Raw genomic sequence first — 71482 nt, 5'->3', positions numbered from 1 at the left:
AACCTCGTCCGAGCTCCTCCCGTCCGCCCTCAGTTTAAATGAGGCCAGACGCCGGCCAAGCTCCTACCGTTCGCCCTCTATTTACACGAGGCCAGACAGACAGCGGGCAAGAATCGCACCCCTCCGCCACTCCCCCATCTCCTCCTTCACCATTTTCTCCACTCTTCCGATGGCTTTCGATGAGCCGTTCTCCGGCATATTACCCGGCTGGGTGGCCCGCCGAGCCCTCCGGATACGGGCGAGGCCGCTCGGTGCTTCACCAACTTCGCTTGGCCCGACGGAGCCAGTTACCACCCCAAGCAGGCGCGTGGTTCAGCAACTCGCCGCTCCAGTTCAGCTCGATGAGGAGTGGCGAGTTGCTCCACGCCGGCACGGCGGCGAGCACGCTGGCACGGCGGCGAGCATGCCGGTACAGGCGCCATTGCTGCCGCGTCGTACCGCGCCACCAGTGTCTGTGGCCGCACCTCCCGTTCCTGCGGCAGTGCCATGCAGGCAGAAATAGAAGCCGGGTGCATGGAGAGCGACGAGTCGGTGGCCAGCTTCTCCGTGTCCGCTGCCATCATCGAGGAGAAGTAGAACACGAGAGGCCGCTGCCACTTGGGACCCATGAAGGCCACCACCGAGGCGATGACCGCAGATTCAGGTGGTTTCTTTGCTGCTTCGTCTCTTCCGAGGACCTTCATCGACCCCGCATGTGTCTGACGGACATGAGGAAGAAAAAGGGATCCGCGGGCGGCCATTTAGAACTAAAATAAGTCTAGATACATCCATTTCTAGGACAAGTATTTCCAGACGAAGGGAGTATTAATTATACAAGAGAGCCGGATTGGCACCTCTTAGTTCATGTAAATGTAATGAAATCTATCATGTTTATATGAAGATCCGGGTTTTTATACGAAATCCTTCATGCTTATATGAAATCAGTCCGTGTTTGCACGAATTTCGTCTAGTTGGTTAGAGTTGTAAAAATGTATGCTGCTGGCGTTTGATGTCGTCCTCCGCGGAAGGAAGCGGGAGGAAATTTTCCGGCTGCCATTGGAGATGCTCTTTATGCTGGAAATAATAGAGTGACATCCAATCCATTTGAGTTAATTGCCTATATGATTGTCCCTCTATAAAAAGTTAATTGCATGTACAGTGTACACATGACTTGCAGGGTGGCTACAGCTTCGTACAGAAAGTTAAAAAGAGACAAGTCCATCCTTAATCTTGTATTCTAAGTACTCATTGGGTTTCACTGTCAGTACAGTAGCGAAAGAAGTATATATTAAATAAGTAGAGTAATATATAATATAAAAATCTAAAGTTAAAAGACAGAATTCGAACTCATGTCATCGCGTTGCGAGCATCCGGCGCTAACCAGCCCAGCACATTTTTGTTGTAGACCATGCTGGAGATATATCTCCATGTCTACTCTTATATATACTCCATTCGTTCCTAAATATTTGTCTTTTTCAGATTTCAAATGGACTACCACATAAGGATGTGTATGTAGACATATTTTAGAGTGTAGATTCACTCATTTTGCTCCGTATGTCTTTTCAGGAAGGGGTCAGATTTGTCCTTGATTTATTTATGAGGTATCCAGATGGCACTGCACCGCCAAGAAAAGAGGGTAACATCAAAATTATGGACTACTTTTTTGAGTATGTTGGTAAGGTCCGGTCATAGTCACTTGTTGAAATCTCTAAAAAGACAAATACTCCCTCCGTCCGGAAATACTTGTCATCAAAATGGATAAAAGGAAATGTATCTAGACGTATTTTAGTTTTAGATACATCTCTTTTTATCCATTTTGATGACAAGTATTTTCGAACGGATGGAGTAGAAAACAGAGTTGGTGATGATGGTGTGCGTGACATCCTGCAATATAGGCCGTCGGATTTATATCTAACGGATAGGAAAGAAACTATGGCAATTTTGCAAAAATATACCCACACGTCTCTCCATGTTCGCAAATAAGGCCTTCCCTCGTTCAGCCTTTTCTCTCACAAGATAAACTACTCATACAAATGCATCTTGATGTTCCGTGCAACGCACGGGCAGCTAGCTAATTTCTTTTAAAATAGTTGCTGCGGTAATTGGGTTGAAGTGATATATTTTATGTCTGCCCGAATGATTTCAGATTCACTAGTAGTAACAAAGAAAAGGTTGCCTTGTTAATTAACAGAAAACAGGGTGAAAACTATCACATGAGGCCGGTAAAAACAAGGCACACTGGGTTCAGCGTCATCGTCACTACAGCTGTGCGCGCGCGAGAAGTCTACATATCGAGGGGGCTACTGAGCGAGGCACCGAGACACAATGTTTGAGAGAGAAACCAATTGACAGATTATGATCAGATCGAGTTGTCACCCTTCTTCTGTCATTGTTGGGGGGAGAGAAAGACGTATCGAGAGTGTGCGCGGTAGGCACAGAGGCACAACTAGCGAGTGTGTGTGTGTGTGTGTGTGTGTGTTTGAAAGAGGAGTAGATAGATTATTATCAAGATCGATGTGCCACCCTACTCCTTCGGTGCCGGGTAGTGTGTGTGTGTGTGTATGTTTGAGAGAGAAGCCAGTCGATAGATTAGTATCAAGATCGAGGTGTCACCCTACTCCTTCGGTGTTGGGAAGTGTGGGTGTGTGGGTGTGTGTGTTGGGGGGGGGCAGTGGCACTCACATATCTCTACTCTTATAAAAAAACAGAGTTGGTGATGATGGTGTTCCTGCAATATAGGCCATCCGATTTATATCTGACAGCTAGGAAGGAAACTATGGAAATTTTGCAAAAAGATACCCACACCCCTCTCCGCATTTGCAAATAAGGCATTCTGTCGTTCATCCTTTTGTCCCATAAGATAAACTGCTCATACAAATGCATCTTGATGTTCTGTGCAATGCATGGGCATCTTGCTAGTAGGGAGAAGGAGTTTGTGTGACACATATCTAGCTATATTAAGGGATAGGTAGATAGCATATGTGTGAGAGACATTATTATACTTTGAGACATTAGTGGTTGTGGGTGGGCAGAATTAAAGGGGTGGGCGTGTTAGACATAGAGAGCGTGTGTGTTTCCGTGTGAGAGACTTGTAGGATGGGGTAGAAAGACAAAATTAACCCTGACGGAGGGAGAGAAATACACGAAGTGCGCTTGCGTGATTCCGATGCCCACATGGAAATGAGATATGTATGCGTGTGAGAGAGATTGCACAATTCATCCACGTATCACTATCTAGCGATCGTGGACGTGCATCGCTTGAACATAAGTCAATATCTACTTCGTATCATGGCCAAAGGTACAATATCGATTCAACGCTATAAAGATTGGACACTCACATATCACATTTTTTCTATTTAAATAAACCTTTTCAGTTGTGCATGCCAAAGTTACAGTGATGTTTCTTCAAACAACCAATGTAGCTATCATGTACATGCACCATTGTTACTCTTGCATTCAAATTCATTAGTCTTGGATGATTTAAGTTTCTATTTTGAAGTAATTTATGTAATATTCATATATGAATTCAATGGGTACGCAATTTATGAAATGGAGGCTATGTAATAATATGAGGTAACACTTTTAAGTAGCTGACTACAATATCCATTTCTTTTTGTGCGCCTCTACACTAACACGTCAATGCATTATGTTTAAAGTAAATAACCAATGGCACTAAATTATCTATTTACATGAGAAATACATAGGTTGAGCGTTTGATCCCTTTTTTGTGAACGCACCACTACACCCGTACGATTGGCCGCGCCCGTGTGAACGTCCAAGTTATCGGCGCATCATCCCGAGTTATTGTATTTTTTTTGGTGTGGACTTCACACCAGTTATTAACTGCTGACGCGTGCCCCATGTACACAGTCTAGCATGACCTTCCCGCTAGCACGGTCCCAAATTAGTTGAAACCGGATACGAACGATCCCGCGGGCGGCAAAATCTCCCGCCTCCTTCTAAAATTTCCGCCACCTTAGTCTTTAGCATGCGAAATCCCCCTTTTGTCCTTGGTGCACGGAGACCAACAGTTACAATGCCGCCCTCATCTACATGATAGGTCGGGGCTGCTTTGGTAACTTCCGGTACCCCCCACTACACGGCACCCCCGTTTCCTCTCCCCCTCCCGCAAAAACGACTAACTCCACAACACCAGAGCATCTTACATCACGCCGTCCGTACTTCATCGCCCTTTCTCCCCTCCCCTCTCGAAACCCTAGACTGCTCATCCACCAGTGTACGATAGCCCATTCACTGCCAGCAGCGTCCACCTCGCCGGATCTGCTTCTGCGGCCGCATCTACCCCTCCCACCTCCCCTAGAAACAAGTAGACTGCTCATCCAGCACTGTACCACAGCCCATTCAGTGCCGGCCTTGTCCACGGCACCAGATCTGCTTCGCCGGTACTCTCGTCAACCGCCGCGCATCTACAGCGGCTCATTCGTACTCCCCACCGGAGACGCTTCGTCCACACCCCCCGGAGCCGCCCCACCGACGCGCCCGTCGACGGCCTCTGATCCTCTTCGCCGACACCTTCCTCAACCCTACTAGAGCCACTTCGCCGACACCTTCCTCAACCCTACCGGAGCTGCTTCGCCGACACTATTGGCAACCCTACCGGAGTAGCTTCGCCTACACCATTCTCAACCCTACCGGGGCCGCTTTGCCAACTCACAAGTCCACGACCTCAGATCCGCTTCCTCGCACCCTCATCCAACCTACCGAAGCAGCTTCTGACGCCACGTCCACGGCCGCAGATCCGCATCGTCGACACCACCGTTAACCCAACCACCGTAGCAACTTCTGACGCCCGTCCACGGCCGCAGATCCGCGTCATCGACACCATCCTTAACCAACCATCGGAGCAGCTTCTGACACCCCGTCCACGGCCGTAGATCCGCGTCGTCGACATCATCCTTAACCCAACCACCGGAGCAGCTTCACCTACGCCCTCGTCCACGGCCATAGATCCGCTTCGCCCACACCGTAGTCCACCCTATCGGAGCCGCTCCACAAACACCCTACTCGACGGTTCTAGATCTCCTTACCGGACCCCGTCAGCCAGCGCAGTGTCATCACCCTTGACGTTTCTAACCTGATTCCCACCGTCTGGAGAGATGCCAAGCACCCGCCATGGCCTAGGTACTTGTCACCTTTAAACCTATCCAGCATCACCTGCCCGATGTACTTCAAATATACTAACCGGTCGTTGTTACCTGTTATGCAGCTGGCAAAAACTACAAGGACACTACTAGGGAAAACCCTATACACAGAACTTTAGAAGTAGCGTGGGTCAGAAAAGCACGCTGATGCTAATTAGCAGTAGCGCGCCAGAGGAAACCGCGCTGCAGATAAAGATCTAGCAGTAGCGCGTCTTGCTGAACACACGTTACTACTAAACTTCCCATGGCTTAGCCCATAGGCTACACATAGTAGTAGCGATCTATGACGAACCGCGCTACCGCTACGTTGTTTGTAGCAGCGCGTTTTAATATAAACTCGTTGCTGCTAAAGGTTATAAAATTAAATGGAAAGAGAATGGAAAGGTAATTGAAAATGAAAGAAATAGAATAAGGTGAAAGGAAACAAAAAAATGTGAAGAAAACTAAATGGAAAAGGGAAAGAAGAGAAAGGAGTAGCAGTAGCGTGTATCAGAGAACGCGCTGTAGCTAAGATAGCAGCAGTGCTTTTCCCGGAACGCGCTACTGCTACTTCTGACTTAACCACGGGCCGGGTTCGTCCTTCCCACGCCACTTTCCACCAAATCCAACTCTCTCCACTCTCGCCGCCGCCGTCGCCCGTCGGCCGCCGCGTGCTCTCCGCACCCTCTACGCCGTCCCGACCCCCGACCTCAACGCCGCCCCCGCCCCCGACCTCAACGCCGCCCCGGACGCCGCCCCGACCCCAGATTCAACGCCGCCCCCGCCCCCGACCTCAACGCCGCCCCAGACGCCACCCTGACCTCGACGTCGCCCTGCCCCTCCCTCGTCGCAGTCACCCGAGGTGAGCACGCCCGCTCCTCCTCTCCCCTACCTCTGCCTAGGGTTTCTTTATATTTTAGTTGCATATTAAGTTTATTTTTATTTATAGTAAGTTTATTTAGTTGCATATTAAGAACTAGGTACTAATTAGGTAGTAGAATATTTTTATTTATATTAAGTTTATTTTTAGTAAGAACTAGTTGAATTAATAGAACTAGTTAGTAAGAACTTGTTTATATTTTTTAGTTAAAGCAATTTTTCCCGCCTCGACGTGGACGATGCCTATCCCGCATCCTCGTCGTCGAGTCGGCGGAGGACGACACCTGCTTGACCAGATCGGCCATGTCCGGGACTGGGCTCCGCCGGGGTGGTACTGGGAGGCGCTACCTACCGGGGGGCGCAGGTTGGTGAGGAGCCAGCCTGTCGTTGACCCGAACCTTCTTTGGTGGCGGTCGCATGGGCCAGTGACGATCGAGAGGCTCGAGGACTCCACGGAGGTGGTGCGTCACCGTGTCAGTGAGGAGGACGCGCACGTCTGTTGCTACTTGTTTGCGTTGGAGCATAGGCCGTTCTCCAATACCTGGCAGGTTCTCCGGGGATCTCACTGGAGCTATGATCCCGTGATGGTTCCTTCTCTGTGGGTGTCCACCGCTCGCGCCGATACCCGTCGTGTGCTAGGGTTTTAGTTGTATTAGTGATGTTATATGTATGACACTATTCGTGATGTATTAGTGATAATATTCGACGATGTACGGACGTGTGAGATGATTTACTTTTGCTTATTGAATGCATGCCAATTTGAGTCCTATAAGATATTTTGAAATGTATATCTTGTGTTGCTCAATATCCAAGTGGCCCGTCATGTTTGCAGGTTACACCTCCGAGTGGCCTATGTTTTGCCGGAGTGTTGATTCATTTCCGTTCCGGCAAATTTCAGGCGCTCGATATGTCCTATTTTAGCAAAGGTCATGCCAGATTTTTCCGCGAATTTTGGCATGACTTGTGCCAGAATATGTAGGAAATATCGAGTGCCCCGGATTTGTGTGTTGAGTATCTTGGTAGTTGTCTTCGATCGATTTTCAATTAATGTTTTAACTATGAACATAGGAAATGTCTGACGACGAAAAGGATTTCGGTATTTGCAAATACTGCGAAGATGAGCGCGGCCTGTGCGACGGAATCTTCCTAGACGATGATAGGCGCTTCAGCATCAAGCTGGACGAGAACTTCAAAGTGGATACAGTAAGTCACAGCGACAAGTCTTTTTTCGTAATTAAGCATGACATCTGCTTCATTTGCTTCCACTTATATTTTTTTACTATTCTACTAGCGTATCCCCCGCCATGCAAGAGTTTTTGTATTGGATAAGATAGGTTTCAGTCATAGTATGGAGGAAAAGAAAGTTTACTTGAAGACCGAGCATGGTTATATTTTCCATGCAAAATTGTACAATTCAGACGACTACACCTATTTTGGATGCAAAACATGGCGAGCACTATGCAAGACTTATGCATTTGAGCCTGATATGGTTATCACCTTTGATATTCGTCCGGAAGATGATATTGAAGGTAATACCGACATCTGGGTCGATGTGCAGACGCCTCCAGTTATACCATTATGTAAGTTTCTCAACCATATTTATGTCTTTGATCGATATTGTTTATTCAAAAATAGTTGACAACTAATTTGTATTGTCAGCTTATTTCGGTGCAAGAAAACATGTCTAGCGCTTGGTAGACAGGACTGTATACTGTCCTGGGGCTGAACTCAACTGCGAGGAGCTCAGTCATTATGTTTCATGGCTTGAGGATCTTGATACTGTCAAGACAAATTTTCTTCCTGCATTTAGAAATGTTAGTACTGAAAATGTGCGACCAATAGTGTTCATAATGAACTACGGTCACATCTATTTAGGAAGGATGGTAAGATTTTTACTATTTGTCATCAGTGCATCTTTTCCATACATTATTTTTGAAACTAAACTTCAATGCTAAGTATGTTAACATACGATGTTCTTCAACAGGGACTCCTGATGAATGTTGTGCCTTATGGGATCGAGACTAAAGGTACCATGAGTATTATCAGCTTACGGCCAAGATATCCTACAGATTACTTTAGTTCATTCAAGATTAGCGACAGATGCTTAATAGTGCAAGACTGGACCAAATATGTGATGGGGGAGCGCAGAGAAGTACTAGGGGGAAGCAAACAGATGTGCTACCCACGATTAGGAGACAGGTTCATCTGCATGCTCCAGCTTGATCAAGGAGGAGAGCTATACATGTTTTATGTTATTTTACCTAAGAGAGAGCAGCAGGAGTGATTAGCTAGCTAGAAATGAGTTTCAGGATGATGATGTGCTACACTATATTACTATGATGATAAAATAGCTAGTGTTGGTGGTAATGACTATGATGATTATTATTAGCTAGTGTTAGTGGTGATTAAATAAATACTGTTTTTTTAGACAGAATAAATACTGTTGGTGGTAATGACTATGAGGATGATTAAATAGCTTGTGCTGGCGGATTAGATTCAAGTGGAGGCAACATGTGGTGCACATCGAAAGTACTACTAGTCCAAACTAGATCAAGTTTGGATTAGTAGTATACTTTTGACATGCACCACATATTGCCTCCACTTGAACCTAATCCACCTTCATTTGACACACTGTTATGGACATAATGATGTAAACCTCATAACTGGTATTGTATCTATATTTGTACGATGGCGCATAAATACACTAGAAATGAAAAAAAAAAGTACTAGTAGCGATGGACAGAAAACACGCTGCAAGTAGTTACCTTAGCAGCAGCGTGGTACCGAACAAACGCTGCAGCTATTCGTCCTAGCAGTAGTGCGGGCATGCACGCGCTGCTGCTAAGCAATAGCTGTAGCGCCTTATTAGTAGCGCGCCCTCCCGCACTACTAGTGAGCACAAAACCCGCGCTGCTGCTAGGGTTTTCCCTAGTAGTGGGACGATGTTTCTTCTGGATCTAACAGCTGGGCCAACCAATATCCTGGACTGAGTCATTGCTATGATCTTGTAAGCGCGTCTCTCTCTCTTGTATTGTTCTATGCCTGCCAGCATGCTTTGCTAGGATTTTCAACCAGTAATCCCTTTGTGCAGACAATGATTTCTACTACTGGCTGCTAAATTAGATATGTAGATGTCATACATGACACTACCTTGTACCTCCGTTCCTAAATATAAGTCTTTCTAGATATTCCAATATAGGCTACATACGGAGCAAAATGAGTGAATCTACACTCGGAAATGCATCTATATACATCTGTATGTGGTCCATACTGGAATCTCTACAAAGACATATATTTAGGAACAGGGGCAGTACATTACACAAAATCGTAGGTGGAATGTAGGAATTCCAGTGCACTACATTAGGCTCCCTTAGAGTGCCTGCTAGTCCAGCATACAGAGTCATGGCTAGTTTATGGTACGCACACAATCGTTAATTGGTGGTTTAAATATGCGCAAGGGATATGCAATGTAGTATCATGTAGAGATGTCTGAAATTAGTCGTGTCAACTTGCAGATAGGGTTACACAATGAAAAAGTACAACATGTATGTGGCAATTTCATGGAACATCGCAAAAAAGGAGAGGCAGTGGTGAGCCTATACAGTGTGCTATGGTACGTCACTCCTCCATTGCAGTTATTTGTATGCCAGTTCAATTAGCCAAGTTTCTTAGGGACAGTTATTACGAGTTATCCTAAGAAAATAAGCACTTGTGAATATAAGCTCCATGTAATAAGCCAACCAGTTCTTTTCATTGCGTTTTCAGCTTATCTTTGGTATGATCAGTGGAAAGTCTAGATTGCACTATATTTTTTTCATTTTGCTGCCCATATGGAAATTAATTTGACTTGCAAACATCACAAATTGAACCCAGTGCAGTAATTAATATGATGGGAAAACATACCATCACTATTTGCTCAAAATGCAAATACAAAGATACCATCTACTTGGCACAATCTACTTTGGTCAATGTTTTCCATAGAGATCCCATTGCCTAATTTAAACGAAGAACGCATGACCCACATTTAAATGAAGAACAATTATTTAGTGAAATTCGATGGTCCAAGTGGCTGGTTATTATCATATAGCAGCACCATCTGAAAGCATCATATAGCAGCAGCAGCAGCTCATAGCAACTCATCATACAGCAGCAGCAGTCTGCAATTCATCATATACCAGTAGCAGCTCATAGCAATTCATCATATAACAGCAGTAGGAGCAGCTCATAGCAATTCATCATATAGCAACAGCAGGAGCAGCTCATAGCAATTCATCATATAGCAGCAGCAGGACCAGCTTATAGCAACTCATCATATAGCAGCAGCGGCAGCTCATAGCAACTCATCATACAGCAGCAGCAACTCATAGCAATTCATCATATAGCAGCAGCGGGAGTAGCTCATAGCAATGCATCATATAGCAGCAGCAGAAGCAGTTCATAGCAATTCATCGTATAGTGGATTAGAATGAAATGGCAAAATATCGTAGGAGATCCTCACCTTGTTGGATGAGCTCATCCTTCAACAGCACCTCAAGGCCATGGCCTGGGAGGAGGGGAGGGGGAATAAGGTGCCTTCTGCTGCAGTGTGGCATCAGCGTAGTTGTGTAGCGCCCGCCGGAGTAGTGCGTTGGACGAACCACAGTGGAGCAGCTGCTGGAGACCATGAGAATGAGGGGCGGCGCCAGAGGGAGGAGCAGCGAGGGAGATTTACCCCTACCCGCCGGCCATGTAGCCTAGTTGGACATAGCATCGTCAAAGAACCAGGACAGATGGGACCACTGGCGATGGCTCGCTGGAGGAACCCTAGTGCTGCAGGCAGGGGATCAAGGTAGAGGGAAAGGGGAGAGGAGATGCAAGCGGGCAGGCAATGAATGCTTGCGTGCTTGTTTTTACTTGAGGGTTAGGTGTGACACGGGCGTCAGCAGTTGCATTTTGAGTGTAATATAGGCAGACAACAGAGTCATTTCACTATTCCCCTTTCCTTCAATTTTTAGTGAGGTTCTACCTGAAACACCCCCCCCCCCTCCAAAGAGAAATTAGTTAAGCCCAAGCCCATAACTCAAAAATGACTTCTTTACATCTTTTATGGCTTATTTTGACAATATGCCCTGAAAAGGCGGAATCGAACTGGCCCTTAACCTGCAATTCAATTGTGCGTGCAATGATGAATCACTCTTGCCTGCTATCTGTACATTTAGGCATCATCATACATGGCATAACCTAATACATGTGCATTCCATTGTAGAATCTGGAATATGCAATGTTTATGTTAGTTCATACGTTGCACATGATGTTTAAATGCCCCTTAAATCTGGTCAGTCAAGTGATGGTCTTTAAGCCTCCTTCTTTGCTTATTTTCTTGATATGTAAGATTTGCTCACACATCTGTTCAATTGCTTGTTTGCATCAGCCAGCCATACTAGGATTGTTTGCTTTGATTACTTGTTGTTCTTGACCTAACACTCTAACAGAGCTTGTCAACGATTTAAACACTATGGGTTGTTGTAGTGGGGCCTTGTCTAACTCATAGGTGACATAAAGGTTTGGCTATACACTATAGTAGGCTCTCCAAGAGTACCTGGAGATCCAGTTCAAAGATATGCCTAGTTTTTACATAGTGCAGACATAGTAAGTGCTCATTTCATTGTGTGCAAGTGCAAGAGATGCGGCATGTTTCATTATGTGGTGTTGTTTTGTTATAATCTCATCCTTTTGTGTTCACAGACTGGAAAGTATGCATATTTATCTTCTAAGGAGACGAGTAACTAGTTTGTGTCACCTTGCAGAGGGGGTGCAATGAAGATAAGATTGAGGATTTCCAAGTACAAGATGTTAGGAAGGAGCCTTGCAAGAGAAGTAGGAGCTGCACTGAGCCTCTTCAACCTGCTAAAGTAAGTCACTGTATGCAACTCAACAGTTCAATTCCTTGTTTGTTTCAGGCATAGTTAATTTGCTCTTTTCAATTGCTTTATTTGTCCTCAGTTAATGAGATGCCCAAATAATCATGCCTAATGTTCGGTACTTGTATAACTATTAGTTGACATAATTAAAGGCCTTACCATTTAATTACTCTGTCGAAGTGTGCCTGAAGCTTTGAAGTCTATTAACCAACTATTATTGCATGAGGCTCACAATCTAGTTTATACTATGCTAATGAGTGCATAGTTTTTCCTGTTGTAGTATGTTTGTATGAAACCCTCTGCTGTTCATTATGCTCCCTAAGACTTTAATTGAGATATAGAATGGCCAACTGCTTGCTTATATGCAACGTGTTGTCTAAATTTGTAACTTGTTTGTGTTTTCGATTGGGCCCCAACATCATGCTCCTCTGGTGAACTAAGAGGGATTTCTGTATGCAGGCTGCACATACTATCTTTCTTATAATTTTTAAAATATCACCTGCTTATGCTTCATGACGTGTAACATTATTGTTAGTCATGTTTTGCCATGTAGTACAAAATAGTGTTTTGCTCGCTTCACTGGTGCAACTATATTTTTTCCCTAGTCATGTGTACTTACAGAAACATTTCAGGATGAAGTGACATCAGCACAAAGATTTCTGAGCAGTGCGGCATGGCCGTTACCGAATGATTATGGATTGGAATTGGAATGTGCTGATGTTCTCGAGCATTAACTAGAGGTGACAAGACAACGTGTACATGATTGTCAACATTTAATCAACAAGTTGAGACTGGACATGCAGGTATTAGATGCAGGAGTCAAAAAATGAAACAAGACACTGAGGTAACCATGAAGGAATTGGAGATTTGCAGACTGAAATTTGTGCTACCTGAATCCGGCCAATCGATTATAGTTCAAATGGAGTTAAGTTGATGCGCGTCCATGATGTATGAGCTGTATTTGCCCAGTGTATGTAATTTGCTGTTTGTGTATGCTTTATTAACACATGCGCCGAACCATAATGCCCAGTGGGTATAATCGGCTGTAATTTCTTTATTGTATAGTGTAGGATTATTCTACCTTTCTATGCCTTGATCTCTTTGTTGTATAGTGTATGCTTTTTAGAGGTGATAGTATTGAGTAGGATAATTCTTTGAATATGCTATATCGTTCAAACTAGGGCCAACTCGCCCGACCATGGCCCTTCACGGGCCGTACGATCCCATGGGTCATGTACGGGTCGTAGGATCCATGGGCCTTCAATCGGCCATCGGACCCATGTGCCTTCAATGGGCCGTCGGACCCATGGGCCTTCATTGGGTCGTCGGCTCCATGGGCCTTCAATGGGCCGTCGGATCCATGGGCCTTCTACATCTCGTAGGATCCATGGGCCTTATACGTCTCATAGGATCCATGGGCCTTGTAAGGGACGACTCATTTATGGGTATTGTACGGGCCTTTAATGGGTCGTAGACGGGCCTTTAATGGAAATCGTACGTTTTATTGGTTGACCATAACGGGCCGTTAATAGGCCGTATTTGGTGATGCCATGAAAATGGCCCAACAGATTAACGGTCCACACTATTCATTACGGGCCAATTTCAACACGGGCCGTTAATGGGGCAATAGTTACAAAGGGCCTCATATGGGCCGAAAGACGTCATGGGCCATACATGGGCCAGAAGTGAAAACGGGCTGGAATCATATTGGATGGCCCAGATGATGCTACTAGGCCTAATTCGGATAGGGCGTAACGGGCCTTGGTTAGCGGGCTGTAAATGGGCTATATGCGAACAGGCCGTTAACAGGCTTTCCATGGGCCGGCCCGCCACCTTTTGACCAAGTCAAATGGGCCGGCCTTTTCACAGGAATGGGCCACTGTTGGGCCGTGCCACGTGTCGACGTATCATAGGCACCTTCTGTCCAATGAGTGGATGACATCTGTCCCAACGATGAGCCGACACGTGTTTCCTCGAGCCAATGATGATTTTACACGTGGAAAATCCCCATTGGTCGGGGCTGTTAACGGGTTATCGGATCCAAAACCCGACCCGATAGCTTAACGGCGTTCCGTTACGGTGGATGCCACGTGTCGGTCACCCTTGATGAAAGCACTTCTGTGACGCGCGATTTATCGTCATGGAAGTGGACACTTCCGTGATGATAATTTTGGTAATGTCATGGAACACTTCTACGACAGCACAGGTATGACTATCTTGATTATGTCATAAATTTGTCATGGATGTACATGCATGACAAAAAATGTGACCTACTGTGACAAACACGTATCATCACGGAAGTGTATTTTTTTGTAGTGCAACATGGAGTTTCTTCATGCAATTTACACTAATATGACCTAAATGGCAGTGCTACAAATAAGTTGCACTATCATTATCAACTTTGCATATTTTGGCTTCAATATTATGAACATGTGTATCACCACGAACGAGATTTAACAAAAATAGACCACTCAACAAGGGTGCATGACCATAAAAGATATTACTCATATAAATAGAACAACCATTATTATCTGATTTAAATGAATAATCGTCTCGCATTGAACAAGATCCAGATATAATGTTCATGCTCAACGCTGGCACCAAATAACAATTATTCAGGTCTAAAACTAATCCCGAAGGTAGATGTAGAGGTAGCGTGCCGACGGCGATCACATCGACCTTGGAACCATTTCCGACGCGCATCGTCACCTCGTCCTTAGCAAATCTTTGATTTATCCGTAGCCCCTATTTTGAGTTGCAAATATGAGCAACAGAACCAGTATCAAATACCCAGGTGCTACTACGAGCATTAGTAAGGTACACATCAATAACATCTATATCAAATATACCTTTCACTTTGCCATCCTTCTTATCTGCCAAATACTTGGGGCAGTTCCGCTTCTAGTGACCAGCCCCTTTCCAGTAGAAGCACTCAGTTTCAGGCTTAGGTCCAGACTTGGGCCTCTTCCCGGGAGTAGCAACTTGCTTGCTAATCTTCTTGAAGTTCCCCTTCTTCCCTTTGCCCTTTTTCTTGAAACTATTGGTCTTGTTAACCATCAACACTTGATGCTCCTTCTTGATTTCTACCTCCGCAGCCTTTTAGCATTGCGAAGAGCTCAGGAATTGTTTTCGTCATCCCTTGCATATTATAGTTCATCACGAAGCCTTTATAGCTTGGTGGCAGTGATTGAAGAACTCTGTCAATGACACTATCATCAGGAAGATTAACTCTCAACTGAGTTAAGTGGTTGTGGTACCTAGACATTCTGAGTATGTGTTCACTGACAGAACTATTCTCCTCCATTTTGCACCTATAGAACTTGTTGGAGACTTCATGTCTCTCAACTCGGGCATTTGCTTGAAATATTAACTTCAACTCTTGGAACATCTCGTATGCTCCATGACGTTCAAAACGTCTTTGAAGTTCTGATTCTTAGCCGTAAAGCATAGCACACTGAACTATCGAGTAGTCATCAGTTTTGCCCTTCCAGACGTTCATAACGTCTGCAATTGCCCCTGCAGCAGGCCTTGCACCCAGCGGTGCTTCCAGGACGTAATTCTTCTGTGCAGCAATGAGGATAATCCTCAAGTTATGGACCCAGTCTGTGTAATTGCTACCATCATCTTTCAACTTAGCTTTCTCTAGGAACGCATTAAAATTCAAGGGAATGGTAGCACGGGCCATTGATCTACAACAACATAGACATGCAAAAACTATCAGGACTAAGTTCATAATAAATTAAAGTTCAATTAATCATATTACTTAAGAACTCCCACTTAGATAGACATCCCTCTAGTCATCTAAATGATCATGTGATCCAAATCAACTAAACCATGTCCGTTCATCATGTGAGATGGAGTAGTTTTCAATGGTGAACATCTATGTGTTGATCATATCTACTATATGATTCACGTTCGACCTTTCGGTCTCAGTGTTCCGAGGCCATATCTGCATATGCTAGGCTCGTCAAGTTTAACCCGAGTATTCTGCACGTGCAAAACTGGCTTTCACCTGTTGTATGTGAACGTAGAGCTTATCACACCCAATCATCACGTGGTGTCTCGGCACGACGAACTGTAGCAACAGTGCATACTCAGGGAGAACACTTATACTTTGGAATTTAGTAAAGGATCATCTTATAATGCTACCGCTATACTAAGCAAAATAAGATGCATAAAAGATAAACATCACATGCAATCAAAATATGTGACATGATATGGCCATCATCATCTTGTGCTCATGATCTCCATCACTTAAGCATCATCATGATCTCCATCGTCACCGGCTTGACACCTTGATCTCCATCGTAGCATCATTGTCGTCTCGCCAACTATTGCTACTACGACTATCGCTAATGCTTAGTGATAAAGTAAAGCAATTACATGGCGATTGCATTTCATACAATAAAGAGACAACCATATAGCTCCTGCTAGTTGCCGATAACTCTGTTACAAAACATGATCATCTCATACAACAATTTATATCACATCATGTCTTGACCATATCACATCACAACAAGCCCTGTAAAAACAAGTTAGACGTCCTCTACTTTGTTGTTGCAAGTTTTACGTGGCTGCTACGGGCTTCTAGCAAGAACCGTTCTTACCTACGCATCAAAACCACAACGATTTATCGTGAAGTGTGCTATTTTAACCTTCAACAAGGACCAGCCGTAGTCAAACTCGATTCAACTAAAGTTGAAGAAACAGACACCCACCAGCCACCTATGTGCAAAGCATGTCGGTAGAACTAGTCTCATGAACACGATCATGTAATGTCGGTCCGGGCCGCTTCATCCAACAATACCGCCGAATCAAAGTAAGATGTTGGTGGTAAGCAGTATGACTATTATCGCCCAAAACTCTTTGTGTTCTACTCGTGCATATATCATCTACGCTGTAACGCCCCGGATTCGATGCACCAGTGTCTTCCAGTTATTCGCCTTCATTGAGATGTCTTTTGCTTGCGTGTTGCATTTTGCCATGTCATCATATGCATTTCATCTGCATGTTTTTCAAAACTTGCATCTGTTTGGGTTCCCCTGGTTCTCTCCGTTGTCCGTTCGGAGTCCAGACCACTCTTGCACGTGCCCGTCGCCCCTCTCATTCTTTGTGAGCGGGTGTGAGCGGGTGTGAGTGGGTGTTAAACATTCTTTGTGAGCGGGTGTTAAACATTCTCGGAATGGACCGTGATTTGCCAAGCGGCCATGGTACACCACCGGTAGACCGCCTGCCAAGTTTCGTGCCATTTGGAGTCTGTCTGATACTCCAACGGTTAACCGGGAAACCGCAAAGCCCCTTCTCTTTGCAGCCCAGCACCCCTTCACCACAGCCCAATAACCCATCCAAACCCCCTCCATGCTCTCGGTCAATCGATCACGATCGTGTGGCCGAAAACCGCTCCCCATTTGGAGTCTTCTAGGTCCCTCTACCTATTAATAGGCCACCTCCCCCGAAATTCCGGGATGAAACCCTACCCATCTTCCTCCTCCCGTACCCGGACATGTCCGTTCTGCCACCGAACGTGTCCATCGCCACCAGCCACCTCACTCTGGCCAATCGCAGGCCGCCACCTCAGCATCACCGCCGCCCGGACCTATCACCCGCCGCCATGTGTACCCGCAGCCGTCTCCTCCCCCGCGTCGTCTGCGCGGCCCGCCGGGCCCGATCCTCCACCGCCGCCAGCCCGCGGGATGCCCGCGCCCGAGCCCGCGGGAGCGCTCCGCCGCCCGTGCCCGAGGTCACCGGCGCACCTCCTCTCCGATGCCGGCCGCCTCCCGCCGCCGCCCGCTCCCTGCCGCGCGCCCCGCCGCCCATCCGCCTTCGCCGCTGTCCCGGACACCGGCCGCCGCCTCCGCCCGCCACCGCGCCAACCTCGCCCGCCGGCGCGCTGCCCCCAGCCAATGCCGCCTGGCCTCGCCTCCGGCCAGATCCGGGCAGGTCCGGCCCGGATCCGGCGTCCCTCGCCGCGGATCTTCCCCTTCCCCTCCATCTCCGGCCATGCTCCGGCGAGCGCCCGGCCCTGCCTCGTTTTCTGCGCTCCCCGATCCAGATCTGGAAGACAAGGTTGACCCCGTTTTTTCCCTAAGTCCCGAAATTATTTGCATTCTAGTCTCCTGTGCATCGCATCATAACTCCATGCATACTGCTCTGTTTTGTCCGTGTAATATGTCAAAATGTTCATCATAGATGCTCTTCATTTTGTTCCATTGTGCCATGCTCGTTTGAGGCCATCTTGATGCCCAAATCATCGTTGCAAGAGTGCTATATGATATTAACTGTTGTCTGTTAACAGAACTTGATGATTTGTAATTTTTGTTGTATTTAGTGTGTCTGCATCCTATGAGCATGAGCTCTACATGTGTTTTGAACTACATCATGCCATCTTTACAGGGGTGCCATCCATGTATTTTCGTGAGTGTTGTAGGGAGTGCATCAAGCTTGTTAAGTAGGGTACTTGTTGTTGCTGTTTTGCTAGGCTGAATCTGCTATATTATGATGCTATGTAAACCTGCTGCTACAAGTGATTCTATGCATAATCTGGAGATGTTCACTAAGGATGTTTTGTTATACATGTCATGATCTATCCATCCATGCCCCTGGTTGTATTAATAGCTTGATGTAGATTGTTCAGATGATGCTCCAAATTTTCTAAATAATGTTGCTGTCAGTCTGTTAACATTAAGGTCAGTTTTGCCATGAGCTTTTCTAGTGATCCATGCAACCTATGAACTTGCTATTGCCATGCTTAGCTTCATAAACATGTCTTCTCACTGTTGGTTACCTTGTCATGCCATGTATTGCTCTGTCGTGAGTTGCACAAGCTCACCAACATGCCTACTTATCGTTGTTCCTGCCATGTTTGAATCTGTCATCATTTGCCATGTTTACATGGGTGCCATCATATCTTCTGATCCTTTTTGGCTCATGTTCAGTAAAGGACTTTTGTTCTATGCAATTAGTAGGTTCATGCCATGTGTTTTTTTGCCATGATAAGTTCCTGTAACATGTTGTTTGGTAGCTCTAAACATTGCAACCTGATGTTATTTCTGCTAAGCCTGAAATTGTTATTATTTGCAATCTTGACATGTCTTTTTGAGCATGTTCTAGTGATTTCTGGAGATAGCTCAGTGTTAATGTTTTGTTATGCTTTACCTGTAAATCATTTCCATGCCTTTTGTTTTCACGTTGAGATGCTGTATCATATAGTTTTGATGCTTGCTAGATGCCTAGTTGTTGTTTTGGACAACTTGTCCTTTAAACTTGTATGGAGTGTATGTGTTGAACTGTTGCTCCGTTTTGAGTGTGCTCTATATGAAACTCGCTTAGAATTGTATGTAGTTTCATATTACCTTGTTGCATCCTTGTTTTGAGTGTGTTTGCTTGATGTTTGGATGCATTTAGCATCAATGCCATGTTTGACTTGTTTTGCTCATATCTTCTAGGTCGTAGCCCCGAATTAAACGAACTTTATATGTAACTTGACTAGAATCTCGTGTAGATCATCTTGGTGCATCTTAACTTGCTGTTTAAAAACTTGAACATAAGGTTTATTCAGATCTGGATCAATTTCTAAATTTGCATGAGGACTTACCGGAATTGTTATATGTTGTTTCCGGCCTCATTTAAACTTGCGTTGATGTGTTGTTCTTGTTTGCATCATCTCTTGCCATGAGTAGCCTCATCTAGCCTTTGTCATGCATCATACTTGGTTGAGCATCATGTCATGTATATGTGTGGTGTGTTTACCATGTTGTGTGCTTCTTCTCGATAGTTCTCGTTTCATTGCGATCGTGAGGATTCGTTCATCTACGCTTGGTTCGTCTTCGTGGCTTCATCTTCTTCATGGACTCGTTCTTCTTGCTTGCGGGATTTTAGGCAAGATGACCGCTACCTTGGATCTCATTACTATCATTGCTATGCTAGTTGCTTCGTTCTATCACTATGTTGCGCTACCTATCATCTGTTCTTCAAGCCTCCCAAATTGCCATGTCAGCCTCTAACCTTTTCACCCTTCCTAGCAAACCGTTGCTTGGCTATGTTACCGCTTTTGCTCAGCCCCTCTTATAGCATTGTTAGTTGCAGGTGAAGTTGAAGATTGCTCCATGGTGGACAGGATTATATTGGGATATCACAATATCTCTTATTTAATTAATGCCTCTATATACTTGGTAAAGGGTGGAAGACTCGGCCTTATGTCTGGTGTTTTGTTCCACTCTTTCTGCCCTAGTTTCTGTCATATCGGTATTATGTTCCCGGATTTTGCGTCCCTAACACGGTTGGGTGATTTATGGGACCCCCTCGACAGTTCGCTTTGAATAAAACTCCTCCAGCAAGGCCCAACCTTGGTTTTACCATTTGCCTCACCACCACCTACTTTTCCCTTGGGAGTAATTAACCCAAGGGTCATCTTTATTTTAGCCCCCCCGGGCCAGTGCTTCTCTAAGTGCTGGTCCGAACCAGAGCCACTTGCAGCACCACCTCGGGGAAACTTGAGGTCTGGTTTTAGTTGTACGTAGTGTTCATCCGGTGTTGCCCTGAGAACGAGATATGTGCAGCTCCTATCGGGATGTCGGCGCATCGGGCGGTCTTGCTGGTCTTGTTTTACCATTGTCAAAATGTCTTGTAACCGGGATTCTGAGTCTGATCGAGTCTTCTCGGGAGAAGGAATATCCTTCGTTGATCGCGAGAGCTTATCATGGGCTAAGTTGGGACACCCCTGCAGGGTATTATCTTTCGAAAGCCGTACCTGCGGTTATGTGGCAGATGAGAATTATTTAATGTCCAGTTGTACATAACTTGACACCAAATCCGAATTAAAATGCATCAACCGCGTGTGTAGCCGTGATGGTCTCTTTTCGGCGGAGTCCGGGAAGTGAACACAGTTTTTGGGTTATGCTTGACGTAAGTAGGAGTTCAGGATCACCTCTTGATCATTGCTAGCTTCACGACCGTTCCTTTGCTTCTCTTCTCGCTCTTATTTGCGTATGTTAGCCACCATATCTTGCTTAGTCGTTGCTGCAACCTCACCACTTTACCCCTTCCTTTCCCATTAAGCTTTGCTAGTCTTGATACCCATGGTAATGGTCTTGTTGAGTCCTCGTGGCTCACAGATTACTACAAAAATAGTTGCAGGTACAGGTTATGCAATGATCTTGACGCGAGAGTGATGTTTGCTTGTTTTGGAGTTCTTCTTCTGCTTCTTCTTCGATCAGGGGATAGGTTCCAGGTCGGCAGCCTGGGCTAGCAGGGTGGATGTCGTTTGAGTTTCTGTTTGTGTTTCATCCATAGTTGGATGTTGCTCTTATGTAAGATGAAGTTGTATTCGTGTGGCATTGTATGCCTTTTGGTATGTATCCCCATCTATTATGTAATGTTGATGTAATGATATCCACCTTGCAAAAGTGTTTCAATATTCGGTTCAATCCTTGGTGGGACCTTCGAGTCTCTTTAGGATAGTATCGCATATTGGGCGTGATAAGTTGGTATCAGAGCCTCGATCGACCTTAGGAGCCCCCCTTGTTTGTTCGTGTAGTTTGGCCATTGTTGAGTCTAGAAGAAACCTTTTTCAGAGTCTAGTTATATCAGAGAGTAGGAATTATTTTTACTCCTCAGCCCCTTCATCGCTCTGGTGAGGAATATTGACATAGGTGTTTTGATTTACTCCTCTTCCCCTTCAAAATTTTCTTTAGGTTCACGCAGTTGGTTTTCCGATTGTTGGTTCTCAGCTCTTTTCATCCGGTGCATTTCTCGTCAAGTTGACTCGAGCCTCTTCATCCTTGCCAAGTTCAATCCTCAGTTATTGTTTTTTTCACCCGCCCACCCTTTTTCTCCTCAGAGCCAGAGTCCGTAATCGAGTATCCATCCTACTCGTGCGAAGCCTTTGCATTCCTTCAACCGGTGTTTTCTATTCAAGTTACTAGTCGGTTCTCCCTTCCAAGTTGCCTTTGTTTTTCCCGCCCTCCCACCCTTTTTCTTTGCGGAGTATGAATCTCTTTCGACCATCAATTTCATTCGTGTGGAGCCTCTTCTTTGTCAATTATTTCAACCGGTGAATTCTCATCTCGTTCGTCATTCTTCATCCCTTTCTTTTTCCGGTGGACTCAAGTCAAGTTTTTCGGGTTGATCACATTCTTTTCCTTGGATCAAGTGTTCTCCTTGCTCGTTTGCCTCTCGCCATTCAATCATTCCGGAGTTCGGAAGACATCTCAGGAGATTTGTCTGTGTTCCAATTAATTCGAGGTTGTCACCTCATTCAAATATTTCAATCATCCCGGTGCATCATCTACCTCTTCAACATCCTTTTCAACGGTGTTTTTCTCTTTAGTGGGCCCTAACCCACAGGTCTTTTCCCAGGATCTTACCTGACTCTTCTAATTTCCCGGAGCTATTCTCAAATCCTTTTTGAAGTTTGACGTAAGTATGAATTTCATCAGTCAGATGCCATCTCCAAAATTGCTTTCAAATTCTTTTCATCTTGGGTTCTACCTTTCCTCTTTTTCTTTATTCCGGAGTTTCTCAACAATTTCAGTGGTGTTTCTCGTCGTCATTCTCAGCATTTGAAGACCGAAGAAGAGTTTTCCTCTCAATCTTGCCCGTTCTCCCGAAGATTCGTGGTTCTAGCTTCGTGTTACCCTCTCGAATCATTCCGTTTGTTGGAAATTCCTTTTTGTCAACCATCCGGGGTATTTCAGGAGTTGATTTCTGTTTCTTTTCATCGGAGGCCATCATTCCGGAAGAATTCTTCGTCCTCACATTTCAGCTACCATTATCCAATTATCCCGGTGCTTCATTCAAGTGTTCTTAATCAGCTCATGACCTCTTTGTTCTTTTGCATCTAAATCCCCTCAAGCATATTGGTTCTTCTAATCCTACCCGGTGATTCATTCTCTTTCATCAGTCATTTCTAATTCTATCGGTGGTTCATTCAAGATTCTTTTTTTATTATCATATTAATTCATTCGTTCTTTTCAATCCTACGGGTGGTTCATGAAGACCTTCTCAAGTTTGCGACATGTCACTTCTCAATCCTTTTCAAGAAGAATCAGTAGTATGTGAAATCCATTGCTAGTCATCAGTTTAATTTGATGAAGGATAAGCATACAATAAATCTTATTATTATTTCCTCAAAGTGATTAATCCTTTTTCTTCAGAGTTTGTTCTTGTTGAATAAATTATAGTTCCAAGTGTTTTCATCTTTTCTTTTCCGGAGTTCAATTTTCCTCGGCCATTTCGTTGGAACCTCCATCTAAATCACTGCAAGGCTTTAATCATATTCTTTTCATACTTCAATTCTATCTCATTGTCCTTTTGTTTACCGGAGTTCTTCATGGTGGTTCTTCATGATTTAATTCATTCTTCAAGAGTTCATCAAGAATTTTGTTGGAGGAGTTCAAGTATCTTTCTTCTCGCGTCTCGAAGTGCAATTAAATCTCTGTATTCTTTTGAAGTGGAGTTTTACATTTCTTCATTCTTCTCAGCTATCCAATCATTTCCGTTTGTGGCCGGTTATCACCTTATGATCTTGAGATGTTACCTATAAGACCACAACAAGCTTATTCTTTTCATTGTTGATTTTCTCAACAACTCCAGTCAATCCTTCTAAGTTCTTTTCATTCAATTCTTTCAATTCTTCTGGAGGCATTGCGTTGCTTATGTCGTCAGTCTCATTCCATCTTGTGAAGTTCTTATTCTATTCCTTCCATTTTCAGTCGGAGTGCTACCTAAAATCCTTTCAGTCTTATTCGTTTCTTATCTCGTTCTAACCGGAGTGGTTTCATAGTCTATCTGATTCCATGAGCTTTCAATTCTCGTCGATCTCGTCGTTCCTCTCTTCTTCTCGAGTGCTCTCAACTTTGTTCATCCTCTCTCTTGAGTTCTTGTTTCACCTCATCCCTTTTCCCTTCCCTCTCGGTCCTAAGATCTCGGGACGAGATCTCTTGTTAGTGGAGGAGTGTTGTAACGTCCCGGATTCGATGCTCCAGGTGTCTTCCAGTTATTCGCCTTCATTGCCATGTCATTTTCTTGCGTGTTGCATTTTGCCATGTCATCATATGCATTTCATCTCCATGTTTTTCAAAACTTGCATCCGTTCGGGTTCCCCTGGGTCTCTCCGTTGTCCGTTCGGAGTCCAGACCACTCTTGCACGCGCCCGTCGCCCCTCTCAGACCTTGCTTCGTGAGCGGGTGTTAAACATTCTCGGAATGGACCGTGATTTGCCAAGCGGCCTTGGTACACCACCGGTAGACCGCGTGTCAAGTTTCGTGCCATTTGGAGTCCGTTTGATACTCCAACGGTTAACCGGGAAACCGCAAAGCCCCTTCTTTTTGCAGCCCAGCACCCCTTCACCACAACCCAATAACCCATCCAAACCCCCTCCATGATCTCGGTCATTCGATTACAATCGTGTGGCCTAAAACCGCTCCCCATTTGGAGTCTCCTAGCTCCCTCTACCTATTAATAGGCCACCTCGCCCAAAATTCCCGGATGAAACCCTAGCCATCTTCCTCCTCCCGCAGCCGGACATGTCCGTTCCGCCGCCGGACGTGCCACCGCCACCAGCCACCTCACTCCGGCCAATCGCAGGCCGCCACCTCAACATCGCCGCCGCCCGGACCTATCCCCCGCCGCCACGTGTCTCCGCAGCCGTCTCCTTCCTCGCATCGTCCACGCTGCCCGCCGGGCCCAGGAGGGGCCCGCCCGGCCCGATCCGCCGCCACCGCCAGCCCGCGGGACGCCCGCGCCTGAGCCCGCGGGAGCGCTTCGCCGCCCGCGCCCGAGGTCGCCGGCGCGCCTCCTCTCCGGCGTCGGCCGCCTCCTGCCGCCGCCCGCTCCCTGCCGCGCGCCCCGCCGCCCGTCCGCCTTCGCCACCGTCCAGGACGCCGGCCGCCGCCTCCGTCCGCCTCCGCCCGCCGCCACGCCAACCTCGCCCGCCTCCACGCTGCCCCCGGCCGACGCCGCCTGGCCTCTCCTCCGGCCAGATCCGGGCAGGTCCGGCCCGGATCCGGCGTCCTCGCCGCGGATCTTCCCCTTCCCCTCTGTCTCCAGCCATGCTCCAGCGAGCGCCCGGCCCCGCCTCGTTTTCCACGCTCCCCGATTCAGATCTAGAAGACAAGGTTGACCCCGTTTGTTTTTCCTAAGTCCCAAAATTATTTGCATTCTGGTCTCCTGTGCATCGCATCATAACTCCATGCATACTGCTCCGTTTTGTGCGTGTAATATGTAAAAAATTTCATCATGAGATGCTCTTCATTTTGCTCCATTGTGTCATGCTTGTTTGAGGCCATCTTGATGCCCAAATCATCGTTGCAAGAGTGCTATATGATATTAACTGTTGTCTGTTAATAGAACTTGATGATTTGTTATTTATATTGCATTTAGTGTGTGCATCCTATGAGCATGAGCTCTACATGTGTTTTGAATTACATCATGCCATATTTACAGGTTTCCATCCATGTATTTTTGTGAGTCTTGTAGGGAGTACATCAAGCTTGTTAAGTAGGGTACTTGCTGTTGCTGTTTTGCTAGGCTGAATCTGCTATATTATGATGTTATGTAAACCTGCTGCTACAAGTTATTCTATGCATAATCTGGAGATGTTCGCTAAGGATGTTTTGTTATACATGTCATACTCTATCCATCCATGCCCCTGGTTGTATTTATATCTTGTTGTAGATTGTTCATATGGTGCTCCAATGTTGCTAAATAATGTTGCTGTCAGTCTGTTAACATTAAGTTCAGTTTTGCCATGAGCTTTGCTAGTGATCTATGCAACCTATGAACTTGCTCTTGCCATGCTTAGCTTCATAAACATGTCTTATTACTGTTGGTTACCTTGTCATGCCATGTATTGATGTGTGGTGAGTTGCACAAGCTCACCAACATGCCTACTTATCGTTGTTCCAGCCATTTTTGAATCTGTCATATCATTTGCCATGTTTACATGGGTGCCATCATATCTTCTGTTCCTTTTTGGCTAATGTTCAGTAAAGGACTTTTGTTCTATGCAATTAGTAGGTTCATTCCATATCTTTGTTTGCCATGATAATTTCCTGTAACAAGTTTTTTTGTAGCTCTAAACATTGCAACCTGATGTTATTTCTGCTAAGCCTGAAACTGTTATTATTTGCAATCTTGCCATGTCTTTTTGAGCATGTTCTAGTGATTTCTGAAGATAGCTCAGTGTTCATGTTTTGTTATGCTTTACCTGTACATCATGTCCATGCCTTTTGTTTTCACGTTGAGATGATGTAGCATATAGTTTTGATGCTTGCTAGATGCCTAGTTGCTGTTTTGGACAGCTTGTCCTTTAAACTTGTATAGAGTGTATGTGTTGAACCGTTGCTCCGTTTTGAGTGTGCTCTATATGAAACTTGCTTAGAATTGCATGTAGTTTCATATTACCTTGTTGCATCCTTGTTTTGAGTGTGTTTACTTGATGTTTGGATGCATTTAGCATCAATGCCATGTTTGACTTGTTTTGCTCATATCTTCTAGGTCGTAGCTCCGAATTAAACGAACTTTATATGTAACTTGACTAGAATCTCGTGTAGATCATCTTGGTGCATCTTAACTTGCTATTTAACAACTTAAACATAAGATTTATTCAGATCTGGACTAATTTCGAAATTTGCATATGAGGACTTACCGGAATTGTTATATGTTGTTTCCGGCCTCATTTAAACTTGCGTTGATGTGTTGTTCTTGTTTGCATCTTCTCTTGCCATGAGTATCCTCATCTAGCATTTGTCATGCATCATACTTGGTTGAGCATCATGTCATGTATATGTGTGGTGTGTTTACCATGTTGTGTGCTTCTTATCGATAGTTCCCGTTTCGTTGCGATCGTGAGGATTCGTTCGTCTACGCTTGGTTCGTCTTCGTGGCTTCATCTTCTTCATGGACTCGTTCTTCTTGCTTGCGGGATTTCAGGCAAGATGACCGCTACCTTGGATCTCATTACTATCATTGCTATGCTAGTTGCTTCGTTCTATCACTATGTTGCGCTACCTATCATCTGTTCTTCAAGCCTCCCAAATTGCCATGTCAGCCTCTAACCTTTTCACCCTTCCTAGCAAACCGTTGCTTGGCTATGTTACCGCTTTTGCTCAGCCCCTCTTATAGCATTGTTAGTTGCAGGTGAAGTTGAAGATTGCTCCATGGTGGACAGGATTATATTGGGATATCACAATATCTCTTATTTAATTAATGCCTCTATATACTTGGTAAAGGGTGGAAGACTCGGCCTTATGCCTGGTGTTTTGTTCCACTCTTTCTGCCCTAGTTTCTGTCATATCGGTATTATGTTCTAGGATTTTGCGTCCCTAACACGGTTGGGTGATTTATGGGACCCCCTCGACAGTTCGCTTTGAATAAAACTCCTCCAGCAAGGCCCAACCTTGGTTTTACCATTTGCCTCACCACCACCTACTTTTCCTTGGGAGTAATTAACCCAAGGGTCATCTTTATTTTAGCCCCCCCGGGCCAGTGCTTCTCTAAGTGCTGGTCCGAACCAGAGCCACTTGCAGTGCCACCTCGGGGAAACTTGAGGTCTGGTTTTAGTTGTACGTAGTGTTCATCCGGTGTTGCCCTGAGAACGAGATATGTACAGCTCCTATCGGGATGTCGACGCATCGGGCGGTCTTGCTGGTCTTGTTTTACCATTGTCGAAATGTCTTGTAACCGGGATTCCGAGACTGATCGGGTCTTCCCGGGAGAAGGAATATCCTTCGTTGATCGCGAGAGCTTATTGATACGTTCATTTTGCATCATGCTTTTATGACAATATTTATTGCATTATGGGCTATTATTTCACGTTATGTCACGATACTTATGGCTATTCTCTCTCATTTTACAAGGTTTAATGAAGAGGGAGAATGCCGGCAGTTGGAATTCTGGGCTGGAAAAGGAGCAAATATTGGAGGCCTATTCTATGCAACTCCAAAAGTCCTGAAACTCCACGGAATACCTTGAAATAAATAAAGAAAAATCGTGCCAAAGATGAAGGCCAGGGGGCCCACACCCTGCTCACGAGGGTGGGGGGCGCCCCCCCTGGGCGCGCCCCCCTACCTCGTGGGCCCCCTGGTGGCTCTCCGACGCCCATCTTCTCCTATATGAAGTCTTTCGATGAGAAAAAAATAGAAGCAACCTTTCGGGACGAGACTCCGCCGCCACGGGGCAGAACCTTGGCGGAACCAATCTAGGGCTCCGACAGAGCTGTTCTGCCGGGGACACTTCCCTCCGGGAGGGGGAAATCATCACCATCGTCATCACCAACGCTCCTCTCATCGGGAGAGGGCAATCTCCATCAACATCTTCACCAGCACCATCTCATCTCCAAACCCTAGTTCATCTCTTGTATCCAATTCTTGTCTCCAAGTCCGGGATTGGTGCTAGTAGGTTGCTAGTAGTGTTGATTACTCCTTGTAGTTGATGCTAGTTGGTTTATTTGGTGGAAGATCATATGTTCAGATCCTTTATGCACATTATTACCCCTCTGATTATGAACATGAATATGCTTTGTGAGTAATTACGTTTGTTCCTGAGGACATGGGAGAAGTCTTGCTATTAGTAGTCATGTGAATTTGGTATTCGTTCGATATTTTGATGAGATGTATGTTGTCTAACCTCTAGTGGTGTTATGTGAACGTCGACTACATAACACTTCACCATTATTTGGGCCTAGAGGAAGGCATTGGGAAGTAATAAGTAGATGATGGGTTGCTAGAGTGACAGAAGCTTAAACCCTAGTTTATGCGTTGCTTCGTAAGGGGCTGATTTGGATCCATATGTTTCATGCTATGGTTAGGTTTACCTTAATACTTTTGTTGTAGTTGCGGATGCTTGCAATAGAGGTTAATCATAAGTGGGATGCTTGTCCAAGTAAGGGCAGTACCCAAGCACCGGTCCACCCACATATCAAATTATCAAAGTACCGAACGCGAATCATATGAGCGTGATGAAAACTAGCTTGACGATATTCCCATGTGTCCTCGGGAGCGCTTTTCCTATCATAAGAGTTTGTCCAGGCTTGTCCTTTGCTACAAAAAGGATTGGGCCACCTTGCTGCACCTTATTTACTTTTGTTACTTGTTGCTCGTTACAATTTATCTTATCACAAAACTATCTGTTACCACTTATTTCAGTACTTGCAGAGAATACCTTGCTGAAAACCGCTTATCATTTCCTTCTGCTCCTCGTTGGGTTCGACACTCTTACTTATCGAAAGGACTACGATAGATCCCCTATACTTGTGGGTCATCAAGACTCTTTTCTGGCGCCGTTGCCGGGGAGTGAAGCGCCTTTGGTAGGTGGAATTTGGTAAGGAAAAATTTATTTAGTGTGCTGAAATTTTCTGTCACTTGTTACTATGGAAAGTAATTGTCTGAGGGGCTTGTTCGGGGTATCTTCACCCCGTCCAGTAGAGCAAAGAGTTGCTCCTCAACCTACTCAACCTACTGAACCTATTGAAAATGAAACTCCTTTTGAGATTCCTTCGGGTTTGATGGAAAAACTGCTAGCTAACACTTTTACAGGAGATGGAACAAAGCATCCTGATGAACATCTACGCTATGTGGATGATGTTTGTGGACTATTTAAGCTTGCAGGTATACCCGATGATGTTGTTAAGAAGAAGGCTTTCCCTTTATCTTTGAAGGGAGACGCATTGACATGGTATAGGCTATGTGATGATATGAGATCATGGAACTATAAAAGATTGAAATTGGAATTTCATCAAAAGTATTACCCTATGCATCTTGTTCATCGTGATCGCAATTATATATATAATTTTTGGCCTCGCGAAGGAGAAAGCATCGCTCAAGCTTGGGGGAGGCTTAAATCAATGTTATATTCATGCCCCAATCATGAGCTCGCAAGAGAAGTAATTATGCAAAGTTTTATGCTCGGCTTTCTGATAACAATCGCACCATGCTCGATACTTCTTGTGCTGGCTCTTTTATGATGAAGACTATTGAATTCAGATGGAATTTATTGGATAGAATTAAACGCAACTCTGAAGATTGGGACCTCGACGAAGGTAAGGAGTCAGGTATGACACCTAAGTTTGATTGTGTTAAATCTTTTATGGATACCGATATTTTCCGTAAGTTTAGCACTAAATATGGACTTGACTCTGAGATAGTAGCTTCTTTCTGTGAATCTTTTGCTACTTATGTTGATCTCCCCAAGGAGAAGTGGTTTAAATATCATCCTCCCATAGAAGTAAAAGTAGCTGCACCTATTAAAGTTGAAGAAAAAATTGTCACTTATAATGATCCTATCGTTCCCACTTCTTATGTTGAGAAACCACCTTTCCCTGTTAGAATGAAGGATCATGCTAAAGCTTCAACTGTTGTTCGTAAAAGCAATATTAGAACTTATACACCTCCTGAGCAAGTCAAAGTAGAACCTAATATTGCTATTGTTAAAGATCTCTTGTCTGATAATATCGATGGGCATGTTATTCAATTCCAGGGTGAAACTGCTAGAATTGCTAAACCTTGTGATAAAGATAAACATAGACCTGTGGTAGGCGTGCCTGTTATTTCTGTTAAAATAGGAGATCATTGTTATCATGGCTTGTGTGATATGGGTGCTAGTGCTAGTGTTATACCCATTGACTTATACAAAGAAATTATGCATGATATTGCACCTGCTGAGTTAGAAGATATTGATGTTACAATTAAACTTGCCAATAGAGATACTATTTCTCCAGTGGGAATTGTTAGAGATGTTGAAGTCTTGTGTGGAAAAACCAAATATCCCGCTGATTTTCTTGTTCTTGGTTCTCCACAAGATAGCTTTTGTCCCATTATATTTGGTAGACCCTTCTTGAATACTGTTAATGCTAAGATAGACTGCAAAAAGAATGTTGTTACTATTGGCTTGGATGATATGGTTCATGAGTTTAATTTCTCTAAATTTAGTAAGCAACATCGTGAGGAGGAATTGCCTAGTAAGGATGAAATTATTGGTCTTGCTTCCATTGCTGTACCTCCTAGTGATCCTTTAGAACAGTATTTGCTAGACCATGAAAATGATATGTTCATGAATGAAAGAAGGGAAATAGATGAAGTATTCTTTAAACAGGAACCTATTCTGCAACACAATTTGCATGTTGAAATCCTAGGGGATCCTCCTCCACCCAAGGGTGATCCCGTGTTTGAGCTTAAACCACTGCCTGATAATCTCAAATATGCTTATCTTGATGAAAAGAAAATATATCATGTTATTATTAGCGCTAATGTTTCAGAGCATGAAGAAGAAAGATTATTGAAAACTCTGAAGAAGCACCGTGCAGCTATTGGATATACACTTGATGATCTTAAGGGCATTAGTCCCACTCTATGTCAACATAAAATAAATTTGGAAGCGGATGCCAAACCAGTTTGTGATCCTCAACGACGTTTGAATCCTAAAATAAAAGAAGTGGTAAGAAAAGAAATACTCAAGCTTCTGGAGGTAGGTATAATTTATCCCGTTGCTGATAGTCAGTGGGTAAGTCCTGTCCATTGTGTCCCTAAGAAGGGAGGCATTACTGTTGTCCCTAATGATAAAGATGAGTTGATTCCGCAAAGAATTATCACAGGTTATAGGATGGTAATTAATCTCCGTAAGTTAAATAAGGCTACTAAAAAAGATCATTACCCCTTACCTTTTATTGATCAAATGCTAGAAAGATTATGCAAACTCTAGATGGTTATTCTGGTTTCTCTCAAATACCTGTGTCAGCTAAAGATCAACCAAAGACTACTTTTACTTGCCTTTTTGGTACTTTTGCTTATAGACGTATGCCTTTTGGTTTATGTAATGCACCTGCTACCTTTCAAAGATGCATGATGGCTATATTCTCTGACTTTTGCGAGAAAATTTGTGAGGTTTTCATGGATGACTTTTCCGTCTATGGTTCCTCTTTTGATGATTTCTTAAGCAATCTTGATCGAGTTTTGCAGAGATGTGAAGAAACTAATCTTGTCTTGAATTGGGAAAAGTGCCACTTTATGGTTAATGAAGGTATTGTCTTGGGGCACAAAGTTTCTGAAAGAGGTATTGAAGTTGATAAGGCCAAGGTTGATGCTATTGAAAAGATGCCATGTCCCAAGGACATCAAAGGTATAAGAAGTTTCCTTGGTCATGCCGGATTTTCTAGGAGGTTCATTAAGGACTTCTCAAAAATCTCTCGGCCTCTGACTAATTTATTACAAAAAGATGTATCATTTGTCTTTGATGATGATTGTGTAGAAGCATTTGAAATACTTAAGAAAGCATTAGTCTTTGCACCTGTTGTTCAGCCACCTGATTGGAATTTACCCTTTGAAATTATGTGTGATGCTAGTGATTATGCTGTAGGTGTTGTTCTAGGGCAAAGAGTTGATAAGAAATTAAATGTTATCCATTATGCTAGTAAGACTCTAGACAATTCTCAAAGAAATTATGCTACTACCGAAAAGGAACTTTTAGCTGTTGTATTTGCCTGTGATAAATTCAGACCCTATATTGTTGATTCTAAAGTAACTATTCACACTGATCATGCTGCTATTAAATATCTTATGGAAAAGAAGGATGCAAAACCTAGACTTATTAGATGGGTTCTCCTGCTTCAAGAATTTGATTTACATATTGTTGATAGAAAGGGAGCTAAGAACCCCGTTGCAGACAACTTGTCTAGGTTAGAGAATGTTCTTGATGACCCACTACCTATTGATGATAGCTTCCCTGATGAGCAATTAAATGTCATAAGCACTTCTCGTAGCACTCCATGGTATGCTAATTATGCTAATTATATTGTCGCTAAATTTATCCCACCTAGCTTCACATACCAACAAAAGAAAAAGTTTTTCTATGACTTGCGACATTACTTTTGGGATGACCCACATCTTTATAAAGAAGGAGTAGATGGTGTCATTAGACGTTGTGTACCTGAGAATGAACAGGAACAGATCCTACGCAAGTGTCACTCCGAAGCTTATGGAGGACACCATGCTGGAGATAGAACTGCACATAAGGTATTGCAATCTGGTTTTTATTGGCCTACTCTCTTCAAGGATGCCCGTAAGTTTGTTTTGTCTTGCGATGAATGTCAAAGGATTGGTAATATTAGTAGACGTCAAGAAATGCCTATGAATTATTCACTTGTTATTGAACCATTTGATGTTTGGGGCTTTGATTATATGGGACCTTTTCCTGCCTCTAATGGATATACTCATATTTTAGTTGCTGTTGATTACGTTACTAAGTGGGTAGAAGCTATTCCAACTAGTAGTGCTGATCATAACACTTCTATTAAAATGCTTAAGGAAGTTATTTTTCCGAGGTTTGGAGTCCCTAGATATTTAATGACTGATGGTGGTTCACACTTTATTCATGGTGCTTTCCGTAAGATGCTTGCTAAATATGACGTTAATCATAGGATTGCATCTCCTTATCACCCGCAGTCTAGTGGTCAAGTAGAGTTGAGCAATAGAGAGCTCAAATTAATTTTGCAAAAGACTGTTAATAGGTCTAGAAAGAATTGGTCCAAGAAACTTGATGATGCATTATGGGCCTATAGAACTGCATATAAAAATCCTATGGGTATGTCTCCGTATAAAATGGTTTATGGAAAAGCTTGTCACTTACCTCTCGAACTAGAACATAAGGCATACTGGGCTATTAAAGAGCTCAACTATGATTTCAAACTCGCCGGTGAGAAGAGGTTATTTGATATTAGCTCACTTGATGAATGGAGAGTCCAAGCTTATGAAAATGCCAAGTTGTTTAAAGAAAAGGTTAAAAGATGGCATGACAAAAGGATACAAAAGCGTGAGTTTAATGTAGGTGATTATGTATTGCTATACAATTCTCGTTTAAGATTCTTTGCAGGAAAACTTCTCTCTAAATGGGAAGGTCCCTACGTTATCGAGGAGGTCTATCGTTCCGGTGCCATAAAAATCAACAACTTCACAGGCACAAATCCGAAGGTGGTAAACGGTCAAAGGATCAAACACTATATCTCAGGTAATCCTATAAATGTTGAAACCAATATTATTAAAACCGTAACCCCGGAGGAATACATAAAGGAGACTTTCCAAAACGTTCCAGACTCCGAAAAGGAATAGGTATGTGGTACGGTAAGTAAACCGACTCCAAAACAATTTTTAAGGCAATATTTCTCCGTTTTGGAATATTTAGAAAAATAGAAAAATAAGTAGCAGTCCAGGAGGACACGAGGCCTCCACGAGGGTGGAGGGCACGCCCTACCCCCCTGGGCGTGCCCCCCTACCTCGTGAGCACCTCGTGTGCCCTCCGGACTCCATTTCCTTGCACGATATGTATTTTGGTCGGTAAAAATTCATTATATATACTCCCGAAGGTTTTGACTCTCGTATCACGCAAATCTCCCCTGTTCTTGTTTCGAGCTGTTTTCTGACAGGTCTAGATCATCATGACGGCCCCAAGTGCTTCCAAGGACAAGTTCTTCGAGAAGGTGATCAACCCTTACCTCGCGGAGGTGCGGCGACACCCTCAAACCATTGAGATGCGTGATGGGTTGCTGCACATCCGCGATGTTGAGGGACCAAAGGGAACCGGAAGCATGGAGTCGAGGCTCGAAGCAATGGAGCAACAAGTTTTCAAATGTCAGGGGATGGTGGAGTGTGGAATCAAAGCTAGCCACAAGATGCTCGCGGAGTTCACCAACAACTACGAGCCGGACGCTAAGAACACCGAGGAGGCCATCTTTAAGCTACAAGAGAAGATCGAGCACCTCCAAGCCCAAATTTATGATCTGCAAAATCAAAACTGTGAGTATGAATATAGATTCAAAAGGATGAGTTTGGCTGCAGATTTGAGGATTCCGGAGACTCGATCGTCCTTCTATGATGGTGAGCCTATGCCATGGAAGTTGGACGACAGGCCTGCATCATCAACAATACCTCCACCACCACCAACAAAGGAGACATAATCACATGGGTATGGGCACTCCCCTTGGCAACTGCCAAGCTTGGGGGAGGTGCCCTGGTATCGTATCACCATCACAACTCCTATCTTTACCGTATTTCTTAGTTCGATCCTATTAGTAGTATCTTGATTTAGTAGAATAAAGTCATGGCATGATCTAGTTTTGAGTTTTGCTTTATGATCCTTCTTTGTAATCGAGCCCGTGAGCTATATAATAAAGATTAGTGTTGAGTCAAGGGCTTGAGTATTTTGCCATGATCTTGGGTGATTAGAAGAAAAAGAATAAAAAGAATCGAAGAGTTCATATTGATCTTAGTGAAAGTAATGACTCCACATAGAGAGAGTATGATGATTAAAAATTGTTGGGAGTTGGCAAATATAGCTTTGGTCATCGTTGCAATTAATAGGAAGTAATAAGGAAAGTGAGGTTTCACATATAGATATATTATAATTGACATCTTTTATGATTGGGAGCACACATTAAAATATGACATGCTAAAAGAGTTGAAGTTGGACAAGGAAGACAACATAATGAGTTGTGTTTTCTTACATCCGAGATAAAATATGTTGTCATGGATCCTCTACCGTGTTGAGCTTGCCTTTCCCCCTCATGCTAGCCAAATTCTTAGCACCAAGTAGAAATACGACTTGTGCTTCCAAATACCCTTAAACCAGTTTTGCCATGAGAGTCCACCATATCTACCTATGGATTGAATAAGATCCTTCAAGTAAGTTGTCATTGGTGCAAGCAATAAAAATTGCTCTCTAAATATGCATGACTTATTAGTGCAGAGAAATAAGCTTTGTACGAACTTGTTGTGGACGCAATAAAAGCGACGGACTGCATAATAAAGGTTCACATGCAAGGGGCAATATAAAGTGACGTTCTTTTGCATTAAGATTTTGTGCATCAACCCTAAACGCGCATGACAACCTCTGCTTCCCTCTGCGAAGGGCCTATCTTTTATTATTATCCTCTACCTTATACAAGAGTCACGGTGATCCTCACCTTTCCTTTTTCATTTTATCCTTTGGCAAGCTCAGCATGTTGGAAAGAGTATGATATACATATCTAATTGGATGTGGGGGAGCATGAATTATTATTGTTGATATTACCCTTGAGGTAAAAGGTTGTGGGGCAAAACTATAAGCCCCTATCTTTCTCTGTGTCCTATTAAAATTCTGTAACCACAAGTATCGCATGAGTGCTAGCAATTATGAAGGACTAAATGATAGTTGAGTATGTGGACTTGCTTCTAAGCTCTGACATAGACTCTTTCCGATGTTATGATAAATTGCAATTGCTTCAATGACTAAGATTATAATTGTTAGTGCCCAATAAGGTTTCTGATTCATGCTTTGGCTTTGTGAAAAGATCATCACTTGAACATGAGTAATCATATGACAAAATCTATTTATGTTCTTGTTATGAAATAATCATGATGCCTTCATGTCCGTATTTTGTTTTTATCGACGCCTCTACCTCTAAACATGAGGACATATTTATTGTTATCGGCTTTTCGCTAGAGGACAAGCGAGGTCTAAGCTTGGGGAGTTGATACGTCCATTTTGCATCATGCTTTTATGACAATATTTATTGCATTATGGGCTGTTATTTCATGTTATGTCACGATACTTATGGCTATTCTCTCTTATTTTACAAGGTTTACATGAAGAGGGAGAATGCCGGCAGCTGGAATTCTGGGCTGGAAAAGGAGCAAATATTGGAGGCCTATTCTACGCAACTCCAAAAGTCCTGAAACTCCATGGAATACCTTGAAATAAATAAAGAAAAATCGTCGCCAAAGATGAAGGCCAGGGGGCCCACACCCTGCTCACGAGGGTGGGGGCCCCCCCCCCCCTGGGCGCGCCCCCCTACCTCATGGGCCCCCTGGTGGCTCTACGACGCCCATCTTCTCCTATATGAAGTCTTTCGATGAGAAAAAAATAGGAAGAAACCTTTCGGGACGAGACTCAGCCGCCACGAGGCGGAACCTTGGCGGAACCAATCTAGGGCTCTGGCAGAGCTGTTCTGCCGGGGACACTTCCCTCCGGGAGGGGGAAATCATCACCATCGTCATCACCAATGCTCCTCTCATCGGGAGAGGGCAATCTCCATCAACATCTTCACCAGCACCATCTCATCTCCAAACCCTAGTTCATCTCTTGTATCTAATTCTTGTCTCCAAGTCCGGGATTGGTGCTAGTAGGTTGCTAGTAGTGTTGATTACTCCTTGTAGTTGATGCTAGTTGGTTTATTTGGTGGAAGATCATATGTTCAGATCCTTTATGCACATTATTACCCCTCTGATTATGAACATGACTATGCTTTGTGAGTAATTACGTTCGTTCCTGAGGACAAGGGAGAAGTCTTGCTATTAGTAGTCATGTGAATTTGGTATTCGTTCGATATTTTGATGAGATGTATGTTGTCTAACCTCTAGTGGTGTTATGTGAACGTCGACTACATAACACTTCACCATTATTTGGGCCTAGAGGAAGGCATTGGGAAGTAATAAGTAGATGATGGGTTGCTAGAGTGACAGAAGCTTAAACCCTAGTTTATGCGTTGCTTCGTAAGGGGCTGATTTGGATCCATATGTTTCATGCTATGGTTAGGTTTACCTTAATACTTTTGTTGTAGTTGCGGATGCTTGCAATAGAGGTTAATCATAAGTGGGATGCTTGTCCAAGTAAGGGCGGTACCCAAGCACCGGTCCACCCACATATCAAATTATCAAAGTACCGAACGCGAATCATATGAGCGTGATGAAAATTAGCTTGACGATATTCCCATGTGTCCTCGGGAGCGCTTTTCCTATCATAAGAGTTTGTCCAGGCTTGTCCTTTGCTACAAAAAGGATTGGGCCACCTTGCTGCACCTTATTTACTTTTGTTACTTGTTGCTCGTTACAATTTATCTTATCACAAAACTATCTGTTACCACTTATTTCAGTACTTGCAGAGAATACCTTGCTGAAAACCGCTTATCATTTCCTTCTGCTCCTCGTTGGGTTCGACACTCTTACTTATCGAAAGGACTACGATAGATCCCCTATACTTGTGGGTCATCACTTATCATGGGCTAAGTTGGGACACCCCTGCAGGGTATTATCTTTCGAAAGCCGTGCCCGCGGTTATGTGGCAGATGGGAATTTGTTAATGTCCGGTTGTAGATAACTTGACACCAGATCCGAATTAAAACGCATCAACCGCGTGTGTAGCCGTGATGGTCTCTTTTCGGCGGAGTCCGGGAAGTGAACACGGTTTTTGGGATATGCTTGACGTAAGTAGGAGTTCAGGATCACCTCTTGATCATTGCTAGCTTCACGACCGTTCCTTTGCTTCTCTTCTCACTCTTATTTGCGTATGTTAGCCACCATATCTTGCTTAGTCGCTGCTGCAACCTCACCACTTTACCCCTTCCTTTCCCATTAAGATTTGCTAGTCTTGATACCCATGGTAATGGGATTGCTGAGTCCTCGTGGCTCACAGATTACTACAACAACAGTTGCAGGTACAGGTTATGCGATGATCTTGACGCAAGAGCGATGTTTGCTTGTTTTGGAGTTCTTCTTCTGCTTCTTCTTCGATCAGGGGATAGGTTCCAGGTCGGCAGCCTGGGCTAGCAGGGTGGATGTCGTTTGAGTTTCTGTTTGTGTTTCATCCATAGTCGGATGTTGCTCTTATGTAAGATGAAGTTGTATTCGTGTGGCATTGTATGCCTTTTGGTATGTATCCCCATCTATTATGTAATGTTGATGTAATGATATCCACCTTGCAAAAGCGTTTCAATATGCGGTTCTATCCTTGGTGGGACCTTCGAGTCTCTTTAGGATCGTATCGCATATTGGGCGTGACATACGCATAGACCTAGCTCGGATGCCACTGTTGGGGAACATAGTAATTCAAAAAAAATCCTACAATCACGCAAGATCTATCTAGCAGATGCATAGCAATGAGACGGGAGAGTATGTCCATGTACCCTCGTAGAAAGAAAGCGTAAGCATTTAGTAACTCGGTTGATGTAGTCGAACGTCTTCATGATCCAACCGATCCAAGTACAGAACGTACGACACCTTCGTGTTCAGCACACGTTCAGCTCGATGACGTCCCTCGTGCTCTTGATCCAGTTGAGGACGAGGGAGAGTTTCATCAGCATGACGGTGTGGCGACGGTGATGATGAAGTTACTAGCGCGCGGCTTCGCCTAAGCACTACAACGATATGACCGAGGTGTTAAACTGTGGAGGGGGCACCGCACACGACTAAGAGATTGTCTATTGTGCTTTGGGGTGCCCCCTGCCCACATATATAAAGGAGGGAGGGAGGAGGCGGCCGGCCTAGAGGGTCGCGCCAAAGGGGGGAGTCCTACTAGGACTCCTAGTAGGAGCCCCCTTTCCTTTCCGGAGTAGGAGAAGGGGGAAGGGAAAGAGAGAGGGAGAAGGAAAGGTGGGCCGTGCTGTTACGGACCGTCCTAGCCTACCAGATCTGGGGGGAGAAGAGAAGGGAAGGAGAAGGAGTAGGTGAGGCGAGAGGAAGGGGATAAGCGAGGAGGAAGATCAGCTTCTCTCCGGTCTGATTAATTGTCTCATTCCATGCCTTACAACTGGGCCAACCTGCCCCTTTAATACACAACCCACGCACGCCTAGTCCACTTGGCTCGCCTCTTGTTCACCCGGGCCCACCTTCTCTTGCTCCTGGTCGCTGACTGCGGGGGCCACTGTCTCGTCCTGCCCGTTGGGCCTGCTGGCCTGCTCCACCATTACAGTCTCCCCCCCCCCCCTTGTATGCCGGCTTGTCCCCAAGCCGGCGCTGCTGGAAAACAGCGTCGTAGCTCCGCTGGATCTTCCCAGGTCGTCATGGATGCCGGCAGGCCGCTCCTGAGCACATGCACACGCCTTGCGGTGTTCTCTGCTCCACCGTACTGATCTTCGAGTATACTGCAAGGAACATGTAAGGCTTGGAGGGTAGCATTATCAGGCAGAAGCAAACCTGCGATGGGAACATCCACCCCAATTGCTTGTTTGAGTTGCGATACATGCACCACATTGTGTATCTTGCTGTCGACTGGCAGTTGCAGTTTCTAAGCCACGGCTCCGACGCGTCCAATGATCTTGTATGGCCCGTAGTATCTGAAAGAAAGCTTCTGGTACGGCCGCTGCGCCAGGGATGTCTGAATATATGGTTGCAAGTGCAAGTACACGGAATCTCCGACAGCAAACTGCCTGTCTGTCATGTGCTTGTCAGCTTGCTTCTTCATTCTGTCTTGAGCTTGCTTTAGGTGTTGCTGTAGCAGCTCGTGCACGATCTCCCGTTCCTTTAGCCATGCCGCCAGGTCCGGCGCATTGCATTCCTCCACTTGGATTACTCCGAACTCACGAGGCAAGTGTCCGTAGATGACTTCAAACGGTGTACGCCCCAGGGCTGAGTGGAAGCAGGTGTTGTACCAATATTCAGCAAGGAAGAGCCACTTGAACCAATTCCTTGGGCACGCATGCACGGCGCACCGAAGGTAAGTTTCGACACACTGGTTCACGCGCTCGGTTTGTCCATCTATTTGAGGGTGGTAGGATGAACTGAGCCGCAGCTGTGTCTGAGATAGTCTGAAGAGCTCTTGCCAAACGTTGCTGGTGAAGATGCGATCGCGGTCGGAGATGATGGCCATTGGTAAGCCGTGCAGCTTGTAGATATTGTGCATGAACAGAGTTGACACCTGCAGAGCTGTGAAGGGATGTTTGAGCGGTAGGAAGTGAGCGTACTTGGAGAACTTGGTGATGATGACGACGATCACGTCGAAGCCGCCTGAAGGTGGTAATCCTTCGATGAAATCAAGCGAAATCACTGCCCAAGGTTTCTTCGGGATAAGCAATGGTTGCAGCAGCCCCACTGGCAATTTGTGCCCTGTCTTTGCTTGCTGGCAGGTTGGGCAGGAGCGGACGAAGGATTTGATCATCTCTTTCATTCCTTTCCAGGAAAAGAGCCGCCGAATTCGATTGTAGGTGGCATGGAAGCCCGAGTGCCCTCCCACTGCGCTGTCATGAAGCGATCTAATGATAGACTGTTGCGTGTCCTTGTCCTCTGCAATCCAGACGCGGTCGTGATCGCGAATAATCCCTTCTTTTAAGGTGAATCCCATTTCAGCGTTTGGATCGACTGCCAACTGTGCAAGCTTCTGCCGCGCGACTGGGTCCTGCTGGTAGCCGGCGGCGATCGCTTCTAGCCATGTTGGTCAACAAACAAAGACTGCGCTCAGTTCTCCAGTCTGCTCATGCCAGCGCCGCGATAGCGCATCGGCCGCTCGATTCAAGGGTCCCGCCTTGTATTGGATGCGGAACTGCAGCCCAACCAACTTGGTGAAAGCCTGCTGCTGAATCGGTGTATTCAAACGCTGATCGATGAGGTTGAGCAAGCTTTTTTGGTCAGTGCGGATTAGGAATTCAGCATGCTGGAGATATGGTCGCCAATGGTCGATCGCGAGTAGTAGTGCTAGACATTCCTTCTCATAGGCTGAAAGACCAAGGTTCCACGGACAGAGTGCCTTGCTCAGATAAGCTACTGGGTGTGCGTCTTGCATTAGAACTGCTCCCACTCATGTAGCGCTCGCGTCGGTCTCCACGATAAACTGTTTTGAAAAATCCGGCAATGCCAGCACTAGGGCTCTGATCAAGGCTTGTTTGAGAGCTTGAAATGCTTCCTCAGTGACATTTGTCCACACAAACAAGGAGTTTTTGCGAAGTAAATCAGTCAGTGGTCGGCTGATGACTCCGAAATTTCGCACAAACTTGCGATAGTACCCTGCAAGCCCCAGGAACCCACGTAACTCCTTCACTGATGTTGGCTGTGGCCATGTTGCTACATCTTGGATTTTGTCCGGCAGTGTAGAGACACCAACTTCGCTGATTTGATGTCCCAGATACGAAATGTTGTTCTGCGCAAACGTGCACTTGGAGAGCTTAGCGCGTAGGTCATTGGCTTGCAGAATTGAGAGGACCTGACCCGACAAAAGGATGTGAGCAGAGAGGGTGGCTGAATGCATCAGTATGTCGTCCATGAAGACCAAGACTCCTTTGTGTAGCAGCGGTCCAAACACCGTGTTCATGCCTCCTTGGAACGTGGCTGGTCCACCTGTTACCCCGCACGGCAGTACCTGAAACTGGTAGTGTCCCTGATGAGTTTTAAACGCTGTTTTTTCCTCATCTTCTGGTCGCAGCCTGATTTGATGGTATCCCGCACGAAGGTCGAGCTTGGAAAACCACTTGGAACTGGCTAGTTTGTCGAGCAATTCATCGATGACCGGTAGAGGGTATGTATTTTTGACTATGATGGTGTTCAGGTGCCTGAAATCGACGCAAAATCGCCATGTCAAATCCTTATTTTTGACTAGCAACACTGGTGATGAAAAGGGGCTAACGCTCGGAGTGATTAAGCCCGCCTTAAGCATCTCTTGGACTTGAGTCTTGATCTCTGTCTTCTGTTCTGGGGTGCATCGGTATGGCCGTATATTGACTGGTTTGGTTCCCGGCAACAGAGTGATGGAGTGATCCCACTCTCGATGCTTGGGCAGCCCTGTGGGTTCTTGGAAGACCACCTGAAATTCATCTAGGACTGCTTGGACCTCTACTGGTATCTTCACCTTGTCACCTTCTTCTAGCACAATTGCACACACTGTCACAAAATGCAGAATATCTCCTTCGGCCTCCATTGCCTTGAGCTGTGTAGCTAACACTTCAGGAACTGGCTGTAGGCGTGATTGGATCCCTGTAAAAACAATATCTCTGCCCTTATGGTTGAACTGAAGTGTTTTGTGAGTCCAATCTACCCACATAGGTCCACATTGTTCCAACCAATCCATCCCGACGATCATATCATAGCACCCTAACGGCAATACTCGTAGATCTGACTGAAACACTTATCCCTGCGTCCTCCACTCGCATTGTGGTAGCAGTCCTGTGCACGATAAGGTACCACCATCTGCTATTTTCACTGGTACTGTCGCCATTGGTTGTACTGTCACTTGCATCCTTGCCACACTTTGCTCGCTGATAAAACTGTGAGAGCTGCCTGAGTCGACCAGGATCAACATCTCCATGCCCGCCACTCGTCCCAACAAGCGGACCGTACGCGGTGTTGTCTGTCCTTCGTTGCGAGTTTGGAAATGGACATCAGCACTTCTTCCTGTTCTTCCTCATCCTGCTGCTGCACAGGATATTCTGCTTGAAGTAGCTCGAGCAATTCTTTGACGATGTGGAGCTGTATAGTGGGAGCGCATTGGTGGCCGGCTCCCCACCGTTCCCCACATTTAAAGCATAGGCCTCGAGCACGTTGGTAGTTCCGGAGAGCAGCGAGTCGGTTGTCACCGTGCGCCCCGTGATCTTGGGGATGAGCAGCTTCCTGTCCTCTCCGGTCTTCCGCAGCCGCAGGTGGCCCAGAAACGGGTCGCACCAGCGGAACACCCACTGGTAATGCTGGGCGTGGTGGTGCGCGAGCATCAGGCCGTATGTACTCTCTTCGTGGTAGGGCCTCCGTGAGCTCCTCCTGCATTGATGCCAAAGAAAATGCAGAGTCCAAATTCTTCGGCTGATGTAACACCACACCCACACGAATTTCATGCTTCAACCCTTCTAAGAACTGAGTAGTAAAAAATACTGGATCAAATGCAGAATTGTGCGCTAAGAGCTGGTGCATGAGCTCTTCGAGTCATGTATTCTGCTACTGTCCCTGTCTGTCTAAGTGTACGAATTCTGCTCACGCCCAAATTCGTCGCACAGGGCTGCGCACAGTCCTTCCCAGGACATCAATGTGTCTGTCGCCTTGCGCATCTGCAGCCAGCGAGCCGCGGCACCCGCAAAATGCAGAGTAGCAACCCTAACCCACATGCTTGAGTGTACTCCATACACATCAAAGTACTTCTCACAACGAGTGCACTAGAATTGGGGATTTTCTCCATCAAAAACTGGAAAATCTAGTCTGGGAAGGGACCAACTGTGGGAATTGGTGTGAGCTGTGTGCGGATCGAAAACCACTACTGAATTATCTGAATTAGTCACGAGGGCACGAGATCCAGCCAAGGACGTACCCTTGACCGGAGGCGGCAACTGGGTGGTGACCATCCCGTATGCCCGCCCTCCGGTGTCGTCGACCTCACCGTGGCCACCGGGCCCGTGGTCGCTCGCGTCGGCCTTGTCACCAGGCGCGGCCGCTGGGCGAACCACCGCGTCCTCCTCCGGGATCGGATCCGGAGGCGCCAGCGCGGGGTGCAGGGCGATCTGCCCCACTTGCGTTCGCAGCTCATCGAGTTGCTGTTGGAGATGGGTCACCGCCGGTTGCCAAAGCTCGAGGGAGGTCTAGATCGCCTCGATACAGGCCTCGTTGGCTGCCCTCCCATTGTTGACCGCCTTGGCCAGGGCGGCGATCTGCTCCTCCATAAGCGCCGCCTGCTTGACTTGTTTGGTGATGTAGCGGCGTTTCAGGTGTGCGGTCTCCAACGCTCTCTGACCTCTGATACCAGATGTTACGGACCGTCCTAGCCTACCAGATCTGGGGGGAGAAGAGAAGGGAAGGAGAAGGAGTAGGTGAGGCGAGAGGAAGGGGATAAGCGAGGAGGAAGATCAACTTCTCTCCAGTCCGATTAATTGTCTCATTCCATGCCTTACAACTGGGCCAACCTGCCCCTTTAATACACAACCCACGCACGCCTAGTCCACTTGACTCGCCTCTTGTTCACCCGGGCCCACCTTCTCTTGCTCCTGGTCGCTGACCGCGGGGGGGGGGCACTATCTCGTCCTGCCCGTTGGGCCTGCTGGCCTGCTCCACCGTTACACGTGCCCCCTCCCCTAGTCCAATTCGGTTTGGCTAGGGGGCGCATGCCACCTCCTGGCCACCGACCTCCTCTTCCCACTAAGGCCCATGAAGGCCCAATACTATCCCAGGGGGGAGAGGTGTTTCGGTAACCTTTCCAGTACTCCGGAAAATGCTCGAACCTTTCTGAAACCTTTCTGGTGTCCGAACATAACCTTCCGACATATCAATATTTATGTCTCGACCATTTCGGGACTCCTCGTCACGTCCGTGACCTCATTCGGGACTCCGAACAAACTTCGGTCATCAAAATCACATAACTCATAATACAAATCGTCATCGAACGTTAACCGTGCGGACCCTACGAGTTCGAGAACTATGTAGACATGATTGAGACACATCTTCGATCAATAACCAATAGCGGAACCTGGATGCTCATATTGGCTCCTACATATTCTACGAAGATCTTTATCGGTCAAACCACAAGAACATACATTGTTCCTTTTGTCATCGGTATGTTACTTGCCCGAGATTCGATCGTCGGTATCATCATATCTAGTTCAATCTCGTTACCGGCAAGTCTCTTTACTCGTTCCGTAATGCTTCATCCTGCAACTAACTCATTAGTCACATTGCTTGCAAGGCTTATAGTGATGAGCATTACCGAGAGGGCCCAGAGATACCTCTCCGATACATGGAATGACAATTCAAGCATGAGTAATAAACATTTATCATGATATAAGGAAATATAAATAACAACTTTATTATTGCCACTAGGGAATATTTCCTTCAGAATGCTCTCGGCGATTGCCAACTCTTCGGTCGTGCGTCGCCGACCGTTGTTGGAGAAGCTTCGTTCGATTTGTGCGGTGACCGCCTGGAGCTGGGCGTGGGTGGCCTCGACATGGTCGTGGGCAGTCTCCATCAGGGCTAAGGCCGCCGCTGTGGAAGGGATAGCTGATGTGCCGCTCTCGCCAGTTGTTGTCCCCGAGGCAGATGTTGTTGCCGCCACCTGAGAAACAACAACAACCGTTTGGGCTATCCTGGCCGCCCGGTCGCAGATTGCGGCCGCGCTCATGCACCTTGTTAGCACGCGCTTGGAGGCTGCGGTCGCGCTCTCGCCGTAGTGGACCGTCAAAGTTGCCCTCGTGACGCTGATCCACGTCCCCATCTTTCACCAGCAACGATTGAACAGTGAAATGATATTTGGGGAGCGAGCTAGTGTGCTTGACACAACGGCTGTGGACTGTAACCGATGCACCTTCTCGCGTAAGCCATAGGCGTACTATACTCCGACGGTGCTCCAAGATATTTTCTACTGCATCTCACACGGTTAGTGATAATAAACTGTGTGCGATCTACTTGATTTTTCATCTTGAATTGAATTACATAATGGGGTCATAGCGGCAATGCTAGGTGTTTGAATTCCTAGAACCTTTATCTGCAGTGAACATGCAACTATGTGTGTCGTAAAAAATTAGAATTATTCATGATTCATTTGAACATTTTATACATTAAATTGGTTTTGTAGCATACATATTTTAAGTAAAAAATAAGGAAATTTGCCATGTAAATATTTAAAATGTCTATAAAAATAGCATAAATATTATTTTCTTCATAAAAAGAATGACATGCCATTTACAGTAAAGTTACTACTGTATAGTTAATGAAATTTGCCATGATCTTTATAATTAAATTTTTTTGTTCTTTATTTTCCTTGGCATAATTTAAAAATCACACATAGAAAATTATGATGATACAAAATAACAAAAATTGCGACGCCATTTAAAAAATTACTATGATCTCTATAACTTGTCGTGGTTGAATATATTTAAGTTGCCATGAAAACACAGATTTATTTGCCTTGGCGACAAAGGTTTTAGTTTTTGATGAGAATGATTCAAAACTAAAAGGTTAAAAAATGATTGAGATTATAATTTCCCATGACATTACAAATAAAAATACCATCGTCTTCAACGTCAAAATAACATGATCTTACAAAAAAAGCCATGAACTGTATTTTCTTTGTTATAACAGAAAATTACACAGAGAAAAATGTCATGATCCAAACAATGTAAATGCCATGCCATCAGAACAATTACCATGGTATAGATAAAAAATTAACATGCTAAGAAAGGTGGCAGGTAATAAGTTACATAAAAATGGAGTAACCATCTTTTAAGTTGACATAAAAATATCTGCCATGTGAAAAGTTCTAAATTGCCGTGCGATCATCTCAAAATGTTTGTGGTGGCATGTATTGTAAGTATAATAATACATTTTCCATGGTATTCTACAAAAAAAATACCATTGTAAGTTCGATAAAAATGTCATGTATGTACAACACAATTGCCGTGGTGTTTTAAATAATGTGGACATGGTAGCCATAAGTAAAATGCTATGTCAGAATAAAATATGTTTTCCATGGTCAATATAATAAAATTCTCCTATTATACACATGGTCGAATATAGTAACATCACATGAAAGGCCATGGAATGGAGTATTTAAGGGCATAAACCCGCATAAAGCAATGGGTCGGGAAAAGAAACGGAAGGAGATGTCGGTCAATCTGGGGCGATCGATGGTAAATATACCCCTATGGTAAGAGCATCTACAGTCGGGCGGCTCAAACAGCCTCAAGTGCCCGGCTGGACGATCAGATCCCTGACTGGTAAAAAAGTGATCTAAACGGGCGCTTCGAAATGGGTCTCAACGGCTGGACTGGCCGGTACCCCTCATATCTAGCCCGAAACTAAAGCGGATATTGGGTGGCCCGGACGCGTTCACCAGGTCGGTAAATGAGTGACAGTAGTAAATTAGTGGCCTCTATGGGAATTCGAAACCAAGACCTCTTGATATACCTAACGTACCACAACCAGTTGAGCTACCGGTCGTTGCAGTTTCTATAGCAGCGCTAAGCTTAAAGAACAAACCCGCAGCGAAGATCCAAAGTATATCTGAATTTAAAAAGCATTTTTTGTTGAAAAAACGAAGGGACCTGTGAAACACAAACAGACCGCTAATTTTGCAAACAAAATTTTAAAACGGAAATATTTCCGAAAATCAGGAACATTCTGTTTGAAACGGGAACATTTTTTAAAATTCCAGGAAAGAATTTTGAAATGTAAATATATTTTGAAAAATGTGTAAACAATAACATTTTTTAAAATTTGTGAACAAAATTTGAAACTGAACAATTTCGAAACTCCTGAAAAAAATGAAAACATGCACATTTTATTAATTTGTGAACAGTTTTTCAAAACGGAACATGTTTAAAACCGCCCGAACATTTTTTGAAATTTTTGAATTTTTTTTGAAACTGAATAATTTCTAAACACCTGAAAAAATGAAAACATGCACATTTTTTAAAGTCCTGAAAAAAATGAAAACGTGCACATTTTTGAAAAAAAAAGTAAAACGAGAACATTTCTTGAAATTGCGAACAATTTTCTGAAAATGCGAGCCTTTTTAGACAATAGGAACAAAATTGGAACCACGAACATTTCTTTCAAAACGCCAACATTTTTTGAATTTGTGAACAAATTTAGAAAACAAGAACATTTTTTAAATGTGCAAACAAATTTGAAAAGGTGATTTTTTTTTAAAATTCACGAAAAAATCATATTTCTGAACAAAAATTAAAAATATGTATATTTTTCAAAATTTTGAAGTTCTAAAGGCTTTAGAATTTTCGAACATTTCTTGGTAAAAGCGAACAATTTTTCAAATTCTAAACTTTTTTGCAAATGCTGAACAAAATTTGAAAACAAGAACATTTTTCCCATATGTGAACAAAATTGAAGAAATTCAAACATTTATCTAATGTCTGAACCTTGATTGAAAAAGAAAAATAAACTTGAAAAAAAGAAGAACAAGAAATAAGAAGAGAAGTGAAAAGAAAAGGAAATAAGAGATAAAAGAAGAAAAACAGCAAATAAAAACGAAAAAGCGAAAAGGAAACGTAAAAAGGAAAAAAAAGGGTTCATATACCTGCTGGAATATTCCCAAAATCGGAAAGAATCAGCTGGAACGTTTCCGAAAACCGGGAATCCTGAAAACACTATACGGGCCGGCCCAGCTGCAACGATCGCTGGATGGCCTGTGCGTTCCCCCGACAATTTGCCGCAACTAGCGGCAAATAGGGTTTTCCCAAGAACTGGATGCATTAGGGCATGTATAATGGTTGATAAGATAGTCTTATCTTAAGTCTTGCATGTGATTTAGAGATGATAACAAAATTTGTCTACAATGGTTCATCTCTTAACCTTATCTTTAATAATTAGCAATTTTTAAAAATATGGTGAGACATATTGTGCTAAGAGATCACCTCTTGTCTTTTCTTAAATAATAGAAGACAAGCCTTTTCTTATGAATTCTCTCTCCTCCACCTCATCATCTATCCTATGTGGCACTCCTAAGATAACACCATTATACATGCCCTTAGCCTTTCACAAGGGTTCTCATCCGCTGTTGCAATCGATGATCCCAGGCCCACAAAGGTGTGGCCCGTCTGGGCTGGGCTGGTCTGAGATGGACCCTGCTTGGGCCTAATGTCTCTTCGAGTCTTTTCCGTTACGACTGTTTTTTCTCGAAAAAACAAAAGTCACTAGTATCACTAAACGGAGAACACTGTTCTAAAAAAAACTAAACAGAGAACACAAGGTGCACGTCACTGTCTGCTGTGTTCGTCAGAGCTCACAACAACTGTTAAAACGAGCCGATGTGGTTTGATTCACATCCCACTTCTAAAAAGCAAAGCAAAAAAAAAAAAAGGAGCCGGAGGCTGGAGACAGGCGTACGTGCTCGTCATGGATTCAGCTGCAAATGCTGCAGCCAAATCAAGTTACTCTGCTGGTAGTCATTAACGTGTGGATCCGCTGCTACAACCTGAGCCACTCGAGGCCGTCGATGAAGCTGAGGGAGATGAATGGCTTGGCCTCCTCGTCGGTGAGCTCCCGGGACCAGTCCACCCGGCCGGCGTGGTTGGCCCCCGGCCCAGAGCACTTGTACTGCCCGTAAAACACCGTCCTGCACATCCAACAAGAAAAGACGTCAGCCCAGTTGCGCCGGAGGAACATAGCCAGTCATTCAGAAGAGACGTACATCTCTCGCGTTGGGTCGCCCCAGTTGTACCAGCCGCGGGGGATGATGATGTTGTCCATGTAGGTGTAGGCGAAGACGACGCGGGAGAAGGTGCCCCATGCGCGGCCCAGGTAGAGCGCCCCCGACCCCGTCACCCGGCAGTTGAGGAAGGAGAACCCCGTGTCGTCCAGCATGCTCCGCCGGTTCTGCGCCGTCAGCGCGCCGTAGTGCGGCGAGATCGCGTGCACGTGGCAACCCTGCGTTCCCCACGTACGCCCAAGTTAGCATAATTAAGCTAAGGGCAAGCAGATAGGCACGGCACCAACTAGCCGGCCAGCTCCTCCGTCACGGGCCGGGGCTAGCTGCCGGCACCTGGGGCCAAGCCCTAGATGGAGGGGCCGGAGAACCTGCCGCCACCAGGAAGCCACATTCCGCAACGGTACAAGGGGGGCGACACTGGCTCGCTGCCATCAAGAACCAAAACCGCCATTAATTAATGGAAATCTACATTCCCTTCCATCTTGTCTTGTCCCAGCATGCACGGGGCATCACGCACTGAAGGTCGTAGGACCCGGCGGACGAACAGAAACGGGACGGATACGTACGGGAGGCCGTGACCCAGCATGCATGCAGCATCCATCCGCGGACGGATCTGCCGGTGCGCGCACAGCCGCAGCCGCATGGCAGCATGGGCACGGCGCCACGGCACGGATCGGGAGCGGTGGCTGACACGGAACCAGATCGTGTCTGGCCCAGAGCGAGAACGAACGGCGGCCTGGGCGCTGCTGCCGGGACAAGATTCGTCACGGGCTCACGGTGCTACTACCTACGTAGTACTGTTCCCTTCCAGGAATGTACTGTCAGGAACACTATCCTCTGTTTTAACAGTGTGGGAACGCTCATGACCGCCCCGTGTGCTCTTGCACGCACGTACGTGCGTGACTCTACGTGGGACACTGGCTGGAGCTGGATGCTCTGCTGTGGCCCAGCCCCGGCGGGTACTGAGATGCCACCACCTCTTTTGTGCTCTATGTAGTAGGGCTCGAGTAGGGGGTGTTTGGTTCAGGGACTTTTTAGTCTAAAAGACTAGAAAAAGTCCCTAAAAATCCCTAGGAACCAAACGGGAGGGACTTTTTCTACAGGGACTAGAAAAAGACTCTACTAGAGAGTCTTTTTTGATTAGTCCCTGAGACTAGAAAAAGTCCTAGACTTCTAAACCAAACACCCCCGTAGTACAGTGACAGTCGACACACCGACAAGTCAGGCCGAGCAAAGATACTCTGTTGACCCGAATTGCCGGTGCTGATTAACACCAAGTCTTGATCAAGCTTGCTTGAGAACTTGAGAGAGATGTTTATGCAATGCCAGGGGGGACAGAGGGGACGATGCACGCACCTCGTAGAGGGAGAGGGCGTTGCCGAAGATGAAGTCGACGGAGCCCTCGATGTAGCAGTCCTTGTAGTAGTGGCGGCCCAGGTGGTCATACAGCGTGTCCTGCGCGCCCAGGAAGTTGCACCCCACGAACGCCGCGTTGTCCGCCGATATCCGCAGCGCCACCCCCTGCTTCCCCAGCGCGCCAGGCCGAGGCACCGGCGCGGTGTTCTGCATGCGCCGCCACCACCATTTAGTCCGGCCGAATCTATCAATCACCAGTGGCCGGCGGCCTGGAGTAAGTACAGTACGCACGCACCTTGAAGGTGATGTTCTTGGCGACGAAGAACTGCGAGTTGACGGCGAAGGTGGCGGAGGCGAAGGTGCCGAAGGGGCGGCCCCAGGGCCCGGCCGTGTCCGCCGTGTCGCCCCACTGCACCACCGTCCGGTCGGCCCCCGCGCCCTCCACCGTCACGAACGCGCGCAACGGCGAGATGCTCACCTTCTCCCTGCAGCACCGCCGTGCGCACGTGCGTACATGTTAGTCACTACACCCAAGAGAACGGCAGTGAACGGGAATTACATGTTGTGGTCACGCACGTACGTGTAAGTGCCGGCATTGACCTTGATGACGACGCGCGCGAGGTTGATGAGCGGGAGCGAGTCGACGGCGCCCTGGATGGTGGTGAAGTCTCCCGCCCCGGGCGTCCTGTCCACGACGATCGTGCGCGTCGACGGCAGCAGCGCGCGGTTGAGCGCGCGCTGGAACACGCTGTGGTCCAGCCCGCCCATGAACCGCACCCACCGCGTGAACCGCCGCTCGATCGCCTCCGCCGCGGTCGCGTTCGCCGGGTACGGCCTCGCCGCCGCACCCGCAGCCTTCCCCGGCCGCAGGCCCTTGGTGTGCCTGTGCGCCGCGCTCCCGCGCCCGTGCCCGTGCCGGCCGGCGTCCACGTCGCCCGGCGCGAGCAGCAGCAGCGCCGCCACGGCCACGCACGCCAGCAACCTCGCCCGCGACGAAGAGGAGGAGGACGACGACGCTGCCATTGCCGCGACAATGCGCTGCGCGCACGCCAGTGGCAACAGCCGACGGGTGCTGCTGCGGTGGTCACTCACCGGCAGCTAGCTAGGTACAAAGCTACAAGGGGGTGTGTCAGGTTTAATTCGGGAGCGGGGGGGAATTTAAGGAGATCACGGGCGCCCTGTTCCGAAGGAACGATGGAATGACACAGCTCACGAGCAGAGCCCGCTGTTCGCGCTGGTTGGCTGGCTCTAGTGGGCCGTGGGCGTGGGCGTGCGCGCGCATCTAGCAGAGCGGCGCTTGTGTCGTGCGCTGCGGCGGTGCACGCACCACATGCATGTGCGCTCGTTCGTCTTCGTCTTCGTCTCGCCCTTCGCCTCTGCTTCCCACTGTCCTGTCCAGAAAGGCAAACCAAAAACCTTGTACTTGTAACCGCGACCCCGTGGTTTACTTTGTTTTGAGCAGTGCTTCCTTCTACCCTGGTTCCATTCCGTGGCGGCATCAGGAGCCCCGACTTGATTCTCGCGGGTGATGAGTGCTCCTACTAGACACACCTTTTCTTTCGGTAAAATATAACGACTGAAAACAGTGCTTTCTGGAACGGATTTGCCGGCATTTCTATTTCCGGGAAGACACAACGCTGGTGGGTTGTCCCGTCCGTCGACGGCCGAGTTGCATTGCATGCGCGTCGATTCCCAACCATACATAAAAGTCGTACGGGAATGAGTACGTAATTGAGCAATTCGGCATGCTTACCATCAAGTACAACCTCCACTATATCCTTGCAGCTTTATAAAACAGCTATACAGACGGGCAACATCCATACTTCGTACAGTACTATTATTACCGCCAATCAAGTGATCTCTGTAGTACATCATGGAAGTGGAAGGGCTGGCAGGTACTAATACAGATATCTGTAAATGCATCAGCGTACATACAGACGCAGAGAAGCGCACATTCACTGTCACTGTTTGTTTCCCCTCCCGTCCGATCGGCACCCCTCTCTCCTACTGACTGTCAGCCTGTGCTCCCATGGCCCCTGCGCCGCCCGTGAGCGTCAGGTCTCTCTCGCTTTTACGGAAGGCGGTTTTGCAATACCGGCCGAATCGCTACCGGTTCCATAGATGCTGGCTGGAACAAACCGACAATACACGCTCCATATGCATTTGCTACTCGCCACTTGCGCTAGCTCAGCTGGGCCGGCGACCCTGTTGCCTCCATCCAGCTCGGTGCTACTGCTGCCAAGCATGGTGACGGGAGTAAATTGTGGAGCTGCCACTCATTCACCAGGTATCAGGGCCACTTCCCCACTATACCCGAAATACTCTACTGCATTACCGTACAGGGTATGGCAACTGCAACTTTATACTTTCTTCTCCACAAAGCCGCACGCACTTCCTCAGATAGTCAGATCTACAAAGAAGCCAAATTTCCAAGCATCATTTCAAATGGAGCTAGACTTCTCTTTCAACATAACACACTTATTTAAGTACAGACTTCCACAGACATGCTTTGTTTAGCACCCGGAAAACTTATTATCCTGACTAGGTGTGTGCACTATATGCATCTCAGAAGATTTCTGAAACAAACTATGCGCACACGACCAACAGTACACACAACACGGCCAAGAAGAGGGTGGCTATTAGTCTCCCAGAAACTTCAATGGCTACCACTCTGAAGGCGAAAGGCGGGTATATATGGGGCTAGGCTAAAAACGAGAGCGTGACAAGGATGGCAAAGGCGCCACGATCTCAGTCTAGGTTCTAAGTCTGCGGAAACGGAGAAAAAGAAGACGGCACAAGTCAAGACAGGGCTCGCTGTACATGGAGAGCGGCATATCATTCCTCCTCCTGTTGTTCTACATCTACAACATCCGCGATCTGGGAGCTGCGGATCCCCCAGAAGGATTTCGGGTATAGATGCCTCTTGGTGGTACTGAACAGCCAGCCTATGTTGGAACCGCAGGACGCGCACGACGCGATAGTCCAGGCGTATCTGCACATATAGCAAGATAAATGCGCTTATGGTTTCATCTCATGTTCAAATATCGTAAGAATAAACAGAGGCGACTGGGAGATAAACAAGGAGTCGCGAAAAACGGCTCATACCCTGGAAACCAGCTCTGTTCTTCTGTGGGATCCCCCTCGAGAGCAAGCCCCGTCGCATTGTTCACAGTAATCGTTGCATGCACGTACCCATGATTGTTGACGTAAGTACCAAGAGGCCCATCGCTAGACATCACCACCACATCGCTGTGTTTTGCTATTTCAGACTACCATAATTAACATCATGTCAGAATAGAGTAATGGGCATAATCTTGAAATTCTTTGATTTAGCTACACATGAGCAATATGAATTAGAAGCAACTTGGTTTTACATTAATGCCATTACTCATCAAGCAGCTGCAAGAGGCAACAGCGCCCAAGTATCTGGGTGCAACTTTGGACTAAGCCTAGTTGCAAAATAATATGTTAATCTAGCATGCTGTGATACCATAGTTTTTAAGGCGGTAAGGCGACCTAAGGCGCTGGGGCGGGGGGGCGGGGGGGGGGGGGGGGGGGGGGGGGTTAGGGTTTATCGCCTAGGCGACGCCTAAGCGCCTAAGGCGGGCGTATTTGTAAGGCGCTGGGGGGCGCCTTATCGCCTAAGCGTCCAAGGCGGGACGCCTTAAAAACAATGTGTGATACAGGTGAGCTAGAGAGGCTATTTTTTTAATGGAAGCAACAGACCACGAACTAGTGAAACCGGATCAACATCAAGATATAACTACCAGTCAGAAACTAGTTAAAATATCACCTCCAGATACAGTAGATTGTTACCTTGCAGTATCCACATTTTATAAGATCACAGGCCTTTAGAAGCTGGATCTCCCTTCGTAGGCGATACGAAACCCCATTAATCTCCAGCAATTTTTGTCTCACAGGTTCCGATACTGGAAGTTGGTTTCCGATGTAAAATGACAAAAGATCTGGTTTTTTTACAAGCTCATCAATGCTTGGCGTTTTGATTATCAGTCTCCACAAATCTGCAACAAAAGGACAGTGTAAAAAAGATAACCAACTGAAAATCAGAAACATACCTAAGGATTTGCACAATTATCATTCATTTACTTTGGTGAGAGGATGTTTTTCCTATGAGAACAATATAGACAGGGCAAAGTTGGCATTGTCCAGTAAAGATTCAGTGAAATATGTAGGGCATGTTTGGTTGGTATACTAAGGTTGCCACACTTTGTCAGGCCACAACCTTAGGCATGACAAAGTGTGGCAACCTTAGTATACCAACCTTGCCCTGGCGACGCCTAAGCGCCTAAGGCGGGCGTATTTGTAAGGCGCTGGGGGGCGCCTTATCGCCTAAGCGTCCAAGGCGGGACGCCTTAAAAACAATGTGTGATACAGGTGAGCTAGAGAGGCTATTTTTTTAATGGAAGCAACAGACCACGAACTAGTGAAACCGGATCAACATCAAGATATAACTACCAGTCAGAAACTAGTTAAAATATCACCTCCAGATACAGTAGATTGTTACCTTGCAGTATCCACATTTTATAAGATCACAGGCCTTTAGAAGCTGGATCTCCCTTCGTAGGCGATACGAAACCCCATTAATCTCCAGCAATTTTTGTCTCACAGGTTCCGATACTGGAAGTTGGTTTCCGATGTAAAATGACAAAAGATCTGGTTTTTTTACAAGCTCATCAATGCTTGGCGTTTTGATTATCAGTCTCCACAAATCTGCAACAAAAGGACAGTGTAAAAAAGATAACCAACTGAAAATCAGAAACATACCTAAGGATTTGCACAATTATCATTCATTTACTTTGGTGAGAGGATGTTTTTCCTATGAGAACAATATAGACAGGGCAAAGTTGGCATTGTCCAGTAAAGATTCAGTGAAATATGTAGGGCATGTTTGGTTGGTATACTAAGGTTGCCACACTTTGTCAGGCCACAACCTTAGGCATGACAAAGTGTGGCAACCTTAGTATACCAACCTTGCCCTGGCGACGCCTAAGCGCCTAAGGCGGGCGTATTTGTAAGGCGCTGGGGGGCGCCTTATCGCCTAAGCGTCCAAGGCGGGACGCCTTAAAAACAATGTGTGATACAGGTGAGCTAGAGAGGCTATTTTTTTAATGGAAGCAACAGACCACGAACTAGTGAAACCGGATCAACATCAAGATATAACTACCAGTCAGAAACTAGTTAAAATATCACCTCCAGATACAGTAGATTGTTACCTTGCAGTATCCACATTTTATAAGATCACAGGCCTTTAGAAGCTGGATCTCCCTTCGTAGGCGATACGAAACCCCATTAATCTCCAGCAATTTTTGTCTCACAGGTTCCGATACTGGAAGTTGGTTTCCGATGTAAAATGACAAAAGATCTGGTTTTTTTACAAGCTCATCAATGCTTGGCGTTTTGATTATCAGTCTCCACAAATCTGCAACAAAAGGACAGTGTAAAAAAGATAACCAACTGAAAATCAGAAACATACCTAAGGATTTGCACAATTATCATTCATTTACTTTGGTGAGAGGATGTTTTTCCTATGAGAACAATATAGACAGGGCAAAGTTGGCATTGTCCAGTAAAGATTCAGTGAAATATGTAGGGCATGTTTGGTTGGTATACTAAGGTTGCCACACTTTGTCAGGCCACAACCTTAGGCATGACAAAGTGTGGCAACCTTAGTATACCAACCTTGCCCTGGCGACGCCTAAGCGCCTAAGGCGGGCGTATTTGTAAGGCGCTGGGGGGCGCCTTATCGCCTAAGCGTCCAAGGCGGGACGCCTTAAAAACAATGTGTGATACAGGTGAGCTAGAGAGGCTATTTTTTTAATGGAAGCAACAGACCACGAACTAGTGAAACCGGATCAACATCAAGATATAACTACCAGTCAGAAACTAGTTAAAATATCACCTCCAGATACAGTAGATTGTTACCTTGCAGTATCCACATTTTATAAGATCACAGGCCTTTAGAAGCTGGATCTCCCTTCGTAGGCGATACGAAACCCCATTAATCTCCAGCAATTTTTGTCTCACAGGTTCCGATACTGGAAGTTGGTTTCCGATGTAAAATGACAAAAGATCTGGTTTTTTTACAAGCTCATCAATGCTTGGCGTTTTGATTATCAGTCTCCACAAATCTGCAACAAAAGGACAGTGTAAAAAAGATAACCAACTGAAAATCAGAAACATACCTAAGGATTTGCACAATTATCATTCATTTACTTTGGTGAGAGGATGTTTTTCCTATGAGAACAATATAGACAGGGCAAAGTTGGCATTGTCCAGTAAAGATTCAGTGAAATATGTAGGGCATGTTTGGTTGGTATACTAAGGTTGCCACACTTTGTCAGGCCACAACCTTAGGCATGACAAAGTGTGGCAACCTTAGTATACCAACCTTGCCCTGGCGACGCCTAAGCGCCTAAGGCGGGCGTATTTGTAAGGCGCTGGGGGGCGCCTTATCGCCTAAGCGTCCAAGGCGGGACGCCTTAAAAACAATGTGTGATACAGGTGAGCTAGAGAGGCTATTTTTTTAATGGAAGCAACAGACCACGAACTAGTGAAACCGGATCAACATCAAGATATAACTACCAGTCAGAAACTAGTTAAAATATCACCTCCAGATACAGTAGATTGTTACCTTGCAGTATCCACATTTTATAAGATCACAGGCCTTTAGAAGCTGGATCTCCCTTCGTAGGCGATACGAAACCCCATTAATCTCCAGCAATTTTTGTCTCACAGGTTCCGATACTGGAAGTTGGTTTCCGATGTAAAATGACAAAAGATCTGGTTTTTTTACAAGCTCATCAATGCTTGGCGTTTTGATTATCAGTCTCCACAAATCTGCAACAAAAGGACAGTGTAAAAAAGATAACCAACTGAAAATCAGAAACATACCTAAGGATTTGCACAATTATCATTCATTTACTTTGGTGAGAGGATGTTTTTCCTATGAGAACAATATAGACAGGGCAAAGTTGGCATTGTCCAGTAAAGATTCAGTGAAATATGTAGGGCATGTTTGGTTGGTATACTAAGGTTGCCACACTTTGTCAGGCCACAACCTTAGGCATGACAAAGTGTGGCAACCTTAGTATACCAACCTTGCCCTGGCGACGCCTAAGCGCCTAAGGCGGGCGTATTTGTAAGGCGCTGGGGGGCGCCTTATCGCCTAAGCGTCCAAGGCGGGACGCCTTAAAAACAATGTGTGATACAGGTGAGCTAGAGAGGCTATTTTTTTAATGGAAGCAACAGACCACGAACTAGTGAAACCGGATCAACATCAAGATATAACTACCAGTCAGAAACTAGTTAAAATATCACCTCCAGATACAGTAGATTGTTACCTTGCAGTATCCACATTTTATAAGATCACAGGCCTTTAGAAGCTGGATCTCCCTTCGTAGGCGATACGAAACCCCATTAATCTCCAGCAATTTTTGTCTCACAGGTTCCGATACTGGAAGTTGGTTTCCGATGTAAAATGACAAAAGATCTGGTTTTTTTACAAGCTCATCAATGCTTGGCGTTTTGATTATCAGTCTCCACAAATCTGCAACAAAAGGACAGTGTAAAAAAGATAACCAACTGAAAATCAGAAACATACCTAAGGATTTGCACAATTATCATTCATTTACTTTGGTGAGAGGATGTTTTTCCTATGAGAACAATATAGACAGGGCAAAGTTGGCATTGTCCAGTAAAGATTCAGTGAAATATGTAGGGCATGTTTGGTTGGTATACTAAGGTTGCCACACTTTGTCAGGCCACAACCTTAGGCATGACAAAGTGTGGCAACCTTAGTATACCAACCTTGCCCTGGCGACGCCTAAGCGCCTAAGGCGGGCGTATTTGTAAGGCGCTGGGGGGCGCCTTATCGCCTAAGCGTCCAAGGCGGGACGCCTTAAAAACAATGTGTGATACAGGTGAGCTAGAGAGGCTATTTTTTTAATGGAAGCAACAGACCACGAACTAGTGAAACCGGATCAACATCAAGATATAACTACCAGTCAGAAACTAGTTAAAATATCACCTCCAGATACAGTAGATTGTTACCTTGCAGTATCCACATTTTATAAGATCACAGGCCTTTAGAAGCTGGATCTCCCTTCGTAGGCGATACGAAACCCCATTAATCTCCAGCAATTTTTGTCTCACAGGTTCCGATACTGGAAGTTGGTTTCCGATGTAAAATGACAAAAGATCTGGTTTTTTTACAAGCTCATCAATGCTTGGCGTTTTGATTATCAGTCTCCACAAATCTGCAACAAAAGGACAGTGTAAAAAAGATAACCAACTGAAAATCAGAAACATACCTAAGGATTTGCACAATTATCATTCATTTACTTTGGTGAGAGGATGTTTTTCCTATGAGAACAATATAGACAGGGCAAAGTTGGCATTGTCCAGTAAAGATTCAGTGAAATATGTAGGGCATGTTTGGTTGGTATACTAAGGTTGCCACACTTTGTCAGGCCACAACCTTAGGCATGACAAAGTGTGGCAACCTTAGTATACCAACCTTGCCCTGGCGACGCCTAAGCGCCTAAGGCGGGCGTATTTGTAAGGCGCTGTGGGGCGCCTTATCGCCTAAGCGTCCAAGGCGGGACGCCTTAAAAACAATGTGTGATACAGGTGAGCTAGAGAGGCTATTTTTTTAATGGAAGCAACAGACCACGAACTAGTGAAACCGGATCAACATCAAGATATAACTACCAGTCAGAAACTAGTTAAAATATCACCTCCAGATACAGTAGATTGTTACCTTGCAGTATCCACATTTTATAAGATCACAGGCCTTTAGAAGCTGGATCTCCCTTCGTAGGCGATACGAAACCCCATTAATCTCCAGCAATTTTTGTCTCACAGGTTCCGATACTGGAAGTTGGTTTCCGATGTAAAATGACAAAAGATCTGGTTTTTTTACAAGCTCATCAATGCTTGGCGTTTTGATTATCAGTCTCCACAAATCTGCAACAAAAGGACAGTGTAAAAAAGATAACCAACTGAAAATCAGAAACATACCTAAGGATTTGCACAATTATCATTCATTTACTTTGGTGAGAGGATGTTTTTCCTATGAGAACAATATAGACAGGGCAAAGTTGGCATTGTCCAGTAAAGATTCAGTGAAATATGTAGGGCATGTTTGGTTGGTATACTAAGGTTGCCACACTTTGTCAGGCCACAACCTTAGGCATGACAAAGTGTGGCAACCTTAGTATACCAACCTTGCCCTGGCGACGCCTAAGCGCCTAAGGCGGGCGTATTTGTAAGGCGCTGGGGGGCGCCTTATCGCCTAAGCGTCCAAGGCGGGACGCCTTAAAAACAATGTGTGATACAGGTGAGCTAGAGAGGCTATTTTTTTAATGGAAGCAACAGACCACGAACTAGTGAAACCGGATCAACATCAAGATATAACTACCAGTCAGAAACTAGTTAAAATATCACCTCCAGATACAGTAGATTGTTACCTTGCAGTATCCACATTTTATAAGATCACAGGCCTTTAGAAGCTGGATCTCCCTTCGTAGGCGATACGAAACCCCATTAATCTCCAGCAATTTTTGTCTCACAGGTTCCGATACTGGAAGTTGGTTTCCGATGTAAAATGACAAAAGATCTGGTTTTTTTACAAGCTCATCAATGCTTGGCGTTTTGATTATCAGTCTCCACAAATCTGCAACAAAAGGACAGTGTAAAAAAGATAACCAACTGAAAATCAGAAACATACCTAAGGATTTGCACAATTATCATTCATTTACTTTGGTGAGAGGATGTTTTTCCTATGAGAACAATATAGACAGGGCAAAGTTGGCATTGTCCAGTAAAGATTCAGTGAAATATGTAGGGCATGTTTGGTTGGTATACTAAGGTTGCCACACTTTGTCAGGCCACAACCTTAGGCATGTATGGCAAAGTGTGGCGCCAATCTTAATTGCCTAACCTTAGGCATATATGGCAAAAAAGTGTGTCAAATGTTGGCAATCTTGGTATATGAACCAAACAGACACGTAATGACAAGAATGCACTGTAAGATTCATAAGAAACCAGTTTGATGAAATAGGAGCGCTTCACATACCAGCAGCTCTACAAGCAAGTGAATATGGGTCATACATTTCATAAGCCCATTGAGGCCAAAAGGCCAATGATGCCTGAAGAGGCTGCTTCGAGTAATTAGCAGCGTTGTACTGGTTCTTTGTATCTGTTCTTGTACTCGAGGGTGTCGAGCAAGTAGAATCCTCCTCATCCATATTGGCATTCTCGCCTGACTGACCAGAAACATAGGGCTTCATTGAATTGCTAGACTGTGAACTTGAATCACTTGCAGAAGGAGTATCACCATGTAGACCTGAATCCATATGGCCCTGTTGTTTCATTGGTGACACATCCAAGCTCATAACTGGTGAAGAAGTATGCAGCCGGCAGCTCCTAGATGCAGCTAGCTGTGCAAATGCACCTCTTGGAGTTCTTAGTGGAGGATCTTCCTCGATAATTTGAACCTCACCCCACACCTAAGGACAAAAGTAAATGAAACAAAGCTACATTTGTCCTGCTTCTAATTCAAAAGAACATAAAACAAGGCTACCCAATTAGATCTTAGACTTACCACCCCATCAACATCCGCCCAGTAACGGATCAGACGAAATCGTTGCTGACCACGTGCTTTAACATTTATTGAACCATCATCCGACCGTCCAAGTTGCCGTATCTGCAAACAAACAAAAATACCAACTGATCTGATCAGGCTGTTCAGAAGAATAGTTCTAACCGAAAAGACAAATCACACCGAATTACATATAACATTTTATCTTTCGAGATTATGCAAGGGATCTTGAAATTTATCACATGTGTGCCATGCCACCATAGGTAACTAATAACCCCTAATACCTCCGTCCTAATTTACATGGCGCCCACGTATTTCAATGTTCAAGTTTGACAATTTACTTGCCCAGTAAAACGTAGATTGCGTGCCACAAAAATTATACCATTGAATTTATACTTGAAAAAAGTTTCCAACAGACAACAGTACAGTTTGTATGGCACATACTCATATATCATTGATCTAATTGATTGTTAAAGTAAAATCACAAAAAACGAGGGCGCCACGTAAATCAGGTCGGAGGAAGTATTAAGTATATAGTAGGAAATAGCATACACATGGAGTTGGTCACTAAACAACACCATTGGGAATTTGGAACCAAAAAAAGCTAACCAAATGAACAATCCATGCACATAGAGATTGATCAATAACTTCAGACTGGTCTGGAAATTGCAACTCAAAGCATAACAGAAATAAATGTACGGCACCTCTGCTGTGGTTCCAACTGAAGCATTAGCATAATTTCGATGATTTGGTCGTCCGTGCATGAGAACCTATACATCGAGTCATAGTCTTTAAAAATTAATCCACAAGTAAAAGCAACTAATTTTAACATGATTGGAACGCACCACGCCTATTGTGTCTGGAGCACCATCACGGCTTAAAGCCTTCTCGACAGCTGCCACAAACCTAGCCTCAATTAGTTTCAGAGGCAAGGTAGCTCCAGGAAACAGGACGACACCTGTGAAATATTCATAGCACCATTACATTTGATAGTCTGTAAGAAAAGATAATATCACCTTTATGCTATGACTTCTAATGTGTAACCGTGCACGAGCCAGGTCAAACTATATCAAAGATTTGTGCCTCTTTTCACTGGATCTGGGTTTGCAATTAAGAAACTATTTTGACAGGCCATCCTATCAGGATCACAAAGGATCCAATAGCAAGTTATCAGCATATTACCTTTTTAGGATTGCTCGTAGATGATTCATTATTGAGTATAACTTATCTGGTTACAGACGAAAACTTCAATTATCAAGAGAAACGCCAGCTAATATTTTCCTTCTGCTTCCCGATCTTAGACGGATGGCCAGGGCCCAGGGGAGCATCAGCCTAGTGGTGTAGGCGGCTGAGGCAGGGGGGAGCAGCGAGGCGGCGCCACAGGGGGGTGAGCAGCGAAGGATGTCTGGTGGGCAGAGCTGGTACAGGGGTTCTCACCTGAGAGAGGACACTAAGCGGGAACAGGGTGGGGTGAGCCATTGATACACTGTAGGTGGGCAAGGGTGGTGTTGGAGGGGGGTGAGAGGGAGGAGCTTGGTGCGGAGGAGGTAGAATTGCAGCTTTCCGCTTTCGGTTGGAAGAGGAAGCGTTTCAACCACAACCTTCCATTTATTGGCGTCGGAAGGTCGTCGTTCAGCACAAACATGCTAGCATGCATGAGCTAGATGCGTTATTAATTGAAAAGCCAAGGCATCTTGACATTTTACTGTAAAGCAGACACGTGTCTTTATATCTGCAAATCTCCAATTCTAAAGGAAACAGCTACAAATAATAATGCTTGTCAATTCAGATTATCATATTCAAAACTAGACAAATCACTCGCAATCTGTGGGGCATAAAAAGTATCTATTAAATGATATCTCAGTAAACTTGACGAAGCACCAATCCATGCATCTTCAAGGTTATCAAGACAACAAAAATCTTTGCCAAAAGAAAGACACTAAAAGTAAAGGATACAAGTGCATGAATTAACAAATAAAATACAGAGATAGAAGAGCATTACTGTGAAGAAAGGACATTGGCGAGCTGAGAACGAATTAACAAATAACATACAGAAACAGAAGAGTATTACCATGAAGAAAGAGCATTGGCAAGGTGAGGATCGAACCAGCATCTAAGAGAGTAGCTTTTCTGCCCGGTATATCATCAACGTCTGAATGACACGCATAGAGACATTTAGAACATGCAGTCAGCATCATAAAAAAAAGAAGGTCGGCACTGATAATTTACCGCCAAGATAGGTGTGCAGTGCGGTTTGACGACCGAATTCCCTACGTCCATCCCCATCATTATCCAACCTGGCACTCATGAATCAGGAAATGAACATGAGAAGTCCCATGATCCAATCTGATGAACACGATCCGCAGCCAATTCGGACTACAGAGCGAGATTTCGGTCAGGGACACTGTGTTTGGAGCTGTGGAGCTACTCCTTTCCCTGAAATCCCCACACTCTCTCCACCCTAGGGTTTAGTCCCGATGACATTATACTTCTTTAATCTTTAATAAGCGAAACGAGAGTAAAACATCCATTCCCTGAAATCACCACACCCTCTCCACCCTAGGGTTTACAGGCCTAACGCTCTCGGCCCCGAAATGCTCTCTCGGGCGGATCGCATCGAGGCAGGCGGCTTCCGCACCGCCGATTCCACCGGTAGAGCTCTACAGTTCCGCCCCCTAGACCTAGAACAGCAAGCGCGCTACGGCCACGGCTACGGCTACGGCGCGGATGCTACACGGGAGGGAAGGGGGGAGTGGCGTCGAGAGATGACCTCGCGAAGGAGCCGATGGCGAGCACCTGGCGGTAGATCTCGTCCTCCATCTGCTCCCACTCCCTCTCGAACCTCTCCTGGCCGCCCGGGTTCACGTCGAGCACCCCGGCGGCGAGCGCCACCCTTTCGAACTCGTCCATCTCCGTGGCGTCCTGCGGGTCCGTCCCGTCCCAGTCCCACTCCGCCTCCATCTCGCCGAGCACGGACGGGACGACGCCGGCCGGCCACAATCGCAGGCGAGATTTGGCTTCTCTTCTCTCTCTCTCCGGTTCCCCCTCTCTCACTCTGTGCATTTTAAAACCGAACCGAAAAACCATATCGAAAATAAACCGAACCGAACCGGTTTTTTTGTTTTTATGGTTTCTGGTTTCGGTATGGTATGAACTTTTCATACCGATTTGAACTTTGGTTTTTATGGTATATACCGAAAAACCGAATGGTTAACCGAATAAACCAAAGTAAAAGATAAATTTATATTTCTTGAGATGAACAACCGTACAAGTTGTCATTTTTCTTGTACATGAGTCAAATTCACTACTAAGCACCAACATTTTTCTTGTAACATTGTCATTTTTCTGTTTTTAAAATGCTAAGCACGTCCATAACCATCAACAGATGAATCAATGCATGCATATATACTTATATATATAGTCATATACTATTTGTGTAAAATAGAATGTGTTTTGAGTCATAAATTTGCAAATTATTATTACGTTATTTTCAAATTCGCGTCAACTTTGGTTTTATGGTATATACCGAAACCATACCGAAATAATTTGGTATATATCGAAACCGAACCGTATTTTAATTTCATACCGTATTTACCGAAGTATTAATATCGTACATACCAAAAAACCGTATAAACCGAACCATGTAAACCGAATAAACCGAACGCACAGGGCTACCCCTCTCTCCTGCTGTTTCTGTTTCTGTCTGGGCTGCCTGTGTCCAGTTTTTTTTTTCCAAGGTGCGCGAGGCTTCTCGTCACATTCCGGTCCACGTGTACACGGCCCATTACACATTTCCCCCAGGCCCCCATTCGGCCCATTTGCCCGCACGAGCTAGCTCCTCCTCCGCCGCGGCCTCCTCTCAGTCCTCACTCGGCTCAGCCGCGTAACGCTGCCGGCGTCAAGCCGGAGTCCGGCCCTCGCCGCCTGTAACAACTGCTGCGCTCGCTTCTCCGTATCGCCTTCCGCACTGCGACAGCGGCTCCCGGTTAATTTTATCCACGCTGATTTGTGCTGATTCGAGCAGGGGTCGGCACAGTCGCGCGGAGGATTGGGGCCGCTGCTGTACTGGCCGCCGGGGCTCCTGTCGACGAATCGCCCGCCCGCCAATCCCTCGCCCGGGTGTAGGCATCACCGGGGCTTTGCCTTTGCCCAGCCCCAATCTGGGCGTCACTTGGGGGGAGGGGAGGGGAGAGTGGGTCTCCATGCGCCATCACATCAGCCGCGGAATCGACATATCTAAAAAGAGGTAGTGTATCCACGCGACATGCCTTACCCGTTGCTACCCTTGACAGAGATTGCCAACTTGTTATTCAAGTATGATAGATTTTGACATTTCTGCTGAGCGTGCTGTAATGTTTCCACCATTTTGATTTGATGTTTGGTCTTCAGAGTCTGGTAAATCCAACTAGGGAAGTTACTGGAGGAGCTACGCAGAGTAATGCTAATTTTATATGCATAATCGATTAATCGTTGGTGCTATTGTAAATCGTGCAATATTATCTGGTTAGAGGTTAGTAATAAATAAGTAGTATGGGGACAAATGCAAGGACTGCATGCTAACACAAAACTAGAATCATCTGAACACTGAGCAACTAAGAACATCATGAGTATGCAGCTTGAGCCCATGACGTGTACTGTCAGCCGTGTAGAGTATATGCGCGTCGTGAATAGTATCTTTTGTTTTACGGAGGCGCATCTGTCGTTACTATGAAGAGCGTGCCGATACCTAGTTTCCTCAGCTTACATAAGCCACTGGTAACAGAAAGTCACGCAAGAGGATATGTATGCCATGTATATGGTAAATCTTGCAGCCACGATTGAAGAATCTCATCATAGTACTATCTCCGCTATGTTGTTTGTTGTCTTTGAGAGGACGTGTGTAAAACTTCACGAGATGCCCTATCTTCCCGGAAAACTGTTCATTTAATATTCCTAAAAGGCTAAAAAAAAACCTTGAGTGTAGTCCCAAAAGCTGGGCAACTATTATCCGATTATTGTCTCTATCAACGGTAAGTAGTGAGCAATAACCACTTGATGTGCACCCTCTCATACACAATACAAATATCATCGGACATTATCATGACATTATGATGAATCATATGGGAGGGAGTGCTATGTTAATTACTTAAAACCTCATGCTTCAACCATACATGAAGTGCCAGCATGGCATTATGTGTCATATATTACTGGGCACAGCAGACTTCCTTTGTTACAGATTTACAGGTAAATATATAATGAATTGAGTGATGTTGTTGTCTTGTTTTGAAATGCAACAAATTGATTATGTACTTCTACACTATCTTGAATGTGGTTTAAAGAGAAAATTTTCTTGTCGTGTGCCCGTGCAATTTCTCGGAAGAGATATTCCATCTTCTATTGCATGTAGAGGCCTGGCATGCGCTTTCCGAAGGGTGTTGTCATGTGAATGTTCTGTATGTAAAGGGAAAGCGATGCAGCTGCTAGGATGAAGAGTGAAAACCATGTTGTAGGATCTTTATATAAATGCATGCAACATTCAGGGAAGGTAGTGACTGTTATATGTTAATTCATCTTCTGCAGTCGTTTTATCACTCAGTGCTGTAGCAATTTTGTCTGCCTAGAACTTTCTCTTCTTTTTTAATCCTCCAATCAAATGGGCCTTTGGGCTATTTCATTCCACATCAGATTCTCTTATCAAGATGTGATGCTGATTGAAGGACGGTGAAGACCAATCCTTGGACCAATCACTGGATGGATCTATTTCGCTTCTTTTTGCAAAGCTTGATAACGTGCCACGTGGTCCAGTGATTTTAGAGAGTCTTGGTTTGTAACTGTTGGAAGGAGATTGAAATCGTTTTCTTTCTCTAGCTTTCTTTGGGCTGTGCACAAAGTAGGCATATCTTAGACCTATTCGAATTCTCTATCGTTCTCGATGATTTTATCACCACATCATGCTTGAACTTTGAGATGCACAAACAGTAGTTTTGTTATACCATTCCCCTTATGTCCGTGTATTAGTTCCTGCAACGTGTCGCTCTAGAAAATTTCCTCTATCAGGACAGTTCATATATCCAGACTTGACACATGTTCATTTCCTGTAAGAATGAGCCACCACATGAAACATTTTATGTGATCAAGTAATATTCTTTCTGTTCATTGTCTTGATTCTCGGTCTCCAATATGCTCAGACCGAGGCATGTATACATGAACCCATGTAAATGTTCCTCACCGGGAAAAGAGAATGCTGTTTTGTTTCGCCCTCGATGAATGACCATTGATTCCTTCTTTCCAATTTAGTCTGATAATGTCAAGCCTTGAGAAAGTTGTTAGAATTTAGAACTTGTCAGAAGCTATCACATGCAGATGCTGACCTGTATCTGATTATGTGATAAGTTTTTTTTTTTAACCTTTTTACCTTCTTCTGGAGTTTGTTCTTCAGGTTTGCAGATGTCAAATTTGTACGCTCGATGATGTGCGATGTAGAAAAAATGGACTGTAGGTAGTAACCCATCTGCATAGACCAAAGAAGAAAGGCTTGGGTTTCTACACCCCAATATAAAGGAGGAGCATCACAGTCTGTTGATGTTCAAGTCCTTCTCCAAAATGTGAATAGATGCTGCACACGCTGCAACAAAACCATTTGCATATGTAAGATGATAAGGCTTTGCCATCGGAACTTCAAAATATCTTCACTTCCACTTATGTTGGTGGAGGAACAGTGAAGCCTCCGGAGCTATATAAACAACCTGACGTTCAACTTTCTACAACCAGAGAGATCGACCAGTTGGATATGCATTTTGTGCTTGCCTCCCACAGCCCCTGCTTAGCCTCTTTTCCCATCGTTCAACACTTATAAATGGAGTATGCTAATTTACGACGCCAAGCAGCATCCTTGAAAAGGAGCCTCTTTGATCAGGCTTGTGCTCTGTTCATCTCATACATTAAGCATCAGAGTTCATGCAGTAAACACTTGTCATGTTTTCTTTACAGAGCCAAGACAAGAATTGTCACTTTGCACCTCTGTTTCAAACTTTGACACACCTTAGAAAAATCTGAATGAAGCACAAAATATTGAATAAGTTTGCTACCATGTAGTGCTTAAATTCCGCTTTTTCTTTATGTGCAGCAATGCTTTAAGAATTAAAAAAATTTAACCATTTTGGAACTCTCCTTTTCTGCTACTTGTCTTATTTTAATGTGCGTTGATATGGATATGTGCTGATTTAGCTAATCATATTTGGTAACAGGGGTATTTGGATGAGCAATTTTGCCAGGTTGAGGACTTGCAGGATGAAGCAAGCCCCAATTTTGCAGAAGAAGTGGTCTCCTTGTTCTTCAAGGACTCAGCGAGGCTAGTGACAAACATTGAGCAAGCTATGTAAGCAATGGCACTTCCATAAACTTGGTCAATTGTTGTTAAGCAGTATCTAACAAGAACACTGCAGGGAGAAGTATCCAAAAGATTTCAATAGATGGGATGCACACATGCAGCAGCTTAGAGGCAGCTGTTTTAGGTATGTCTAGACAGTCAAGTTTGAATATCTTTAGGCGATAGATGATTAGATGCTGCATGCCTATGTGAAAGAAATTGGTGGTAGAATCTTAGAGGCTGTTGAATTTGTTGCCCTTTTAGGCAAATTCTTGACTAGTCTTGATTACCTATTGGGCAGGACCCCTGCTTTTTCCAACAAACTGGTCAGCTTGGATTAGAAAGCCATCACCTGTTGAAGGAGAGACGCACATGGCTAAACTCAGTTTCATGGGTGAAAAGTGATAATTGTTTGGTTTTGTAAAAGGAAATCATAAGTTTGCAGAACTTAATCTGAACCTTTGCTACTACCAGAAAATAATGGATAGGAAAATTGTCAAACGAGCTGTTGACTATTTGTTTCATGAGCCACCAGAAAGCTCCTGTAGCACACTGCTTCTAGATATCGGATGTATCTGAACACTGCATGTTTGTGTCCTCAATTCTCGAAACCATATTTTTTTGCCGCCCTCAATTCTTGAAACAGTGCCTTGTTTACTTCTTTTTTTTGGTTGGTGGTGCTTCTATGTTTTTGTTTTACTTTAAGTGCCTCAGGGAATGTGTAAACCAGAGTTTTTCTTTTTCTTGACGGAGATCTCCTAACGCAGAGATTTATATTGCTTTCATCACGCAGTACTAATCATGTGCATCCATTTTACAACTAGATGTTGGATGCATGTGGAGTAGCAAACATTGGCCTTTTACAAATGATGATATGTATCATGAGATGACATGCTTGCAGCTCCTTTGCCATGACATAAAGAGCTGACATTTTGCATTTGTTATATTACTACTCTGCTGTAAAGTTTTGGGCTTAAGCTTAACATAATACAACTTGCCACAGCATCGGCGCTTCTAAGATGAACAATGAGTGCACATCTTTCAGGAACAGCTGTGGAGAAGAAAATGCTGAAGGGTATCTCTCCCTCTCTCCCCACCCACCCCCCCCCCCCCCCCTTGCTTAATTAGTTTTTTTTTCTTTTTGAGGGTCCCTGCTTAATTAGTTGGTTAGCATGTCGACATGTGGTTTTCTATCCAAAGTATACAGATTAATCACTACCGACGCGTCTTCTTTCATCCATATTAATATATTATTATGCAGTTGCAGGAGAACTTTCCAGAAAGTGAAGAGGGAGCACGCTATCCTTAGGCAGAAGCTGGAGTCCTATTTCCAGGTAATCTTTGTCATCCCCAGCTTCATCTCTTGGGAGCTGCCCATCATGGTGCTCATCTGATCTCGCCGCGTGTTCTAATAACATGACATGGCCACACGCAGCTGCTGCGACAGGCCGGTCCTGCCAGGACCGCGACCAGGCCTGGAAGCATGTAAAGCGCTGGCCGCTGGCGCTTTACAGGGAGATGAACCAGTATATATCTCTATATGGGATCGTTGCAGAGAAAGAAGACCCAGGAACAGGAGACATGCCTGGTACTGCCATGGGTGCTAGCTAGTTCATTGATGCCTGAAAGATACCATATAATGATCATAAAAAAAAGTACTCTATCATACTATAATCATAAGGACGCCATGTTGGTGTCCTGTGTCTGATATAGTCGTATCATGTCATGTCCGCGCTTATGTACGATAAATAAAACCAACCGAGCTTGCAAGTGTCTGTTGTTAATTAATTATTTACAACAAGCTTGTGAATGAATGTTTGCGCAACAGCTAGCTGGAAAGCAATAGTCATATTTTTCTTTATCCTCTCAAGGCGCCATTGAATAAAGTTGACTACACATTTAATCCCCTCACTTGACCAAAACTGTGAAAAAAATTACACTATGAACACATTGATTCTTCCCTTTAATTGAAATCTATTACTCGTTGTTCTTTTTATTTGATTTAGTTGTCATTTTTTATGTGCGATCTTTGTAGAGAACCAGTAAATCTTTTTTGCTTCGCCTTTATCTGCCCTTATTGTCCAGACTGCAACGGGTTGTTGTGCGGAGTTGAAATTAATCTCATGTGCGTCGGTGACCACTGATGTGGTAGGCTGAAGTTGAGTGTTAGGACCGCCTGAGAGGTTGCGATGGCTCTAATCAACGTCTGATGGACATTACTGAGCTAACGGGGGAACAGTTGAGAAATCTCTGTGATGGGCATGACTGAGCTACCAAGGATATGTCTCACTATGCCAAACTTGTTGCAGGGGGTATTGATTGATTGATTTGTTTACATGCGCCCGCTTTGTGGCCTGACTGTTAAGTCGCAACCACTCTGGGGGCGAGGCAGGCAGAG

The 71482-nt window shown here is 45.1% G+C and overlaps 3 protein-coding genes across 4 annotated transcripts; 1 reads left to right on the top strand and 2 right to left on the bottom strand.

Moving 5' to 3' along the window:
• Positions 1-49301: 49301 nt before the first annotated feature.
• Positions 49302-52369, bottom strand: LOC123140703 (probable pectinesterase 53). 2 transcript variants are annotated; one of them, XM_044559989.1, is made up of 5 exons: positions 51696-52314; positions 51411-51600; positions 51116-51322; positions 49742-49977; positions 49302-49666 (listed from the first exon to the last, which is right to left on the bottom strand). In XM_044559989.1, the coding sequence occupies exons 1-5, from the start codon at positions 52136-52138 to the stop codon at positions 49519-49521; spliced, it is 1224 nt and encodes a 407-aa protein (XP_044415924.1). In that variant the 5' UTR covers positions 52139-52314; the 3' UTR covers positions 49302-49518. The 2 variants fall into 2 exon arrangements, with proteins under 2 accessions (XP_044415924.1, XP_044415933.1); XM_044559998.1 differs by lacking the exon at positions 49742-49977 and having other exon boundaries at positions 51696-52369.
• Positions 52370-53541: 1172 nt separating this feature from the next.
• Positions 53542-65941, bottom strand: LOC123140682 (protein cereblon). The gene is made up of 19 exons (XM_044559971.1): positions 65412-65941; positions 64507-64779; positions 63966-64033; positions 63808-63888; positions 62582-62694; positions 62441-62506; positions 61740-61841; positions 61212-61644; positions 60604-60809; positions 59895-60100; positions 59186-59391; positions 58477-58682; positions 57768-57973; positions 57059-57264; positions 56350-56555; positions 55641-55846; positions 54932-55137; positions 54221-54384; positions 53542-54107 (listed from the first exon to the last, which is right to left on the bottom strand). The coding sequence occupies exons 1-10, from the start codon at positions 65552-65554 to the stop codon at positions 60086-60088; spliced, it is 1500 nt and encodes a 499-aa protein (XP_044415906.1). The 5' UTR covers positions 65555-65941; the 3' UTR covers positions 53542-54107; positions 54221-54384; positions 54932-55137; positions 55641-55846; positions 56350-56555; positions 57059-57264; positions 57768-57973; positions 58477-58682; positions 59186-59391; positions 59895-60085.
• Positions 65942-68372: 2431 nt separating this feature from the next.
• On the top strand, positions 68373-70857 carry LOC123140692 (pseudo histidine-containing phosphotransfer protein 5). Its single transcript, XM_044559982.1, has 6 exons — positions 68373-68631; positions 68963-69093; positions 69161-69229; positions 70088-70159; positions 70346-70418; positions 70520-70857. Exons 1-6 carry the CDS (start codon positions 68572-68574, stop codon positions 70571-70573), a joined length of 459 nt encoding a protein of 152 aa, XP_044415917.1. The 5' UTR covers positions 68373-68571; the 3' UTR covers positions 70574-70857.
• Positions 70858-71482: the final 625 nt, after the last annotated feature.

The sequence above is a fragment of the Triticum aestivum genome, chromosome 1B (assembly GCF_018294505.1).
Source record: "Triticum aestivum cultivar Chinese Spring chromosome 1B, IWGSC CS RefSeq v2.1, whole genome shotgun sequence".
NCBI classification, from domain to species: domain Eukaryota; kingdom Viridiplantae; phylum Streptophyta; class Magnoliopsida; order Poales; family Poaceae; genus Triticum; species Triticum aestivum.
Note: the sequence above shows the minus strand (reverse complement) of the source record. Positions and strands in the feature narration are given on the sequence as shown.

Coding starts and splice junctions, on each gene's coding strand:
- LOC123140682 (XM_044559971.1), bottom strand. CDS start 65,554: ATGGGCCGAATGGGGGCCTGGGGGAAATGTGTAATGGGCCGTGTACAC. Junction 64,780..65,411: donor AGAAACAGCAGGAGAGAGGG/GTAGCCCTGTGC, acceptor AGTGAGAGAGGG/GGAACCGGAGAGAGAGAGAA. Junction 60,810..61,211: donor ACTTGCTTGTAGAGCTGCTG/GTATGTGAAGCG, acceptor CTTTTGTTGCAG/ATTTGTGGAGACTGATAATC.
- LOC123140703 (XM_044559989.1), bottom strand. CDS start 52,138: ATGGCAGCGTCGTCGTCCTCCTCCTCTTCGTCGCGGGCGAGGTTGCTG. Junction 51,323..51,410: donor CCAAGAACATCACCTTCAAG/GTGCGTGCGTAC, acceptor CGGCGCATGCAG/AACACCGCGCCGGTGCCTCG. Junction 49,667..49,741: donor GGCGACCCAACGCGAGAGAT/GTACGTCTCTTC, acceptor TTGGATGTGCAG/GACGGTGTTTTACGGGCAGT.
- LOC123140692 (XM_044559982.1), top strand. CDS start 68,572: ATGGAGTATGCTAATTTACGACGCCAAGCAGCATCCTTGAAAAGGAGC. Junction 69,094..69,160: donor ACAAACATTGAGCAAGCTAT/GTAAGCAATGGC, acceptor AGAACACTGCAG/GGAGAAGTATCCAAAAGATT. Junction 69,230..70,087: donor CTTAGAGGCAGCTGTTTTAG/GTATGTCTAGAC, acceptor AACTTGCCACAG/CATCGGCGCTTCTAAGATGA.